We start from the raw sequence: 62,827 nt of genomic DNA on the forward strand, positions 1-62,827 counted from the left end.
ACCACAACATGACGATGGGGAAAAAATCCCATGACCAACCTCGCCACGCGAAGGTGGGTCACATGGTGAAAAAAGGCTACCTAGGGGGAGTAGGAGGGTTAGGGAAGCTCCCGAGCTCAGAGACTGTGAAGGAAAGGACGACAGCCGACGGTGAGAAGCTTATAGCGGTGGCGGACTGCTTGGCCTTGGGTCCGCGCGCTTGCTCCTGACGTCTGGATGAAGACGGGCAAGCCACATGTGGACGGTGAGCTCCTCTTGCTCCTTGGATACTCACGGGGAAGAGGCAGTGACGGCATGGTAGCAGCGGCGGTGAGATGCAGATGGGAGAGAGAAGAGGGAAAAGGGGGTCAGCGTGCCTATTTTATAGGAGGGGGAGCAGGAGGTGGCAGCTGTGAGGTGGCGTGATGCGTGTCTCGGTGGTAGCACCTACTAGAATTTGCATGGCGGCGGCGGCACTGCACCGGCCTTCCTCACGCACGGTCACCAAAGTCGTGGTGCGCCAGGCTTTTTGGTGCACGTGAGCTAAGAGCAGGGAGAGGGGGGGAGTGGCTGGAGAGGGAGAGAGAGCACTGAAGTTGTCAATGGCATTGAATGCACCAGCAGTAGTGGCGACTAGCAACAACACAGTGCACGTGTGTTGGAGGAGCGAGAAGAGAGCGGGCGGCGTGGGTCTCGTGCGTCGGTGAGAAAGAGGAGAGCGGGTGAGTGCGTAGCTGTAGGCTGATGCGTGCGTATGAGTTTTGGGCCAGGTGAGCACGGGAGCTAGGTTGGGGGGAGTGTGTCGCGACGGCCCACGCGTGCGCAGAGGGTGGATGAACGCCAGGCCGGCTGGTTCGCGTTACTAGGTTGCGCAGAGAGAAGAAAGACAGAGGCAGCCCAAGAAGAGAAAAGATTTTGGAATTGATTTAGAAAAGATTCAAATAGATTTATTTGAATCTGGATTTGAATTTGAATTTGGCAATAATTCAATATGAGTATTTGAATTAGAATTTGGATTTGAAACTCCTGACTTTTGGAGAGGTTTTGAATTCAAAAGAATTGAATTAATTTGGAAATCAGCTGAATTGAATAAACCAGAATGCATATGATAAATTTATTGCAAGGATTAATTTAGAAATTAATTTTGTTCTCTTTAGAATACTTAGCCAAAATAATATATCTGAATATATACATACATGCATATATATATATATATTCAAATATATATTTTCTTGATTTTATGTTGTTTTAAATAATTAGTTTTTTAAAAAAGGAGTAATTTTGCTATAATCTAAATGCTAAAACTCAGAATGTTATATCGTCCTCGATGTCGTCGGTGGCCTGCAGGATTTGCTCGATGTTAGTGGTCTTCCCCAGGGAGGTCGGCACTACGGCAGCCAAGCATGACCCCCTGCGACGGGCACTCCCAGTTGCCCGCCACCCTCTCGGGACCCCCGCCCTTGCTCGTAAGCCGCTCAGGCACCAGACCACTAGGTCGCCACCGTCGCCGACACACTACAAACTCGCAGTGTCACACCTGCATAGAGAGAGAGGGAGGAGATCAGAAGCAGAGTCATGTGGGAGTTTGGGACTTAGACTGGAGGCCTGGAGCTACGTATCTGCTGCCTGTGGGCTACGATGCTGGAGGCCTAGAGATGGAGTGTTGGGCTGCTGCCTGTTGGCTGCTGGGCCGAGCCGAGGGTCCACGGGCTCGGTCTGGCTTGTGGGTGGTTCGCGAGCTAGCTCAGGCTCGTTTCGATTCAGAGAAGAGCCAGTAAGGTGGCTCCAGCTCGGTTCGTTTGGACAACAAGCTGAGCTAAGCCCCATCTCACCTCGTCTCCACAAGCCTAAACTAGCTCGTGAGTCTTGAGCTTTTTGTCCAACCCTAATTGCTGGCTTCCCTATTGGGTCTAGCCTAGTTAATTAGTCCAAACTAGATACGGCTTGGCATTTCACGCTTTGGGCCCAACCTGCCATATTTTTGATTCAGATAAATTGAATCATCACATGCCTTTTACTGCTATCTTTATCACTGCTAATTTATGCATATATGGCAAAATAAAATCAGATCCTTATATGACACACTTGGAAGAAGAATAATTTGGAAGCTTTAAGTGGATACTCCCTTAGGCGCATTGTCCTACATTGGACTTTGAGATTGGTGGCAAGAGAGGATAGGTTTATGAGCTCTACAGAATTGTGGATTTCCCCGTGTGTGTTGGCAAATTTCCCTTGTGGTTTCGGTCGAGATGCAGCGAAATTGCGGTGTATCCCGTGTGGCAAGGGAAACATATCGGTGTTTCCCATAGTACTTTAGCTACGGGGACATCAAAGACAGCATGGACTGGACAAATGATATATACCATACCGGGAAAGGTACAAGATCGAATTCCCATGCTATACTTGTGAATTATTTGCTAATAACTAATTGTGACGATTTGATATATGAAGCTACTTTGAAAGAGCAAAGACATCTCCAGCCAAGACAATATTAACTAGTACTACAACCTGTGTATGATCACCGAGGGAAGTGATTTTATATTTTTATTGTGTACCAAAATCCTCCAGTTCAATGTTTATACCCTCACAAAAAATCTCCCTAAAAAATACTGGCTAATTCTTGGATTCACGCACCAGATAAGGACGTACACTGTACCAAAATCCTCCATTTCAATGTTTATACCCCTCAAAGAATCTCCCTAATAAATACTGGTTAGTTCATGGATTCATGCACCAGAGAAGGATGTATACTGTATCAAAATCCTCCAGTTCAATGTTTATACCCCTCACAAATCTCCCTAAAAATACTGGTTAATTCGATTCATGCACCAGATAAGGATGCACACTGTACCAAAATCCTCCAGTTCCATGTTTATACCCCTCACAAAATCTCCCTAATAAATACTGGTTAGTCAATGTTTATACCCCTCACAAAATCTCGCTAAAAAATACTGGTTAATTCCTGGATTCATGCACCAGATAAGGATGCACACTGTACCAAAATCCTCCAGTTTAATGTTTATACCCCACAAAATCTCCCGAATAAATACTGGTTAGTCCATGGATTCATGCACAGAGAATGATGTATATTAGGTAATATTAATTACAGCGCACGCTGCCAATTTATCCCCAACCCTTTTGACTTTATATACCCATCGCAAGATGCAGCTCAAACACCGCAAAACATACACCTCTGCTCAAGAAACTTACCGGCAGGATCGAAGTGAAACTTCGTCAGAGTAGAAAGCAATGGCGGGAACAAACAAAGCCTTGCTGTGGTTTTGGCTCTTGATGCTGCTTGCCTTGTCATCTGGTATATACGCATCTCTCGTCTCTGAAAACTCTCATGCATTGCTTCTCAAGGATCCTTTGGTAAACAACCAAATAATTTGTCAGCGAAGTGCTTAAAATTATCTCCTGTAACCTCGATTCGTTTCACTGGTGCAGAAGAGGTTGGTGTGTCGGACGCCAGGACCTGCATTCCGGCGATTACCCTTGGCTGCATAAAGGATAGCACCTGCGAAAAGCCATGCATCAACGATGACAACAACTATACCAGCTGGTTCTGCAAAGACTTCTTATGCTTCTGTTGTCAGTTTGGTGACGGAACCCAAACAGCTGCTAGTCCTCAGCTACCCCATGCCCACAACTAAAACCATATGAAAACGGAAACAAACGAGGCACGTAGGAGGCCAGATAATTTTGATGTGTTGCGCCTGGGAAACTTGTGTTGTTTGATTGAAATAATAAGGCATGTGTTGTTCCCTCAATCTTGGGGGAGAATTTCTCAACTCTACTTATTCCACGATTTCGAGTCTTTTTAAGAACTAGCACGAAAAATCTGCGTGTTTTTCTTTAGCGCGAGAAATCACCGACAAAGAGGAGAAAAACAGAGCTGAAAGAAAAAAAACAATTTGTGCGAGCTTGCAAATGGGATATTCAATTTCCCATGCTTCGTAGCAAATTAACCCAAGAAGGCTGCTCAAATACAGTAGGCCTTTTACACTCGACTAGAGATCTTGCTGCATCATCTGTGTGCACCAAATATGCCTGGCTATCCTCACGATCCAGATCTTTTCCCTGCCTTTTGCGAATTCCCATGCATGATCCTACACAGACCCAGCCACACCCTCCAATCATCAAATCACATGTTTCGGTTACCAATTTGCTAAAGAAGAGCTCACCAAGGACCACCAAGTACATGTCTGCCAGACGTTGCTGCAAAAGCGAGAACAAAATAGTTTCGGAGATCTTGCCGCCGTACTCTACCATTTGTTTCTGCACGCCCCTATGATCCAATATGCCTGATATCTTCATGACCCTCCCATGATCTTTGCTCCTTTTCCTCCTGAATTCCCATGACCCAACCACACCTCAAGGCTTCGCATCTTTCGGTTACCAGGGGAGCCCCCTCAGTGCCAGTGGCGAGCAGAGATTAAATTTCATTAAATATTTGATAAAATATCTAATTCTAAAAAAAATTCGCTGATATATAAGAACTCACGTAATAGAGGACGAATAATAACTAAAATTTCATAGAATATCAGTCTTTTCGTCGGTAAAAAAAATATTGTCAAATGAAATTGAAATCTATGACGGCAAGTCCACACTCCACAGCATAAGACTACTTTCAATGGTTTCACTTCGAGGACGAAAATACTATCATGAAGGAATTTTCGTTCCTTCACGGTTTCTATCACGAAAAGAATTCTTAAAATCATTCATTTTAAGATAAAATTCTCTCTTCTTTTCTTTCGTCATTTCATTCGAAGTGAAGCTGTTAGAGATAAAAGAAAATAAAAAAATAAGAACAAAATAAAATAAAATAAAATAAATATAATTGAAGATGGTCTAACCAACCGGACTAGCAAGTGCAACCCATCAGGCAGTCAGTCAGGCAGGCGCCGCTCTGCTCCAACCAACTCCCCGGGAACAAGGGCGGGACCATCGCCATCTCACTTGCGTTCAAGTCCTGCCTCTGCGTTGCCTTTTCCTCGTGAGATTCCTCAGCCTCCCCGTCCTTATAAGCCACGGCAACTGCAGGCCCGAGAGTGTGCAGGGCATCGGGTGAGTGGGAGCTGTGCTGCGCTGAGCTTCCCCAATCCCCTTGTGGTTCGGCGCGGGGAGGCGGAGCAATGACGCGCCGCCAGAGGGCGCGCGGCAGCGAGGAGGTGAAGGCGGAGGACTTCGTCGAGTCGGTGCTCAACTTCGGCGGCGAGGAGGAGGAGGAGGAAGCGGATGCGGGGGCCCACGGGGACGGGCAGCCGGCGACGGAGTACAAGTCCAAGAACCTGGATGCCGAGCGGAGGAGGCGCGACAGGCTCAACAGCAACATCCTCGCGCTCAGGGCCGTCGTGCCAAACATCACCAAGGTAATGATCATGTTGAAATGATGATGCTTCCTCTTCCTCCCGCCATTCAGCGATGCACATCAGATGAGTTGAAAAATTCAGTCACCCTGATGCGTTGCGATGATTTTCTCTGCTGGTTCAGATGAGCAAGGAGTCCACCCTGTCGGACGCGATCGACCACATCAAGAAGCTCCAGAACCAGGTCCTTGAGCTGCAGCGCCAGCTCGCCGACTCGCCCGGCGAGGCCTGGGAGAAGCAGGGCAGCGCGTCGTGTTCCGAATCCTTCGCCCCCACTGAAAACATGCAGTATCAGGTAGTATCTGCTGCCAATAATCAATACTACCGGAATAGTTATCTACTGGTTGAAGGAGGATATCAGGACAATTTTGGACTCCAGAATCGAGTGCCGTGCACCTCTGGAACCTCAAATTCAGACCAACCAGTGGCGCATTTCATCGAATATGATTGCTCAACTCTACCACAATTTTGCAATATACTGATCTAGAACTTTTCAATTTTGATGATCAACACCAAGTGCTTGAATTGATATATTTTGTATTCGATTAGACTCTTATTTACTTGATCTAGTATAAAATTGTGTAACTTCAACTATCAACCTATCATTTACACAGAGGTTAAGCTCTGAAGTTTCTTAGAATGAATTTGGAGACATCGGTTACCTGTTCATCGCCATTTTCACCAGAAAGTTCAGCTGTAGTATACTACTGAGTGCTGACTCCTCACAGACTCACTATATTATATATGTCTACAGGGTCAGGTGGAGTTGGTTCCTCTGGGGCCATACAAGTACCACCTCAAGATCTTCTGCAAGAAGGCCGGCGTCTTCACCAAGGTACTGGAAGCACTCTGCAGCTACAATGCGCAAGTCACCAGCCTGAGCACGATTACATTCTACGGTTATGCAGAGAGCGTCTTCTCCATTGAGGTAAACTGATTCTCAAGAAACTTGACTGCTGCAGAACATTGCGGCTTTTACCTATCTGTTGAATCTGTCATTGCGAGTATTCCAGTGGTTAAATTTGTTCTTGTTTCTATGTGTAGGTGAAGGGTGAGCAGGATGTTGTCATGGTGGAGCTAAGGAGCCTTCTGTCCAGCATTGTGGAGGTCCCAAGCAACTGAGTTTCTAATAACACATAGAGTTCACATGTTTCAGTGCAAAAAAAATCTGAATTTTGAGGAAGAACTCTAGTGGTAAAGCGTTTGTGTTGGCACTGTAACAAGGGTACACGTCTAAGTGATAAAACTGACACGAAAAGACCGGATTTTGTGTTGGACTTGAACACAAGGCACAATGAACTTGTGAGTTACCCGAAACAAATGAACTTGTAAGTTGTGATTGTGAACAAACCTATAATCAAATCCATAATTCATCATCTTCTTTAGCATTTTTCTTTTTTGTCACTTTCCTTAAATCTTAAATGCCCTGTGGAAACTTTGTGTGTACTGTGCAGTACCAATTCATGCACGCAACACTTGAAATTAAGATTGCAGAGTATGTAGTAATGGTCAGTTTACGGATGTTGGGCTGTGATTATTTAAGCTGCCATAGAAAAGCAGTCATGCATAATGTCGTATTTGTTAAAATCATAGTATCAAGTTTTGTCAAATTCTGTTACACGAATACCTGGACGCAGACCATGTTTTCAACCGAATTTCATGCCACCTCAATCAGGACCAAAACCTGCATGAATGAGTTTCTAGGATTCATTGGGTCCCAAGGAAACCAAGAACGTGCTCTTGGGTACAAAAGGATCAAGAAATCAGGAGCTTACCATTGCACGATTTCTACCGAACTCAATCCAAGGTGGCAGCCTGACCGGAACAGCGGCGGCACCTTGCAGCTGAGGGAACGTGGAGAGGCCCTCCTCACGAGCAAGCCCGCGTCGAAGGTTCGCCGACGAACTCCCCACCGCAGGCTGCCACTGTCACACCCCGTAGCCACCGGCGGTGTGACAGATGGTACCAGAGACGTCGGTCCCCGGCCAGCGCCTCGCTGCGGGTTGATCGATCTATCCCTTCGACTTAGAGCTGTAAAATTCGGCCTTGGCTGTGACAGCTTCGACATCCCGTAAATCCCAATTTGATTGGCTCGGCTACAAAGGAGAGGCCAGGAGCATCGAGAAGGGGATCAACGAAATGAATCGAATCAGAGTTCCTCTTCTTCCTCTCGAGGTTTCCTCGGTGATTCCATCTCACATCATGGCAATCTCGCCGGTGGCCACGAGAATTGTATCCGGCGACAGTTCGTCGACTTCCTCACGTCCCGACCCTCACCGCCGGCTTCGGCGGCGCTTCACGGCGAGGAGGCAGGGGAGGGAGAAGAAGCTAACCGACTCCTAGGCCCCCAAACAAAACAAATTATAGAATAAAATAGAATAAAAATCGCTTCAAGATTCGCGCGGCCGGATGGATGGCGCTCAGGCGCGGACGCAGCGGGGCACGACTCCTCCACGTGGCCATGTAACGTGGGCCCCACACCCGTGAGGACTCGGCCACTCGTCTCGCTCTCATCCAATTACGCCCCTGTCTCTCTCAGATCTCTTCTCCCTTCGCTCGGCTTCCCCATCGTCGCCGCGAGCCTCCCGATCCCCTCCTCCGCCTCGCCGCCTCCCCTCGCGCGACAGGTGAGCAGAAAGCGAATAAAAATCCGATCTTTCTCGTGATTCTACACTCGCCGGCGCGATCTCTCGCGGGATTTTTCCGGTCCCGGGCCCCCGTCGCTTCGATCTGATCGGCGAGCGGTGAGAGAAGGGGGACGGCTTCCGATCTGACCCGTGTTTGCTCTTGCAGGTAGGTTCGGGGGCGGTCCTGGACCTGCCGCCGCGATGGATCGCGCCGAGCTCACCACCGAGCAGGTCAGTGCCTGGGATTGTTTACCTGCCCGAACCTGTTCTAGTGCTGAACTGTTGATGCTTGCTAGCTTCCGTGTGCTGGGTCTTTACAATTTGTTGGGTATGTGGGTCGGTTCAGGTGCCGCACATTTAGAGTCTGTATTGTCTAAAAATGATGCGCTTTGCGATTGAGCAGCCAAACGAGTAAAATTAGACAGATGATGTTGTAATGGTACTTGGAAGTATATTCGATTTCTTTCACCCATTTACGTTCAACATAGGCTGGCATTTTGCTGCGCTAACTCCAGACTGTACTCTAGCCATGGTGAATCCATTATGTTCTGCTAAACCTGTTGCGATCGAGATGGGATTTCTGTTACTTAAAAGAAAAAATGGCGTGCTGTTTCTGTATGGTTGAGGTTGAGGCACAGTCTAGGAGGATATAGCCTACTTTCATCGTGTTAAAAATGATGGATAACTAAACTGTGGGGTTAATACAGTACAAAATCAGTCCAGGCAGATATCCTAGGTGATTGCCCACTTGAGATTGACAAGAGTTCTGTTTCCAGGCAAATGTGCACACCTGTAATAGATGTCAAACGATGGCATACTGTAATGCCTCCTTTTTTTTCTTGCCAGGAACTGTAATACCTATTATGCTTGTTTGTGTCAATTAGCAGATAGAATTTTAACTCGGATGGGATCGGAAGAAATAAACAACAACCGGGAAACAACAAAAAATGTGTTGCGTAATAAAGAACTACAGGTTATCTTTCTTGTTGGGCAAAATCTTCTGGTCTATTTGTTCCAGAGATGGGTCTAGGTTCTAAGCAACATTGAACCTTTTTATTTGCTTTCTGTATTGGATATGCATCATATTTATTATAATAATTGGTACTGAACTACCGATACTGTCAATTCTTGTTGATAAAGTTCATGGGAAATTTATATTTTTCTAGCATTGATATATTACTTGTCATGTGTTAGTGCATTACATTTACAGAAAGGAAGACTGTCCTTTTTTATTAACATATGTGGATTCTGGTATTGTATTTCAAGGTTCTCAAACGGGACATTTCATGGGAGCATTACATGTCAACTAAGCTGATTTCTGGGACATGCCTCCAGCTTTTAAAGCGCTATGACAACAAATCAGAAAGCGAGCGAGCTCCTTTACTTGATGAGGTGCGTTGTTTTGTCATCCTAAATCATTGTGTGGGTAAAAAAGCTTAAGCACTATTCTATCGCTCCCTTTTGTTTGCAATCTTTCAGATTTAGTAGTATGCTGTCATTAGTGCTGTCTGCACCTTATGGTCACAATGTTATCCTTTTCTCATTCTTTTTTTTTTTTTGAGTTTCTTATCCTTACGAATTTGGGTTTCAAGACTCTGCTTTTAGCTTACATGTGAAGTTGATGAGGTGATCGGATTTGCATATTAGTGGTTCATTTTTTTTCTCTGTCTAAATCTATTCAGTGTGTTAGATGGGGTGTGTACTCAACATTTCATAGCTTTGTGGTTAAACAAGTCCTATTTGAACAATTGCCTTTTTCTCTTTTCCGCTCAGATAATTTTTACTGTCTATACTGCCTTATACTTGTCATTCAAAAAATATTACATTCTATTTGCTTAAGTGACTTTTACAAAATTTATTTATTCACTTGGGTAAATCTCTATGCTTGTGATTGGTTATCCTCAGTTAGTTTCATAACAGAAGGATCCTTAAAACTTTATTCTTACAGGATGGGCCAGCCTACATTCGAGTTTTCCTGAATATCTTGCGGAGCATCTCCAAGGAAGAAACTGTGGAATATGTGCTTGCCCTCATTGATGATATGCTTGCAAGTGCGCAACTATTCATCCTTTTTTTTTTGTAAAGAAAAATATGCATCTGCTTCATTAGACCATTTGGGCTACGAGTTATTTATATTACATTTTATTGCTACCTTTGTTTTTCAGCAAATCCTAAACGAGCTGCACTGTTCTATGACAAATCTCTGTCTGGTGAAGATATTTATGAGCCTTTCTTAAGTTAAGTATTCTCTATTTGCTTAATTCTTCTATAATTTTTTAATCTTATTATTGGAAGGAATCCGCACATTTCATCCACTGGGCAAATAGATTGACATACAACGTGACTAGTTTCTTGTGCCTCCACCATCCTTTTGGAAAGGGATTTGGCGGATGACAAAACTTTGTTATTAGAACAGGGCACCTTCTGCACCTCATGGTCTGTTTTGTTTGAGGAACACCTTCACACTAGGATGAGTTCAGCCATCTTGTATTGGGTAGAACACTAATTTTGTGGGTTGAATGGGGTCATACAACAGATTTTGCAGAATGACCACATTCCACAAATTCTAGCAATTTCTTTCGACTAACCAAACTAAAGCTTGCATTAGCAGATCATTAGATGGCTCCAATTCACTAATCAAGCAGTATCCTGTAGTCTTGTATGACTCTTGGATGAGGTTGTTTGTCAAACCAAAGAGAACGTTAATTTATCATCTTATGAACATTTGACATATAGTGGCAGTTTAGTAGCTTGGATAAGCCCATCCTGTGTGTGGTGCTACCCGACATGGTTGAACTATAATCAGGGAATTCCCTATAGATCCCACCTTTTTCTCCTGGAGACCACATATCGTCCACAATCCCACCATTCAACCCCTTCAGCGGTTCAAATTATCCTTATCTTGGTCACTAGACTGTCCTATCAACCAAACACTTCATCTTGCACCATGCTAAGTGGAATGGCCTCATCCAGAAAAAAATTACACCCCCCCCCCCCCCCCGGCGCCTCTTCTATTTTACTTTGTCTTCTGGCTGTCATATTTAGCTCACAAAATTACAATTTTCAGATTGCTGTGGAAAGGCAACTGGTTTGTACAAGAAAAAAGTTGTAAGATATTGACCCATATAATAAGGTAAGTTCTGTTAAGATTCAAATGCTTGTCATGTGAATTTTCTTGATCTGTAGAATCTTACTTTGCTTTTATTATAGTGCGCAACCTAAGCTTCAGAATAGCATGCTTCCAAATGGAGAGGCTTCAAATTCAAAGAGCAAGCTTACATCAACGCAGGATGTGTTAAGAGGTTTGGTTGATTGGCTCTGTTCTCAGGTCAGAACACGTGAATTATTCTAGTTCATCATTGCTTTGTCTTTATATATTGTTATGCTATGAAACTACCATTCAGGAGTCCTGAACCAGTCTGATGTGTTTTACAGCTGAGGAATCCTACCCACCCGAACTGCTCTGTTCCTACTGCTATCCATTGCCTGTCCAGTTTGCTAAAAGAACCATATGTTAGGTCAATATTTGTTCAAGCTGATGGTGTGAAATTGCTCATTCCTTTAATATCTCCAGCTTCCACACAACAGTCGACTCAGGTGATTGCTGAGGCCCTCAATCATATAAGATGGAAGTGTTAAGCAAATATCCTTGAGGAGATATGTCTCATTTAGAAGGGTTATTAGAAGTTCAATTACAGATAACAAGCATAACTGTCTGGTGTTCTATGATTGTTGAACTAAATTGTCCATCTTTGTTCCTTCTTGTTCTGTGTTGTGCAGCTCCTCTATGAAACTTGCCTCTGCATCTGGCTCTTATCATTTTATGATGCAGCAGTTGATTATTTGTCCACTACTAGGGTTATGCCAAGACTCGTAGAGGTTGTCAAAAGTTCTACAAAAGAGAAGGTGAGGTTTGTAGTTTTTATGCCTTAGAATGTACATTTATTTCATATCAGAAATATTAACATTATAGAAAAATCGAAGGTTGTCAGAGTTGTCGTCATGTCCTTACGTAATTTGCTGGCAAAGGGTGCATTTGCTGCCCAGATGATCGATCTTGGATTGCCACAGATAGTACAGAATTTGAAAGCTCAAGCATGGACTGATGAGGTGAGGACCTTCCCAAACCTTTGGTGTTTAAATATTCCATAGGAAATTATGCATGGAACCTTTATATCTGACACATGATGTTTTAATAGAAAAAAATTTCAAATTGTCAACTGACAAGCATATGCTTTCTTAAAAATCAACCATCTGAAATAGAAATCCTTTTAATGGTTCAGGAAAAGGAAATTTTCACTTTGTCATGCATTTTTCTATTCAAGTTTCAGAATGTTTTATTAAAACTGGGGTTAGTGCTTAAACCTGGGTTTTCTGAATGTTGAGGCAAAAGACCTAGGGGCAAAGTACAATTTACTAAAAAAAATGTATATGTTCTGAATTTATCTCAATTTAAGCATCTATGTTGTTTCTATTACTTTGAACTGTAACTACAAACTGAGTCCTCTCCTCATAGTTCCTTTTCATGTTTGCTGAACTTTTGTGTGTGATCTGCTCTCCAACTCCCCAATGCAACCATGTTAGAACAGAAAAATTCGCATGATAACACTACAAAGAGTTGATGACTTGTGACATTGCGAATCACACACATTTTCACCATCTGTAGTATATAATGGAGGTTCCTTAGTTGCAGCTTCAGAAATTGGGACTTGTGAAATTTATGCAAGCATAGATACATGTGGATATATCAAGACTGTTATGTATTCAGTTGAGCTTCCACGTAATCTCTTTTGCACTAACAACGTTTGCTATTACCTGTCCACCCAGGATTTATTAGATGCACTGAATCAACTAGAAGTAGGACTCAAAGACAGCCTTAAGAAGCTGAGTTCATTTGAGAAGTACAAGCAGCAAGTTCTTCTTGGTCATCTTGACTGGTCTCCAATGCACAAAGATCCAATCTTCTGGCGTGAGAACATTAACAATTTTGAAGAAAATGATTTCCAGGTATGCCTTGTCCTTTCCTGAATGAAAAAAAAACTCATTTAAACATCTTATGGAACTGCCAGAGGAACATCTGGAGGTTTTTTATGCTTGTGCCCGTTTCAGGGCATTTCAATCCATGCAAACTTGTCGCTCAAAAAAGAAAACAGAAAAAAGAGAATAATGCCACTTGGGCTCCAATTCAAATCTAAGCTATTTTCTGAAGTTCAATTTGGATCGTTTTTTGCTCTATAATTCTGATGGAATGACACCTTCAAATTTGCAGATTCTACGTGTCCTCATGACAATCATCGACACATCAACTGATACAACTGCTCTTGCTGTGGCCTGCTATGACCTCTCACAGTTCCTTCAGTACCACCCTTCGGGCCGAATAGTGGTGGCAGACCTCAAGGCGAAGGACAGAGTTATGAAGCTCATGAACCATGACGATGCCGAAGTGAGGAAAAATGCGCTACTCTGCGTGCAGAGGCTCTTCCTTGGTGCGAAGTACGCTAGTTTCCTGCAAGCTTGAGACCGAGGAGTTTTTTGTATTTAGATCCAGAGAACCCCATGCCATTTTCCAGAATGGCGGAACATGATTGAGAAAGACCAAAAAAATTCTTGTCCAGTATACCGTATTCCTATTTGATTTCCGGAACCGATGTATAATAACTAATCAGCCATACCTCTCTCGATGTAATAAAGTGTATATGGGCTTGATTATTCTTTTGTTCCTCTGAACGGTGTTCTCCGAGGTGAAAAAGACAATTTATGTACATGTTTCTGCTATTCTACTCGACAACATTATTCGTGTACATGGTGTCGGTGGTTACTTGTTTGTAATTGTTCCAGAGATAAGTATGCCAGTTTATTCTCCTGCAGAGCTTGTACAACCCTTTGGTCTCTTCTGATTTTTTTACTCTTTAATTTTTTAGACTAGAAATAAATAAATTAGAGTGATTTAACTGCAGTGTTATTCGTTAGTGCAAGCACTACCTTACTGTTGATAAATGATCAATTTCATAATTGTCTATGGCTGTTATTCGTTAAATGTAATTTTGAAATGAGAAATATGATTCAATTTTATATGGTGATCGTTTGATTAACTTAGTAGATGATAGGGATCGATCGAATCTTTTAAAAAATTATATATTTTATAGAAGTATAGATAGACTTAGCAGACTAAGCCGCGGTACGGCCTGGAGCCCAGTCGCGTGCTCGGGCCTGTTGAATTCGCCGTCCGCCGGTAGCTGAGTGAAGCTGCCGAGTCCAAGAACCAATGCGAGTTGAAATCGATCGACACGATCCAATCATTGGTACGGATCACAATGCAATCCCCAATCCAAGTCCGTAACAGAATCATGCACACACCAGACTGAGTCAAATCGATAAGAACCGTGGGCAGATCGAGCAGCGCAGATTGAAGTCGCCGTCCGCCGCTAGCTGATCGAAGTTGCCGAGTCGAAGGGGAGTTGAAATCGACCCGAGATCGAATCATGGGAACGAATCAGGACGACGTCGACGGCTGCCTCGGAGGCGGGGCGGAGCGCATGAGCGGCCTCCCCGACGACCTCACCATGGTACCCAGGCAGGCCCCGCCCGGGGGGGGGGGGGGGCGGCGAGCGGGGCAGCTGCCCCGGGCCTCCAAATCCCAGGGGCCCACCGGCCACCGTGCGAGTTGGGACTTCAACACGCGCCCACGCGAGACTCCTAGAGCCCGACACGCGACGCAAGACGCCCACGCCGCCACATGATGCGACGCGCACGCGCACCCACGCCCCCACGCCGTCACGCAGTCGCCCACGCCCACGCCGCCACGCGCCGTGTCCGGCGTCCCACGTGCCCACCGCTGACTGCCGACTTGCCGAGCAGGCGTGGACGCGTGGTGCCTACTGCCGTCTGCGGTCTGCCGACTGCCGACGCCCGACGCGCGCCCACCGCCCACGGCTGCGAGCCTGCGACGCACCAAGAGCCCGAGACGCCGAGTGCCGAGTACCGACGCGGCGATGCCCGAGTCCCGACGGCCAGAGTTCCCGTCTTCCCGGAGCCGCACTGTGGTGGTGACTGGTGAGTAACTGAGTAGTGGTGACCGACTGACCGGTGAATGCAGAATGCGATAGTCGTTTTGTCCATGATTAATTCTCAATTCTCAAAGTATTAAGTATACACATCAATTGTTAATTTGATTTAATTTTCAGCGGGAAGACGGCAAGACGCCGAGACGATGGCTCATCTAGTCGTTGTAGTTGACGAATTGGTGATTGGAGACAACGGTGAGACGGCAATTTGATCTAATCGTTGAGATAATAACTCGTCTTAATCATCTAATTGGTGATACTTGTAGTCTTTCAACCACTAATGTATTTTCTTTTTAATTTTCAGCATATTCTTGAATTAATTTTCAGCATATTCTTGACAGATTTTTTAAGAGTAATACGAGCAGTTCAAAGATCCCGGATGAGTTGGCGATAGCTGTTATGGAGGAACAACCTAATGAGAATTCAGAAAACCAATGCCCTACAGAAGAAAATATTGATACCAATGGGGATGATAACAATGTGAGTGATCATGAGCATATATTTAATTCATCTGCTAGTGTTGATGAACAACCATTTTTTTCTATGGATATCTATATTTAACTCAAAGCATTTTTCGTATGCTCATTATTCTAGAACAATGAGCAATGGAGAGGTACATGACAGAAAATGGTTGGTTTATTCTAAGCATGTTGACAAAGTGTTTTGCTTCTGTTGTAAGATTTTCAAATCTAACAATATCAAAAGTTCATTAGGAGATAATGGATTTAGAGATTGGAGGCATCTCAGCGAAAGGCTCAAAGAACATGAAACTAGTGTGGAGCATATTACTAGCATGATGTCTTGGAATGAATTAAGTACTAGGTTGGGCAAAAATGAAACAATTGACAAAGATTTCCAACAGGAAATCACAAAGGAGAAAGAACGGTTGAAGCAAGTTTTGTTTCGAATAGTTGCCATTGTTAAATATCTTGGTAAAAAAAAATGGCTTTTAGAGGATCTAGTGAGCAGCTTTACAATGATACCAATGGTAATTTCTTAGCTTGTGTTGAGATGATTGCAGAGTTTGATTTGGTAATGCAAGACCATATTAGGCGTATTCAAAACAATGAAATTCATTATCATTATCCCAGTCACAAAATTCAGAATGAGTTGATTTCTCTTTTGGCTTCCAATGTTACAAATTCTATCTTAAAGATTGTCAAAGAGGCCAAATATTTCTCCATTATTCTTAACTGTACCCCTGATGTGAGTCATGAAAAACAAATGACTTTGATAGTTCGATGTGTTAATATGTCTAAGACGAAAACAAAAATTGAGAGTACTTTCTTGGGGTTTTGAAGGTGGATGACACATCTGGTTTGGGCTTTTTAATGTATTGCTTGAGTCTATGAAATCATTTGGTCTTAATATTGGTGATATAAGGGGTCAAGGTTATGACAACAGTTCAAATATGAAAGAAAAACATCAGGGGTACAAAAAAGGTTGCTTGATATCAATCCAAGAGCTTTGTATATGCCATGTGCTTGCCACAGTCTTAATCTCACGCTTTGTGACATGGCAAAATCATGTGTTAAAGCTATTTTATTTTTCGGTATGTCTTTATTTTACCCTATCATATAGTTATATGTTTCGTCTACATCTTGTTTTCTCTGTTTATGTTATTGTGTATCGGGACATGCTAGTTTTTCCATAGGATACATACAACTTCTATTTATTTGATATAAAAAAATACAACTATTGTTTTGAGCCAATACGATACATAAATATTTTAAAATTTATATTTAATAGGATCTCATTTTTAATCTCGTCCCAGGCCATCAAATATCAGGACCGGCCCGGTACCCAGGGCGACGTTGACGGCTGCCACGGAGCCAGGGTGGACCGCATCAGCGGCCTCCCCGACCACATTCTCCATAGCGTCCTGCTCCGCCTCCCGGGCACCGCCGACCTCCCCGAGCTCTCCTTCCGCTACTGCAGCGAACTCGTCGACGCCGCCCTGGCCGTGCACGCCGCGACGACAATCAGCCGCCTCGAGATCACCGTGCCGTACTGGTCGCGCGACGTCCCCGCGGGCGACCGCGTCTCCGCGTGGTTGCTCATCGCCTCGCAGGGGAGCTCCGGGTCTCGCTGCCCTACCCCTCCGGGACGACGGACGAGCGCTTCCCCTATGTGAGAGGGCTACATCCATCTACATGGACCTGCGGGGGCTCACCCTACGGTTCAGGCTGCACCCCACCGGCGCGTTCGAGGCGCTGGCCACCCTGAGGGTAACGGACACCCGCGAGCTGGAAAGCGTCTTGTCCCTACTCGCTGCCCGCACCTCAAGGAGCTCGTCCTCCAGTGGATCACCCTGCACCTGCAGAATGGAGCTCCTATCTTCTCCATATGCTCCGGCTCGCTGGAGCGGCTGGACATCAGCATGCATTTCGACGGTCGGCTCCACGTTGACGCCCCGGAGCTCCAAGCATTCTATCCGCACATCACGTGCGACTTCTGCATCGTTGCCCCCAAGCTCTCCGAGGTGTGCTGGTACAACTTTGACCATGACCCGATCCGCCATCATCTTGCAGAAGCCGGCGGGCACCATCTCCGGCGGCTGGAGATAGGAGCGGACTCTCCCGGATCGGTTTTGATGCGGCGATTGGACACCGTCGACGAGCTGGACCTGACTATCTACGTTGAAGAGGTGTGCCTAAGCGTCAAGCTAGCATATCGCATACGAACTGTGAGAATAAAAATCCCCTTTTTCCTCCGCGTTAAGTTTCACTCATTTGCTTGTTTGGTTTTTGCAGGGTATACAAGAATACGAGAGATTTTTGGAGGATACAAACAAACTTGCCAAGTGTGAGGTTTTGGTGGTAAGATTTGTGGAGATGAAGATTGAGCATGCCTTTAAGCCAGCTATGCTACATCTTCTTAGGAAATGTGCTGGCATAAGAAAGCTTGTGGTGCAATTGAGTTCTAGTATGGTACGCGCATCTAATTAATTCATTAATCCTTTTTTGGGGTTTAGATGTTCTATAAGGTTTTCTTGAGAGATACTTGTCTTATATTGCATTTTAAAATCTATTTTTCAGGATGATTATCCATGCAAGTTGCCATCAAGATGTCCGTGAAGTTTCATAGAGAATCGGAAGACACAAAAAGTTGCGTTGGGTTCACTCGAAGAAGTAGAAATAAAGGGCAATGGAGAAGTAGATCACAAAGTGGAACTTGTGAGGCTGTTGTGCAAATGCAGCGTGGTGTTTCAGAAGGAGCAATTTTATGATAGTTTTGGAGTAACTTGGGTCATCCATTTTTTAGATCGGACAATCAAAATCGGTGAGAATACTACCCATTATCTAGAGGTTGTATGAGTAGTATATGGGTAGGAGTATAGGTAGTATAAGGATATTTTTGGCAAAAAAGAAATGGCATCGAAGTTATATCGTGCAAATTCATGAGTTCAACGTATAGACTGGCCCGAATGATGAGAACCAGTCCAGCCCATCCATTTGACGGTGACTAGGGTTAGTTCAGGTCCGGCTCATCTATTTGATGGTGACTAGGGTTACACATGGCAACGGTGTCTCGATTAGCGGGGGAAGGTGGCGCCAGGAGCCATAGGGGAAGTCGGCGGCAGGAGTGGTAGAGGCTGTGAGGAATGAGGCCACGTCAGGGTGGGCACGCTTCTCGGTCCCCTGGGGCCCGCACAGACAACATCGTTCAACCAGGAGCTATGCCCGTAGCCCGGGGGAGGCGGTGAGGAATGGGGCCATGCCGACTCAAACAACGAGACGGTTGGTGTGGCAGCGGTGATGGGGATCCACATCACGCCTCTAGAGGGCCACATCATCCTCAACTTCATCTGTGAGTGCCCCTCCCCCCTTTCTGTTCCCTTGCTTGGTCGTCCTCTCATTCCAAATTCTGCTTCCTGGCAATGAGAACACACACACGGAGTAGCAGTAGTCAACTTTCCAGTGGCACATGCACACACACAAATGAAAATGCGCTTAGTCCTCCTCAACGGTGAGTTGGGTTTGCCTAATTAAGGAGGCATGTCCACCTTCACTCGCTACAAGAACACCCTTCTTTTATTTATGATAGCTCCAACCATATGTATTTTCTTGTACGGCTTCCAATAGGGACCATCTCAGATATATCTCGCACGATTCCAAAGAAACCGTCAAAGACAAGATGTCTCATATAATTGTTTGTGTGGCAGTGATGAGTCTTCTAGGATCCTTGTTTTGCCTAATTCATTTGCTTGTTTCGGTTTAGATACTATACAAGGTTCTTGTAGAGATCGATGATCTACAAGTTGGTATCACTGGAAAATGATGCAAATCTGAATATGCATCTATATCATGCTTGGCGATCAAGCTTAGAGCAGCCATGCGAATAATAGGGCAAATCGAAGAATTCTGGTAGATGTACCAGTTGGGATCGAGGAGAAGATAGATGGTAGATGGATGGATCTGACAGCTCAATCCTCAATCTAAAAATTATTTTATACTGCTTTAAGTGGTTATCTGGTTTAAAGATCAACTTTCGCAAAAGTGAGATCTATACCTTCGGAATGGATCAAAGAGATCAAGAAAAAGTGGCAAATATGATGAACTGTCAGCTGGAACATCTTCCCTTCAAGTATCTGTGCATCCCCATTTCTGCTCATCATTTGGGGATGGCTGCTTCCTTAGGGATTCTCATCAAAATGGTGAATAGACTAGATCTATAGAGAGGAAAAAAAACCTGACATCTGGGGGTAGATTGATACTGACAAATACTTATCTTTTCAGTCTTCCCATGTATACTATGGGTATTTTACCATCTGCCTTATGGTGCTCATAGCAAGATGGACACTATAAGGTCAAGATTTTTCTGGAAGGGGGCTAAAAGTGTGAACAAATACTATATGGCCAAATAAGGGACCATTTGTTAGCCAAAAGACTATGAAGGTCTTGGCATTCTGAACACTACAATCATGAATAAATGCTTAATTGTTAAATGGATCTGAAAAATTGTTTCTAGATCAAATGACACTTGGTGTCAGCTTCTTAGAGCCAAATATATGACGGATGGTAATTTCTTCACCTTCAAACACCAAGGCACTTCTCTATTTTGGCAAGGGTTGCATAAGGTCCAACATTTGTTCCAGTGGGGTGTCATTTACAAAGTTAACAATGGTAAAAAAAGTTATCTTCTAGAAATATGTTTGGCTAGGAGATACCTCTTTGAAAACTCAATATCCGAATCTCTTTTGTCTATGCGCTCATCGTAATGTCTTAGTATCTAAATGTTGGTGTAATAGAAATTGGGATATTCAATTCAAAAGAAGCCTCGTTGAGAGGGATATGCCACAGTGGGAGGATCTAATGAACAGATTATAGAATGTTCAGTTAAATGAAGTTGAGGATGAAGTCATCTGAGGTCTCGATAAATCATGGAGATTTACTACTAAATCTTTGTATAGATTTCTCATCTTTGGAGGTGTTTCTAGCATGAGGGTTCAGGATGTTTGGGGCTACAAACTCCCCCTCACGTTTAAAGTCTTCATGTGGTAGATGATACACAATAAGCTTTATATAGCCACTTCTCTTAAGAAAATGGGTGGAAAGGGAGTGAGAGGTGTAGCCTGTGTAGTAAAACAGAAAATATCAATCATATTTTCTTCAGTTGTGTGATGGCTCAGGGCATCTAGAGCACTCTGAGAGAAATCTTGGGATGAAATGACTCCCCTTGCTTGATAGCTGACTTATGGACAAGTTGGCTATAAGGTCTTTTCAAATAATATCAAAAAATAGGCCTATTTGTTTTTGCAGATCTGGCGTGGGCTTTATAGCGATCCAAAAACAAAATGACAGTCGAGATAAAGTTTCCAAACAAGCCCCATGAAACCTTAAACCTCGTTGTTTCATTCGTACAGAATTGGAGCTCCCTCCTCAAAGAAGATGGCAAGCATGAGGTGAATGGCGCTATGACGAAGATCAGGGAATGGTTGCGTGGTTTCATTCGTTAAGGGCCCGCCGATTGATACCTATGAGCTATAGGGCTCTTGGAATTTTGTTGTAACAGGATAATCTTTCTCCGGTGTTGCTTCTTCAATATGTAGCACTGACTTTCATTGGTCGTTCAGTCCTAATATGGGACCCGCATCCTCTGACTTCGCTCAAGCAAAGTCAGAGATGCTACAGTAATTCACGTGGAAGGTACAATGTCCGTGCAGTTTTTACTATAGCGAAATAGTAGCGTGCACAGTAATTTACTTAAGCAGAGTCATTGGAAGGTACTGTGGCACGCGCACTGCAGCGCTCGGTCCTGTCCATCCGCTCACGATCTAATGGCCAATAGTTGACCAAAGTCATGTTACTGTAGCTTCCATGAGCAAAATCAGAGGATACAGATCCCCTGATATGGTGAGCTAGCGTCCCCAACTTATTTTATATATGTGCTATGTTACCTGAACTCCTTTTAATATCTTTTAATAAAAACCGAGATCTTTCTCCTTAGAAAAAATCGAGTAGAAGATAAACACCACCGACTTTATCAGGCAAACGCATCCTGCCGATCACTTTGATGACGTCATTGCCGACGAGGCACCCGCCGCCGGCGAAGGAGGGTTTGGGCAGTCTGGGGGGTTTGCGGATGACTGGGTCGGGGAGTTGGACAGTTGGACGTTGGGCTGAATGGATCGCCAGCGAAGGGTGCAGTGGTATGTGTATTGGGCTGGGCCGGAATCCGGCCCATCAATACGAGAGAAACTGTCGTTGCAACCTCGCGAAGCCTCCGTTGCGCCGCACTCTCCTCGCCTCCGACTCCGAACGACTCGGCATCGAAATGGCGGCGGCGGCTCGTGCCGGCTTCCGGCGGCTATTCTCCGTGTCGGCCTTCGCTCCGACGCCTCCTCCCGCTGCGCGGCCCGCGGCGGAGCCCTGCAACAACCTTTTCGTCTCAGGCAACCAACCCCGCTCCCCTTTTCTGCCTTTTTTGGCAGGAGAAACCCTCGCGCGCTTGATTAGTGGCTTTTGCTAACAACAGATGGTTGCGGTAGGATCGGGGAAGTTGTTATCTTTCTGGCCAGGACTTGGGAACCAGTAGTCGCTTACAATTTTGATAATCTTTTTGGAGCCTTTTGGGGTGCAGTAGATCAGAGCCGATGAACCAAATGATTACTAGTGGAACAGTATTTAGCTTGCGAATTAGATTGATTTCCTCTATTGTGCAACTACCCACTGAATAAGACAAGTACTGCACGGGCTCATGCAAATTGATTGCCAACTAGTTGACCATTTGTAAGCTCAAATATTAGTAAACGATAAAGTAGAATGAATCAGACATCAAATGTCAATGATGAATACTGGTGTGAGCAGTCCACTTTTCTTATTGAAAAATGGAGAAGCTAACAATTGTTTTAGTAATTAGTGGATTAGTAGCTGTCTACAATTCACTTTTTAGATGTCAATAGTATGGAGTTGAACTCGAGGAGTATCAAATAGTCAGTCATTTTGTTTGAATGAAAAAGACGACCATATCTGAATCTGGCTAATAATTATGCTGAAGTTTGATTTTTTTTCCCTCCATAAAATTATGCAAATATATATAATCACCACTAAAATTATAGACAGATACAGTTCTACAGAGGTTTGAAAAATACCAAGGTGCATAGTCTCATCAGTTAATATTGGTTAACTGTTTGTAATCATTTACAATAGCCTTCATTTGGGCCAAACTAGGAATGTGGCTGTATATTATAGTAGTAGTAACAGAGGCAACTATGCAGGGTTGAATAAACGCACGACGTCTGAGGTACTTAGGGAAGCCTTTTGCAGATTTGGTCAGGTTGTTGAAGGTATTGAATTCTATTTCCTTGAGCTCAACTCTTTGCACTAGTGCTGATTCCATTTATAGTATTAAGACACGCCACTATTTATTCAGCAAGAGTAATCACCGACAGAATATCTGGATACTCCAGAGGATTTGGCTTTGTCAAATATGCCACCGTACAAGAAGCTGGTGAGGCAATAAAAGGCATGGATGGAAAGGTGAGTGTTTATGGTGACTGTGGTTAGTTTTCAAGTATCATTTTATTGATCAAATTTATGAACCACGTTGAATGTTCATGATAATCCTAAATGTAGAAGACATATGCAAAACTTTCAAATATGTTTCTATTAAAAATAAATCATGACAAGCAAAGAACAAATGATCACTGATTGATCTTTGTCAGTGCATTATTGCATATACCATTTGAAATGACGAAACATTGTTTCTACTGTCCACCTTTAATTTTCAAAAGCGTTGTGGATTCGGTAGTTCTTATCTTCTCCTGACACTACTGTATGTACCTGCAGTTCCTTGATGGTTGGGTTATTTTCGCTGAATATGCCAAGCAAAGAGAAGCCCCACAGCCGCCACAACAAGCAACGCCGTCAACGGCGCCATCTGGCTATCAATGATCTATGTCTTCATGGTCAGTCGATTGTTAGTTCTGCGAGTGGATGTTGCTCGCCATCCAAATATTTGCAGAGAGAGAATTTAGTGTGCACCACTGAACTGCCTTTGTTATGACTAGCATTGTACTTGAGTACTGTTACTTTATGTGTACTGCATAACTTCCGTCCCAAACTATAGTTTACAGTTCACTACGTTCATTTTACCAGTGTGTTGCAACGAGGTTTTGTTGTTGCAAATGCAATGCATCCATGGTTCTTCCGCAGTCTTCAATGAAATGGATGCACCTGAGAAGATGCAGATGTGCCATACAAAAACAAGGCAAAATTTTTGGTGCAAACCGAAGTATCTGTGCAAACCGTCGCTCTAGACCATCGGATCCGCATCCGAAGGCGCACTGCCAGCCCACCATCTTGCTGTGTTATTTTTCAGAAACCCCTCTGCACAAGTTGAATGAATTACGATTTGGTCCCCCTCCTTCCCCTACGCCCCGCCCGCAGTTGATCTGCGCGGGCACTGAAGGGTCACACGTTTGGTATTTTGCCTCGACGATGGATTGGACGTCTCTGCTGCGACGGGCTCGGTTGCGATGGTCTCCACTGCGATGGCTACGACACGCTCGGTTGTGACAGCTTCGACGGAGACTAGCGCGGCGGCGACAGGCGTGGCAGCGACGCCCTGGACGGAGACGGGCGTGACGACGACCTGGACGGCAATGGCGACGTCTGCGACACCCTAGACGAAAGATGTTGTTCTGGATTAGTGTTCTGTTATGTGAATTGAACAAAAAAGTTTATGTTCTGTTGTTCTAGATTTAGAGTCACTGATATGGACATTGAATTGAGAACACAGTTGTGGAGTCGCACAGATGATCATACAAAACGTATGTACAGTCACTCAAATTGACAAATACAATTGACATTGAATACCAATCAGAGCACATCACAATTTATATTGAGTCACTGATTACAAATCAAATTGACAAACCAAACCAAAATTTGCAAACATCCATACATTATGCACATTCTTTCTGCTCTAGTTTTTGCCAAAGTTTACAAGCCAAAGTTTGTACCAAACCAAAAATTGCAAATCAAATTGACAGCTTCTTTCTGGTCAAGTGCTGATGCAGTTGAGCTTCTTTCTGCTCAAGTGCTTCTCAGTGTAGAATTATTTCTGCTGTTCAGCCCCGTGCTGCTCAAGTCCTTCTGCAGTGTAGCCTTCTTTTTTTTTGGGGGTGGGGGGGGGGGGGTCTCAGTTTCTTCCAAGCTGATCTGTAGCCAATTCTCGGTCTCAACCATATCAGTGTCCTGCATAGAATAAACTATAACATATTTAGACCTGCACAAACAATCAAACAAGAAAACAATTAGGAAGCTAGAACAATTCTCGGTCTGTACATTCTCTGTTCTTTTTTTTTCAGGGGAAGTAGCTGTCTACATTGCTGATCACTGACTGCAATCCACACACACATCGAAGAGCTAACAAATCAAAAATGGCAATGCAGAGCACATTGTTCTGAGTTGAGACCAGGTTCGAAAATTCATCAAAAACCACTCGATATTCGAGAAAACCGGTCAATTCGACTCGCACCAAATTCTGAATTTAACCGGTTTTCGAATTTGAATTCAAAGAAATAAAAAATAAAAATCACAAAAATTCTAAAAATACTAGAGACAATTCAAAGACCTTTTGTGAAAAAAATCAAAATTAATATCATTTGCATTATATTTTATATGGAGAAAGTTTGAAAAAGAAGAAGAAAATGCTGAAATGGGTCGTATGAACATGTTGATTTGGCTCTATTACATTAAGAAAAACTTAACATACAAACATATATTTTTTTCTTGCATAGGGAGTATCTTAAGAGGATCTTTAAAATTTGTTTCACTTTATTTAGAGTTTTATTAATTTCTTCATGACTTTTACAAAGTCCACGAGGATAAAGTGAACATGTTAAGAAACATCACTATAATTAACTTTGCAAATAACCTGCCTATGACAGGAGGACATGCTTGACCCGATAGTAAACTATCATGCACTATCGAACTATAGTGCTTTAGAGTAGTTGTATTTTATTGAACCATGAAACTTGTTTTTCATCTATTTATTGAACCATAAAGCTTGTAACATATTCTAATTTATTATTCACATACTTATTGAACCATTAAGAGTGTAGTATATTCTTTTTTTTATTTACATACGTATTGAAACATGAAGCTTGTAATATATTCATATTTTTTGTTCACTTACTTATTGAACCATATAATTTGAAATTATTGTCATGCCCCATGCTGGTCTTCTCGAGCTTCTTCAGCAGTGGTACGACGAGAACCATAGAGGACGGATGATTTTCACAGGGCAGCAGGTACCACGATTATATGTGCTTTTTAATTGCCACGATAATTTGCTACTAACTCAGTACATGTATTGAATACCTTTTACAGTGGCTTCCGTTGCAAGCCCGTAGTGTCCACACGATTAAAGAGTTGGACCCTCGATTCCATGAGCCACTCGCACGAGCAAGCTTACTACCTTCCGCTCTCATGATGGACAGTGCTCACATGGTGGGTGGTGGCACGACACCTCTCCCACCAATTGAGGAACCAATACTCACAGGTCTGGTCGATCGGTGGCCTCCTGAGACGCACACGTTCCACTTTCCTTTTAGCGAGATGACCGTAACATTGAGGGACGTGACCGTGCTAATCAGGCTACCAATCAGGGTCGCTATGTTAGTAGTTTTCGTGACTAGTGAAAGAACAGTGAAAAGGTCACATTGAGAGCAAGTAATTATTTTTTATGTACTGCATTTCAAATATTGTAGTCATATTCAAGCTTCATTGACCATCTGTATCTTGTAGGTTTGGTATGCCATATGACAAGAAGGATGTTGGCATCTCCATGCCCTGGATTCATGGGCTGCCACAGTTCAGTCTATGCCCACCGGATGCGAACGAGGCTGCATTTTTACAGCACTATGAGGTGTACTTGTACATCCTGTTAGGAGGAATTATATTCTGCAATACGGTGGGCGATTATGTCGTTCCCCATATTGTATGGTTAGCAAGTCAGCTCGTTTCACATCCTTATGAGCTAACATCTTATAGTTAGGGATCTGTTGTGCTGACTGCCATCTACATAGGATTGTGTGATGCAACTCAGCGATCAAAAAAGAAAGAATCTGTAATAGGCTGTCTACACCTCTTACAACTATGAAGCTGGGAGTACCTTCCAATTTGTCAGCCTTGAGTGGATAGAGCTACTATCCAGTCCTCATCTCTAATGGCATTGTAGATGATATGAGGCCTATGATTGGGTATCGGTGGATGAATGCTAGACTGAGATAGAGTCAGTAACAAGACCATGATAGCTACTACCGGGTGATCAGTGATTTGGACGTCCTTAGCGCAGATCTCGTTGAGTAGGATCTATGGCGTATGGCACGAGTGCCTGAAATTGTGACTGGCGGGCTCATCGCATCATGTTGTTGGTGTGACTCAGGCTTATTGATGACTAGGTACTTCTTGTTGTATATGAACAACATGGAAGTATATTCTTCTGAGAGTGTACAGAGATAGTTCGGGCCCCGATGCTCTGAGGAAGGGCAAGTATCCCAGGTGTACTCAATAGTGAGAGACCATCTTATGTAAACCGGTCTATTTTCGTTCCTTAAGACATGTTAGGTTTAACAGCAACACGCTATTAAGCTAGTCGTTAGGTGTACTATACATGCCAATATTTGTTGTCGTCATCCTTTTATGTTTAGTATCCATTTACACACCGACGAAAAACTTCATATCAAATGTAAGGTTTATTAGCGTATGTAATCTCTATACTGGGTTATATGATAATTATTCTTCATAACTATTAATGTTCGATAAATTAGAATTTGTATCCTCCCAACGTTAATTCACTACAAAATTACTTTGCGGAATTCTTTCCAATAAAGTTTAATATTAATATGAAATGATAAAAAATACATATAAATGGAGCATTACAAATGCTTAATATTAATATGAGAACCAAGGTTTTGTGCATGTTAAATTATTTTTATTCAAATTGAATTAAAAAGAGAATATCACATGAAATGATAAAAATATATATAAATAGAGCATTACAAAGGAATTAACCTTTTCACCAAATAACATAGGGTTGAAAACATTTTTATAAATTAGTACATCAGATGAGAAGAATATTAGTGAATTTTTCTAGATTTTTGAGAATTTATTTGAGGCATTAAATATTGCTAGAATTTATAAAAGTGGACTTATCTAGAGAATTTTAATTAAATATTGGCTCAGGCTTTTTAGATCAAACCAATTAAAATGGGTTGCTAGTGATCTCTAGTTTTCTCATGAAAATCGTGAGTTAAATAATCGTGAGTTGGCTTAGAATTTTTTTTGACTATTTTTGTACTTAAAAAAATCGTGAGTCAAATAAAAAAAACTTGCATTTTTATGTTTTCTTAAGCTTCAGCTTCTCACGCGGTGCGTGGCACAGGCCGTATTCGGTACCTCAGGTGTCAAAAATAGTAGGATCAGTCTTTTTCGATGTTTTAGGTACCAAAATCGGCTTTTCGGATTTTGATGTGCTGAATACAAGTGTTGAATTGGCAAATACGCCGTCTGTTGTCTATTTTGATAAATACGTCGACATATGTTATCTATTTTTGCATTTTTGCAAAACAACTACTAACTATTAGAGGTATGACTTATTACTGACAACTATTAAATAAAAACTATTAACACTACTGAACAAACTATTAATAATACTGACAACTAATTACACAAACTACTTAACAATTTTATTATGAACTAGAACTACTGAACAAAACTACTAATACTATTGACATAAACTATTGATACTACTAGTAACTATTAACAACTACTAATACTACTAAACAATTACTAATATTACTACTGAACAAGCTATTTACACTACTAAATAATTTTACCATGACTTAGAACTACTAACAACTACTACACTAAACTGCTGGCACTACTGAATATACTACTAGCAACTACTAATAAAAACTACTGAACAAAATTTACTATAACTTAGAACTATTAAATATAATTACTAATAATTACTAATACTACTAAAAAAACTACTAATATTACTCATAACTACTGACACAAACTACTGAATAAATTTATTATAACTTAAAATTATAGGCAACTACTGAGAAAAACTACTGACACTACTGAACAGTTAGTAGTATAAGTAGTTTAGTTTAGTAGTTATGTCAATAGCTGTTCAATAATTTGTGTCAGTAGCTGTTCAATAATTTCAAGTCATAATGAAATTATTTTGTAGTTTATGTCAGTAGTTATCAGTAGTATCAATAGTTTATTTAATAGTATTAGTAATTTTTATTTAATAGTTATTAGTAGCTAGTTCCTACCCTCAGTGATTAATAGTTGTTCAGTAGTTATTAATAGTGTAAGTAGTTTCTGTTCAATTGTCCTGAGAGGTGTACTAGTCTACTAGATGTACTACTAGAGTACTTGTGTATTGTGTACGGTAGCACATGCGCCCGATCGGTCATGTTTCTTTTTAGAAAAATGTAAACCTCAAAAGTTACTTAGATTTTGACTTTCTTTCCTAAAAATTATTTTTGTTGCAAAAAATCTCTAAAGGTTTGGTTTTATTGAAAACCACCCCTAAAAATTCAAAAAAAATTTAAACAAAATCACAAAAAATTCTAAAAAAAAAACTAGAGACAATTCTAAGATCTTTTGTGAAATTTGTTTTTAAAAATAATATCCTTTGCATCATATTTCATGGAGAGTAAGTTTGAAAAAAAAAGAAAACGTGCAGCTCATTTATTAATTCGAGTTAAATGCATAGTTAATTATTTACTAATCCAAAAATCATGAAAAAAAATTTAGTCTTCTTACATGATCCTCTATCTTCTAAAAATACATGAAATTTTGAAATAGTTATTGTAACGTGCAGGATTGAGTAAATGTGTTGCAGATAGATTAATTTATAACTAATCCATAACACCCAAAATTAGTGAAACCACTTTTATTAGTTTACTTAAATAATTATTTGTGTAGAAAAATAATGGTAGACATGACAAAGTTAAAATAACATAAGTTAATAAATGAGCTACACATTTTTTTTCCAAACTTCTTCTCCATGAAATATGATGCAAAGGATATTATTTTTGAAAACAAATTTCACAGTAGGTCTTAGAATTGTCTCTAGTTTTTTTTTTAAATTTGTTTGTGATTTTTTTTTATTTTTTTGAATTTTTAGAGGGGTTTTTCAATAAAATCAAATTTTTAGGAGTTTTTTTTAACAAAATAATTTTTGGGGAAAAATCAAAATCCAAGTGATTTTTAGGAGAATTTTTGCATTTTTCCTTTTCTTGTTTCATGCTATTTCTAGCATGTGTCAAGAGTCGTTGACTTGACACGGTTCCCTCTCTCTCTTTGAACGAAAAACTTTGAACGGACTGGATGTCGCAGTAAAAAATGATTTGCACTCGCCGGCGAATCACTCGGTCGACACGTCCAACCCGCAGCAACCGATACCGCTACCGCGCACGAAAATCCTGGCACACGCACGGCTCGGACAGGAGGCTCCGCCAGCCGCGCGACGCGCAAGGCGAGCCGCGGGTGGGGGCGTGCACAGGTGGAAGCGGGTGTAGAATAGTTATTCGGTTATTTTTCTAGTTTTTTTAATAGATTTTGATCTAGTTAGTTTTTAATAACAGTTGTTTTCTCTCTCCTCTCACCTCCGTAAATCACTGTAGATCTCTAGATTTGGATTTATAGTTAATATTAGTGGGGCGATTTGAGAGGTTAATCTTTCGATCTTGCTGTGCTCACTCCTCGATGTTCAAGATGAGCTGAGATATCATCTATCATCTCTAACACGTTTGTAAATCTCTTCATCTTGCTATGCTCACTCCTCGATGTTCAACGATGAGCTGAGACATCGTTCATTTGTGCAAGCACGGATGTACACGTAGAATCTCCATCGATATTTCTGTCCATTGCTCATACCTCTATGATCTCCACCCCAATCGACGTACTCGGTGGCGGTGGCGTGGCAAGTGTGTGCACTGCTTGGCCATGGCCGCGTTGAAATCTAAAGTCTTCTCTAGTATAGAAAGAGATCGATTGAATCATATATTGTAATATGTTTTTTATTTTTGTTTGATTCTATTAGCAGACCAAGAATCCATGTACTTTATTTTTGTTTGATTCTATTAGCAGACCAAGAATCCATGTACGTGAGTGTATGTAATCTCCTTATTTAGATGAATATTTTCTTGATTAGCTAGATGTTGTTTTCCTAATTATGTGATGAGTTTTCTTGTTTAGAGAGGAAATCTCATATGCTGTTATTGCTAACTAAATTGGCTAGAGATTATTTTCTTCATCAGCACGGGATTGCTCCTTCAATTACGTGATTAGTTTTCTTATTTAGAGAGAAAATCTCATAGGCTGTTATTGCTTTTATACTCCACATATGGTGAAATATTGTCAAATGAATCAACACGTCCGAATTTTTTGTTTCCTTCTATGTAATCTACAATTTCCGTCTTATTTGGCAACCCATTACTGATTTACTCGCATCGGTTTTCTCAATTCATCATTGTCCAAGCGAACACATGTATACAATACTATTATAGAAAGAACTAACATGAAACTCTTGTATACAATACCGTAAACAATCAATAAAGAAACAGATAAATAGCTCTCTCAATAGTAAATGTATCGTAAATGTGTTTCAAAAAAACAGAAAAAACTCGTATACAATATAGTAAAGAGTCAACAAAGAACAAGTAAAGAGTTAGTAACATGCGAGATGCGTGGGGGGCTCAAATTTACTGTTTTTCAGGTAACGCCATTTCCGGTTTCTTAATATCTGTATTCCTGTCTTTTAATAGACTGTTTCCTGCTTTTTCCCACTCGCATGTATGTTTGGTTGCTACAGGGATGTTGGATTGGACCGGATGCTGGCACGTGAAATAATATTCCATGTGCTGCGTGTTAAATAGTGTGGGAAAAACAGAAGTTTAACATTCAGCTCACTAAATAAGTATTATATATATATATAAAATACTTATTCAATGCGCTAAATAAGTATTCAACATGTCATCCAATCCGCAACCAGAAAAAACCAAAAGTTTACTCTCTCCACCAAAAAATCAACGTTCAATCCACTCCACAACTGTAAAAGCTGAAAGTTTGCTCCCGCAACCACAGTAATTTTACTCTTGCAATCTAAGAAAGCCGTAATTTTTACTCTGCAACAAGAAAAAGCTATCTAGATAGTCTTTAAATAGTGGTTGTTTCCTCTCTCCCCTCTAATTCCTCGTAAACTGTTGCAGATCTCTAGATCCGAAATTTTAGCTAATACCGATGGAGACGATTTGAGAGGGTCGTGAATCTTTCTATCTCTCTATGCTCATTCCCTGACGTTCAACAACGAGCCAAGACGTCGTCCATCAGCTCTGACTTGTTTATGAATATCTCCGTCTCACTGTGCTCGCTCTCCGACGTTCAACGACGAGGTGAAACGTTATCCATCGGTGCAAGCGCAGATGTACATGCAAAATATCCATCGACACCTCCGTCCATTGCTCCTTTTGCTTTTCCTTTGTAATGATCACTAGGTGATCTAATTGTTGTACCTACACTTGCAATGCATTGTCAAACTCTTTATGCTTCTCCTTTGTAAAGATCACTAAGGTGATCTAATTGTTTTTCTAGGTGGAGTTTGGCTATTAATTCAGGAGTCTATTATTTTCAATAAGGTTTATTAGCTGATTATTTCATTGATTAGCGAAAGAAAATCACATATGCTATTATAACCAACAAAATCAACGGGAGATTATTTTCTTGATTAGCTAAAGGTTGTTTCCATGATTACGTAATTAATTTTCTTGTTTAAAGAGAAAATCTTATAGGCTATTATTGCCAACAAAATCAGCGGGAGATTATTTCCTTGATTAGCTAAAGATTGCTTCCCTGATTACATGATTAATTTCCTTATTTAGAGAGGAAATTACTCAGGTTGTTATTGTCAAATGAATCAACAAGTCTGAATTTTGGTTTCTTCTTAGCAATATATATTTTCTGATCACATAACATATATTTTCGGGTTTGACCGGTAACATATTTCCAGCGCACCTGATAGGCAGGAGAATAGATATGTTCCAGTCACGCCAAACCATCTATTATGGTATTATTAAATTGGTGTTACAATTTTTCATGGGATCTGGAAGAGCACGCCATGCGCCTTATTCATTTTTCAGTGGGTTTTAAGTTTGTTCCAGTTTTACTATATTCATTCTAGTTTGTTCCGGTGGGGTCACGTTGGTGCAGGGTACCGATGCATAGAATATTATTCCTCGCACTGGTCGTGGCTTCTTCTCAACAAAGGGAAACCACATAGGCACCAAGATTGGCGGGATGGGGTTGAGGGGTGGTTATAAAACCTACCGTATCAGATTGAGGACACGAGGAGTTATAAAATCTATCGTAGACTAATGACACGTGTACTGTGAATATATGTCTCTAGGATATATCTCATTTCTAGTAAATTCTTAGTTATTACTACCTTCGGTCATAAACACATGTTGTTTTGGAAAAAGTTTGATCAAAATTTTAAAACTTTGACTAACAATAAATTTTAAAATATTTAATTTGGAAACCTTAAAATTATATGTGTAGATTTGTCTTAAAAAATGTTGTCATAATATAAATAATTCTATAAATCTTATAAATATATTCTAATAGAAAATAGTGATCAAAATTATACATTAGTGATTGTATCTTATCCAAAACAACTTGTATTTATCATTGAAGGGAGTAGTTATCAAATCATCATCAACTATGTACATGTATTTGATGTTTCATATTTTTCGGCATACTTATTATAAAGAACCACAACGTAACCTGATTATCTTATACATTTTTGTATATTTTGCTACCTCGTCTCTAATCATGTCTGCAAGCTAAATGAGGCAGGGGAACTATGGAGAGAGAAATCACCTTTGTTAAATGCAAAGCGAAGCTAAACGAGGCAGGGAACTTGAGGAAGATACAGTGATGTGTGCCTAAGTTTACCTCTAATACAAAATGATTCAGGTTAGTTGTGTGGTGTGGCATGGCATGGCATGGCATGGTATCTCCTTCCATCCCTCCTCCCCATTGTGCCTCCGAAAATAAACCAAACCGAAGCACTGCTGATGCTGCCTTGTGCTGTTTTCAGCCTGGAAATCGCAACATGACCCGTGCCTGGCCCAACGAGAAATGCTTCTTCTTCTCCCATCACACTATCCACAAATCGCAAAGGACGACAGAATCCAAGCTGCACGGCTCAGGACTGACGCCACGTGGCGTTACCGGCCTTCGACGATGGTGACGGTGACATCATTGACGGTGCAGGTGGACGACCACTCGCCGTCGGTGGACGTGGAACCGCCCCGGTCGCTGCAGAAGCCCGGGTGCCGCGGCTGCGGGAGGACCGCCCCCGGGTTGCTCAGCGCCAGGAACACTGCCGCCATGTGCGGCCGGTCCTCGGGCCGCTCCTGCGCGCACAGCAGCCCCACCTGCACGCACCGCAGCACCTCGGAGCTCCTGTACGCGCCGGCGCCCACCACCGTCTCGTCCAGCAGCGCCAGCACGTTGCCTTCCCTCCACAGCTTCCACGCCTGGGCATAGATGATCAATCTGCTCTTGTCAACTATGCTCTTTTCTTGAGCAAACTACCATACTACCGAGCTGCAGAACTGCGATCGCTTACGTGGCTGAGGAGGCTCGTCTGCTCGCCGCTGCTGTACATTCCCCGGTTCTTCCTGCCGCTGACGATCTCGAGGAGCAGCACGCCGAAGCTGAACACGTCCGACTTCACCGAGAAGATGCCCTCCATCGCGTACTCCGGAGACATGTACCCGCTGCGCTCCCCGTCGATCGCCATTGTCATCGTGATCATTACAGTTAGCTAACCGAAGTGAAATGCAGAGCATGGGAAAAAGTTGGTCGAGTGCTTCCTTACTATGTTCCGACGACTTTCCTGGTGTGCGAGTCGGTGTCGTCGCCGAAGATCCTCGCCACGCCGAAGTCGGAGATCTTGGGGTTCATGTCCTTGTCGAGGAGGATGTTGCCGGCCTTGAGATCCCGGTGGATGACCTTGTACCGGGAGTCCTGGTGCAGGTACAGGAGCCCCCGTGCGATGCCTAGTATGATGTTGAACCTCTTGGACCAATTCAGCTGTGCTGATCGACTCTTATCTGCTCAAAAACATACCTCATTTGTAAATTCAATTCAAGCAATATGGTTAAGGCTTGAAGGTTAACAGGATTGAGTTAATTTTAGTACCAAAGATAATGTTGTCGAGGCTCTTATTTTCCATGAACTCGTACACCAGGATCCTCTCCTCTCCATGGATGCAGCAACCCAAAAGCCTGACAAGATTCACATGCTGCAGCTTGGCGATGAGCATGACCTCGTTCTTGAACTCGTCCAACCCCTGCGTCGAGTACTTCGACAGCCGCTTCACCGCCACCGTTTGCCCTCCTTCTAATTCACCCTGATTTGTTTCATAGAAAATTGTTTCAAATCAATGTGTCAAATGCATACTGCTGGTTGCACATTTGTCATGATTTGTTTTACCTTGTAGACTGCACCAAACCCGCCTTCTCCTAGCTTAGCCGATGTCGCAAAATTATCAGTGGAGTAAATTATTGTGCTGATGTCAAAGAGAGTGACATTAAGGTCTTTGCTGTGACTGTGTTCATCTTCGATCGTCCTGCCCTGGACTGGAGTAGGAGGGGCACCGGAGTCAAATGAGGTGAGCCTCTGCGTGCTCTGACACGTCCCTGGATTTCTCACGGTAAATTGTCACACACAGATTAGCACATGGATTTGCGATTTCTCCTGTCAGAAATGGGAAGCTTGTTCTCACCTTTGTTTCTGAAAAACTTGGCCCAGATGAAGAATCCACCAAACCCCAAAAGAAGAGCACCGGCTAAGCTTCCGAGGACGGCAAGAACTGTGTCTTTCCTGCTGGAACCGCCTCCATCTGAAGCTGTCAGCATCATATTGGAAAGGTGAGTATGTAGCATTGACTTGATTGTGCTATGCGGAATTTGTGCGTCAGCAACTAGATGATTGATGACTGACGGTTGTTGCTTTGAGACAAAGAAATCCTTAAACATTGTAGCTTCATAAATGAACATTACTGATTGCTAAGACTACACTTCAATATGTAGCATGCTAATTTTCTTCTATCCGTATAGAATTTGCATGTAATTCAGGAGAACTTGTGCAGTTGGCAGCTGCAGGTACAAAAATATACACCCCTAATGGTGATATATGCCTTTTGAACTATACTACTAATGTTGTGAAACCTACTGTAATTTTTAGCAAACAAAGGAGTATGCTTTGTTTGGTTATTAAACACAATCAAAGTTTGGTCCCTTTCCTTTCCATGCTCATAACTTGCAGATTTTTTTTTTGAAACAGCGGCAAGAGATTTGCCAATTTATTAGAGCAGAAGTAAAAAGTTCCAGAGAAAAAACAAAAGAAAAAGGACGACAAAAAGGCTCTCCCATACCTAGTAAAGTCACACAGCCCAACGCGACTCATAACCGAGAAGCCGCATCTACTTAGCAACTACAAGCATGCCCGAGGCAAGCCCCACCGAGGTGTAGAAAGCACCCTAGTGTGTCGTGTTCAACACATCATCATTGTCCTGTGATATTCTTCAATTTGGTCCAATGCTCTCTCAGTGACCTAGAGCACATCCGCTGTGGTGTTTTGGAACATTCTTCGATTTCTCTGCTTCCAAATATTCCACCAAAAGGTTATGACCATGCCATTAAAATCACGTCTTAGTTGCTTGTCAAGTTTGATGCCGTCTTCCACCAACCGCTCAGTGTATGGAACTGAGAGAGCAACGACATGCCGGTGATTCTTAGCCTTTGTGAGATATGCATCCACACTTCCTTTGTGAAATGCAGTCCTTACATAGGTGTACCGGGTCTTATCTTCTTGATCACATAGGGGGCATATTTGACTCTGAGGCCACCCTCTTTTCGCCAAATTATCTAGATAAGTATTTTATTCTGCAGTAGGATCTATGAGAAAAGCTTGTATTTTTGTTCGGTTATGGCTTTCCACACGGGCTGCATTTTGTGTTTTCTTGTTAGTCCCACAAATTGTAGCTTGTAAGCACTTCGTGCAGAGTAGTTCCCATATGTCATCCATCTCCAAATTATGATGTCCTTTATATCCGGCAGTAGCACCACTCCTCGTAACTATGTCCACAAGTTTGCATTTTGGTTGAGTTCTTTGTTCATCTCGATTTGTCCAATATGGCCAAGCCATCGGTGATCTGGAAGTCCTTCCTTGACCATAACTTTCATATCACTAAAATGTTTGTTCGACCAAACCTGATGACTAGTAACTACATGAAAGATCAAGTTCGGAATCGAAAGTGACAACCGCTAGCTCGCATTAACCTTAGGTACTTGTTCCTGAAGGCAACATTTGCCAACAAAAGGTCCGGACATGCTTGATTTCGGACTTAAAGAACCACTTATCTTGATTTTTATGAGCACATGATGTAAAAATAGATAGCTTGTACGTCAAGTTAGTTGTATATGGTTGGCATGGTTGTGATCCTAACCAATCTCCGTTTCTCATATGTACCTTAATTAGCGGATTGTAAACTGATCTATTTAATCGTGTGTTGATCTCTCGCCTTATGTGACTTATAAAAGGAATAGAGTATCGGCTCTTGAGCTGTGTGCAATTCCACCAAGCCCTAGCCTACCTTGCCATTTTTTAGATGGTACTAGAGCTCTTCTGATCCAAGCCACATGACTTACAAGCAACACTAGCGCCATTCTTGGAATCAACACCAGCATCGTCCCATTCCCTATTGAGCATCTCGATGAGCATGGACCCAATGTCGTTGACCACATCACCATTCATGTTTGGGCACCTCATCACTGTCAAACTCTCTTAGGAGAATTACCTCCCATGGAGGGTCTAGGTAAGCTGCAATCCGAGTACCTCTACCTATCGCGTGCACTCTGATAAGTCCGGACAAGGTCACACAGGAATCGACTTCATGAAACAAGAGTTTCTACAACCAAAGAGTAAGTATGAGTGTTTAATTCTTTTCTCTTACCCCGGCCGGCTAATTCATAATGATCGATCGACAGTTTTTATCTTATTATCTTCGACTGCTTATCTAAGTTTTCTTCCCAGATAACTAGTCGAGACTGGATGAATACTAAGAGCTAACGACAACATATTGTGCGTGTGCCAAAGCGACATCCTCCGCGTGGAGATGATGTTCTAAATTATGACCTCGCAGGATGTGACAAAGATTCCCTATCGCGTCCTCGAGTGCCCGGGGGCTACGATGCCTCTCTCTCACGTCGGACCTAGGGCTGACCCGATGAAGCTCCCCAATTAGTAACGAAGTCATTCTACCTTAGCCGAAGGAGGAAGTGAGTAGCACTAAGCATGTTGGGTTGCCGATATCTCCTTGGTATCAAGTTCCTAAGAAGCCCCACCATTTACATTTACATTCTTTTTATTTTTTTACTAACAAACGAATAAGTTTATATTCCAAAGCACAGGATACAAAAAATTATAAACGGACTAAACGATTCTTTGACTTCTCGGAACTATGATCTTCTGTGCTAGGGTCCTACCGCGTTTTATGTTTGGGATCTCTTCGGACACATGCGGGGGCTGTTGTTATGAAATACCAGGAGTGTTGGCGCACGACATTGACAAATGCGTTCAATTTCCAAACGTCATTGTGATGTTTTGCCAGAAAAGGAGGAAATGATCTTTTCACCACTACGTAAAACTTTTGCTACTATAGTCCGACTTTCAAACCCAACCAACGATAAGTCTTTTCTCCCTGTCCTTTCTCAAGGATAGGATGATATTTTCCGAGTGAATCAAAAATCCTACTCGGAGGGAACACCTTCTCAAGGGCTCACTTGAGAACTCGGAGGCGTTCAGAACCCTGAATAGATGATATGAGAACCTAGAAAAACCTAGTTAGATGTATCATTCTAATTGGGAACCCGAGTCTACTCGATGACACGGTCGGACAAAATGTTCATCTTTGCTGACTAAGTATTTGACCCGCTGAAGCCTCATTTCACGTACTAGTGGGGGCTTGACGATGACTACTAAATAATTACTATATCCGAGCACTCCAGGATTTTCCTGTAATTCTTGGAGCATATATTTATCATCGAAAAAGGTATCCCTAGATGGAAGAAAATTACCTATAATTACCTAAGATATCTCATAAATAGGAAAGTTTATCTATAAGAACAAGAAAGAAGATTTCAGAGGACGTACGACGCCCTCTATATTAAAGATCATTGAGAGCCAACAAGCTAGAAGACAACACAAGTAGAGCAAAAAAATCGCCAACTAGAATAGATCCATCTAGGCTAGCCACGCATCCCCTTTAACAGGCTTTGATCAATACAAGATAAACAGGATGTAGAGTTATTATCCTCAGGGAGACTCGAACCTATCTAAAATGCCCTTTGTGTTCATTTGATTAATTTGCTCAAGACATCCCCATCTATTCTACAAATTCATAAGATCGGTGATTCACCAATCGTCAACAAGTGTCAAGGTTTCACAAAAGCAGTGGGTGGAGCTGCAACATGACCTCCTCGTGTCGATCATGTCCTCAACGAAGCCACCAGATCTGCGGCAGAGAAAAAGGCAGCGAGGAGGAGGATGGGAAAGTGGAGATCCATGGATCAGATCTAGTGGGCGCAGAGCATGCCACCAGAGAGTAATAGGTGTAAATGGTTGTGTTCTCAAGAAGATTTCATATTCTTTACACTACTTGCTTTCCATCTTGATGCCTCTAAAAGTTTGTTTAATCTAATCCAAATCAAAATAGTTTAAAAAAATTTCAAGTAAAATCAAATGCCCCCAAAAGTTCGTTTAATCTAACCAACATCCTTGAAAACTATGGTGCATGATATGAGCATATGAAAAAGGACACTGCTAATCAACGCACTCAAGCAGCCGTCCACACGAACCACTTCGATAGCCCTCATCTTTTTTTTTTTGGGAACTTTTTCCCTCCCTCATCTTTCTTTTTTTGAAAGATTTTTAAAAATCATTTCTGTTAAAAAATTTCAGCGAAAAGTTTTCTCTCAAACTTCTGAGGAAAAACCTTTGAGAAAAAAGTTTAACTCAAAACTTTTGAGAAAAAAGATTGCAAGAAAAAGTTTTTAGAAAAAAAAATAATAATCAAAATTTGCATCTGACCCCTCGATTGCACATGAGTTGGACTGCTCGCGTGCAACCGCAGAACAGGAATTTCGTATGAAAAGAGATGAGTGAGGTGATTCATACGCAAATCGGATGCCGCGAGACGAATGTACAGATCCTGCCCACCGTAGGAGAACTGCCTGATGTCTATCAGCTTCGAGCTCCAGATGATGCAGCCGCTCTCGCCTCCCTTGATGCTGGAGGCAGCGTAGGCCAAGCAAGAGCAGTTGGCCAGGCACCTCTGCCTGCACTGGTCGAAGGTGATGCTCGCGTCCTCCGTCGCGTTCGTTGTGTCCGGCAGCTTCACGCCACGCAGCAGCAGGAACCCGTCCCCAGTGCAGTTGAGCCGCGTCCTGCGCGCGCAGCCCGCGGAGTTGTCCCTGAGCGCCCAGTCCCGTGGCGAGGCCGGCGCGAACCCGTGGAGGCAATCGCAGATCGGCGAACCGCTGGAGTCGCAGACGCCGTAGGCGCCGCACTGCGCGTAGTGGTCGCACTGGTCCCGCGGCAGCGACCAGTAGAGGCTCCACCCCTGCCCCCCCGGCAGCCAGACGTAGCGCTGCACCCTCGACTGGTTGAGCACGAACCGCGACACGACGCCGCTTCTGCCGCCGCCGTTCACTAGGAACGTGTAGTACACGTTGCTCGCGTTGGCGACGAACTCGAACTGGAAGTTACTGTTGTTGGGCTCCATCTCCGGCTCGCCGCTGAACTGCAGCCCGTTCCACGGCCCGTTCCGGTACACAGGCACCGCGCCGTCGTACCAGATGAACCCCTCCGGCACGCCGCGGATGTCGATCCCGAACGTGTAGTCACCCGGTGACGGGTCGCCGGGGCTCCGCCACGTCGTCAGGTACCGGTCGAGTCCGGCGGTCAGGTTCCACCCGAGCTTCATGCCCGGGAGCAGGGTGTCAGACGGGTGGTTGAAGCTCTGCCACAGGATGGCGCCCCCCGCGCCGCTGCCGACCCGGAGCACGAAGTTTCCGCTGTCCAGCAGCTGCGCTACCGGGGCGCCGGTGCTGCTCACGTTCGACGGCGCTGACGACCAGAACACGCGCCCCGACCGGTCAGCAACCACCAGGCTCCCGGTGCTGTTGATGGTCAGGCTCCCGGTCATGCCGGTGATCGCATCCTCCCGGTTGGCGACCCAGACCACGGTAGTAGGGGCCATGTCCTTGTACCAGATGCCCAAGTACCTCGCCGTCGAGTTCCCCGGGGTGAAGAACCCCAGCTCGAAGACTCCACCTGCGGAAACAAGCTTCTGGCCATCGGCGAGGGAAGAGTTGGCAGTGATGGTATCAGCCGCGGAGGCAGGGGAGATGAAGAAAGAAACGAGCAGGGGAAGCAACAGAGTTAATGGCGGCCGCATGCCCGCCATGGCCATGCGCGCGGCACCGGAAGCGGAAAGCACCGCGCACTCACCAGTCACCATCCACCCCACCCGGACTGTGATGAACTAGAATTTCACCCGTCGCCCTTCGTATTTTGCCGGGATGCTTACGCGGATTGAGCTCTCGTAATTCGCTTTGCATTCGAGGACCGGTCGAGAAGCCAAGCTTGACCGTATCAACAGATGATTAACAGTGATCTGCACAGGTGCGGTGGGTCTTGCCTTTGGGATGGCGATGTTTGGAGACGTCCGATTCGTTCTTGTGAGAGTAGAAATGTGCTGTTTCTTCTTTGTTTCTCCCCCGACGGCGATTTCTGGGAAGCAGAGTCTCCTCCGTTGACAAAAGGAAGAATTTCAGAGAAAAAGAATGTGTTTTTTTAACTGGTGCTAGGAAGAGTAAGCATCACGCCGTCGACCGCGCCGGAAGTTTTTCAGCTGTTGGTGAAGCTAAACCGGTGGGAGTTGCATATGAGCCCACCCCAGTACTGCAGTATGCCATATGCTAAATCTAGAAGATGCCTGCCAGATGTCATCGGTGAGCAAAGAAGAAAAGCTTTTCCAGGATAGTTTTGACCGGATTCGAGGTATAGGTTTCTACAAAACCGAAAGGAAGGGAAAAGAGATGTTTGGCACTATTCACCATATTCTATTTATGGGTGTTCACTGGTTAACGATCTGATGAACCTCAACTGTAGAGAGGCTCCTATCTAGAGTTAAGGTTCATCAGATTATTACAACGCGATTTGTTAATAGTCTTAATTTTTTTCTTCTATCTTTGTATTAAGAAAAAATTGGTTGAAGATCATTACAACGCGATTCGTTCTAGAACAATCGCCGAGCACAAAAGTTTAGTTTAGTTGTGATTATACAATAACCGAAACAACCAAGATCTACGTTCCTGCCCTTAGGCTACCAGCCCTTTGGCACCGACCGAAATCCAGAGGTCAGCCTCTTGTTTAATCGCGTCTACGAGCTGAGGAACAGGCGTAGACTAGTCCGCTAAAGACCCAGCCATTACGCCGCGCCGTAGCTTCCAGGAGACGAGCATCACCATAGAGTGCAGTCCCTTCCGCTGAGTTGCGCCACAGCAGGTCCTGAGATGCGTCCACCAATCAATCATGGTGGTTTGGCCGACATGGAAGGTGCACGGGACGTGTAGCCAGTTGAGCACCTCCCACCACACCTGCTTGGCCAAGCTGCAGTTGACAAGCGATCTGCTGTTACGACCTCCTGGTTGCAGAGCGCACAATAATCTCAATCCTGCAGGCATGGTGAACTCTGAAACACCGATATGCACAAATGCCACGTATCCATATTAGATATGGAATCCGATATGGATACGTACTAGATACATATCCATCAAGTATCCAAATAAAAATAAATTTAGCAATTACTGGGATATTTCTGGGATACGGTTTAGCTCAGTCTGGTTCAGTCGCATAACCTAACCTTATGACCGCCACGCTAGTCACTTCCCTCTCACCAGCCACCGCTCGCGCGCCTCCTTCTTGCCAGTCGTCACCACGCCTGTAGCGTCGATAGCGACACCCCCCCCCCTACCGGCGGCGAGCCGATTCCGCCCTCCAGCCGCATCTCCTAGCCACCGCCCGCATGCACACCCTCCAGGCCTCCACCACCTACCGATAGCGACCCGACGACGCTCTCCACCTCCCGCCGACGGTGAGTTCCTCTCCCCCTTTTCCTCCTTATTTCTTCCACTTCCCTTTTTTCTGATTTCTGACCGAGTGACCGACTGATGTGGTGCTGATGTATCGTCAAGTAGTGGTGACCAAGTGACCAACTGATGGTAGCGGCAACTTCAAGTAGTGGTGATGATGCAACCTCCACCGACATCAAGGATCCATTGTGGGATTATATCACAACCATAGAGACCTAAACCAGGTGGAGGCAATACTAAATAGAAATACAATTATTGTTCATATGTTAGATTTAGTAGCTACACTAGAGTGAAAGCTCACTTGCTGAAAAATAGGGGACATGGGGTCAGGCTGTGTTCAAATGTGACAATAGATTAACTTAGCCAAATAAGGAGAGACGTTGCAAGAGTTAAAGAAGAAGTAGAAAGATTAAAACAAAAAATTGTGTCATTGCCTAGTGCTAGTGATGTTACTTCATGCAGTAGCAATAAGAAGAGGAAGGGGTCTCCATCTGCATTAGAAAAGGTTGGGTCATGAGGAGCGCAATCATTTGGATGCTTTAATTGCAAAATTATTTTATCGAAGGTATGCAAGCAATGCAACAAACATTCAATCAATTATAGCTGTAATTTAATTATTTCTTGCTTTTTCTAATTCTAATTTTTGTAATTTATAGGAATATCTTTCAATTTTGCAAGAAATACATACCTTCAAGAAGCATTAACCTATGCTTGCAGCCATAACTTGCAGGGTTACGAAAAGCCTGGGTACAACAAGCTTAGGACTAGACTGCTCAAGCAAGAAAGGGCTCATATTGATATGTTATTGAGAGTAAAAAGAGCACATGGCATGAGAAGGGAGTGACGCCGATGGCTGGTCAAATCTGCAGAGGCGACCACTCATTAACTTTGTTGCCATTTCAAAGAAAGCATCGATGTTCTTGAGGGTTGATAATTGTGAAGGTGAGGCGAAGTCAAAAGAATACATTGCTGAGAAGATGAGGTCTATCATTGAAGAAGTGGGTCGACATAATGTGGTAAAAAAATGTCACCGGTAATGCTGCAAATGGAAAAGGTGCGGGTCTGCTTGTGCAAGCTAGGTATAGTAACATATTTTGGACACCATGTGTTGTGCATACTTTCAATCTTGCTTTGAAGAATATTTGTGAGCCTAAACTACCAAAGAATGAAGAAGATGCTTTTGTTTGGAGCAAACTTGAACTTATAAGTAATGTTAAATCTAATGCATAAATGATCAAGAATTTCATAATGAACCATGGCATGTGGCTTTCAATGTTTAATGAGTTTAGCTATTTGAAGTTACTTGCTATTGCTGAAACAAGGTTTGCCTCAGTTGTGTGTGTGCTACAATAGTTTGTCATGGTAAAGATGTCTCTCCAAACCATGGTAATAAGTGAGTAATGGAATTACTACAAAGATGATGCTTAAGTTACCACTAATGTCAAAGAAATGATACTCAGTGAGGTGTGGTGTAAGAATATGGAGTACATTCTTAAGATTACTCAGCCTATCTATGAGATGATACATCTAGCGGACACCGACACACCATGTCTTCGTCTGATTTATGAGATGTGGGATTCGATGATTGAGAAGGTGAAAAATAGATATATCTATGGGAAGGGAAGGAACAAAATGTTGAGTGACAGTTGTTCTCGGTTATTTCATGAGATATTGGTTGATAGGTGGACAAAAGACAATAATCCACTTTATTGTTTGGCTCATTCACTCAATCCAAGGTTATCTACTTATCTTTACACTATTGCTTATATTCAATTGTTCACTACTTGTTGTACAACTTTTAAGTTTTAACCATTTGCTAACAACTAACATTGTAGATATTATAACAAAAAGTGGCTCGAAGGATGCGCTGGTCATGTACCCCCACACAAGGACAATGAGGTATCAAAAATGAGGATCTCATGTTTCAAGAAGTTTTTGCCTATACAAGATGAATTGGCAAAAATGAAAGAAGAGTACTCAAGATTTTTAACTTTTTTCTAGAGAATTCAATGATTCTGATTCAACCAATGATAAATGGGTTTGTTCTCTAATGACTTGGTGGACAAATCATGGCAATATATTCCTCTATCGTAGATTTTGGTCACCAAATTGGTTAGCCAACCAACCTCATCTTGTTGTTGTAAGACGAATTGGAGTACTTATAGAATCATCCATGGCATTAAAAGAAATGCCTTAGCTCCATAGCATGCTAAAGATCTAGTCCATGTGCACTCAAATATGAGACATCTCTCAAAAAGAACAGATGTATACAAGAAAGGGGAATTAAGTATGTGGGATGTTGGAGGAGATTCTTTTGACTTTCTAAGTAGTCTAGGCATTCTTGAAGTTGTTGAACTCTCTCTTGATGAACATAAGTTGTAACTTATGTCTTTTGGAGATATGGAGGTTGGTATTGTGGAGGATGAAGTAAATGAGGATGAAGAACCTACTACTGCTAGCTAGTTGTTATGTCCCCTAATATGTCCTAAGTTTGAGACTTTTAAGTTGTTATGTCCTTTAATATGTTCTCAATTTGAGACTTTTAGTATGTTATGTAATAAAACTTAAGTAGAATATGGGAGTAACTTATTTATGTTTTTTTTAAATAGTAAAACTTATATGAGTATTGGGTTTCATGGGAAAATAGTGTATTCCGATATCCGTATCAGTTCTATGCCAATACACGTATCCATATCGGTGCTGCCTAGATGGTGACGATGGTTGTTTGAAGTACAAATTTGCCCTTGCAAGAGCAACCAATTGAAGAACTTAGCCTTTCATTTACATGTATCCTAACAAGTCACACCGATCTCATTTACATTCTTTTTGTTTTTTACTAATAAAAGAATAAGTTTCTATTTCCGATCACAGGATACAGAAGAAAGTCTAATCAGACTTGGTGATTCTTTGACTAGCCACCTCGGCAGTTTTGAGTCCTACTCAGACCTGTGATCTTCTGTGCCAGTGTACCGTAACATTTCCTGATCGGGATTTCTTCCGGCGCATGCAGGGGTTGTTGACACAAAATACTAGGAGAGCTAGAGCACTACACCAACAAAGGCGCTCAATTTTCAAATGTCATCTTGATCTTTTGCCATAAAAGGAGGAAAGATTCTTTCACCACCACGTGAAATCTCCGCCGCGATGGTTCAACTTTTGAAAAACCCACCGGACGGCGAGCTAGATTTTCCCCAACCTTCTCGGAATCCTAAAAAGTTGGGACGATGCTTATCGGTTGACCCAAATTTCCTACTCAGACGAGGTCCCTACCTGGAGGCTCACGGAACTACCCGAAGAAGGCATAATATCCCGACTAGATGACCCGATGACAACCAGGAACCCAGATATACGTACATCCTACCCGGAAGCCCAAGTTATCACTCGGAGAGGCGGCCTGTCGAGGTATCTTCTTCAGCTGGGCTAAGTTTCTTTATTTGTCACAACCTCATTTCATGTACTGATGAGAGGTTAACGATGACTACGATAATTACTATATCCAGGCATCTCAGGGCTTCTCGTAATTCTTAGGGTATATCTCTATTGCCAGGAAGAAGATCCCTAGATAAAAGAAAACTACCTATTGGTACCCAAGGCATCCTATAAACGGGAATGTCTATCTCCAAGAACGGGAATGAGGACTCCAGATAACCTACGACACCCCTATATATATACGGAGCCAAAGAGTCCTGCGGAGGACGAGCCATAACATGCAAAACTAGAGAGGTGATACAAGCCAGCATAAGCTGAGCAAGGAAGTCGTCGACTAGGTTTAGATCCATCTAGACTTAGCTACACACCCCCTTTAATAGACTCAGATCAATATAAGACAAATATGATGTATGGTTATTATCCTCTTGAAGGTCTGAACCTGTATAAAAACCCCTTTGTATATTCTTCTGCAATTTGTCGACTAAAATTATCTCTTATTTCTTCAACAAGTTCTTTAGATTAGAGCAGTTCACTAATCATCGACAGTTTCCCTTCTGCCTCACCACCCCTGACGAATCCTTGCCTACGGGTGGAGATCTCATCTATCAGTGACAAACAGGTGAGGAGGAGAATGGGCAATTTGACCCAAGGAAGAAGAAGATAAGAGTGGAGAGAGGAGGACTCACAAGTGGGGCCAAGGGCAAAACTGTCCAAGAGTGGCAAATCATCGAAGCCACTGTGTTAAGAGTGTATGTTAGAGTGTTGCATGTTGAGAGTGATATTTTGGCGAAGCCCACTCTTGAGAGTGGCAAAAAATCAATTTCCTCATCGAGAGCGGGCACCTTTGGTGCCAGCAGGGTTTGAATAGCTTTTGTGATGGAGCAGATGAAAGCATGTGTGCATGCTCTTGCGCTCCAACACGCACACCGTCTATAATTGTAGGATGCAAAAACGAATGAAGGAAAAGGCGACGCGGGGATAAGGTTGTCACCATTCTCATCACTCTCTAGATCTCCAGCACTTTCCCTGAAAGAAATTGTGAAGCATTGAACCCTCCCGGGCCGCTCTGCATATTAATATAGGAACGGGAAATGCCCCCCGCCATGGCTTATACAGATCACATGAGATAAGCAAGCAGGAGATCAGTTTGAATAAGGCTATACAATCTGCACATACCAAGATTATCTCTAACTGCTAAAACATATTGATCTCCTGTATCTACACAAACCGAATACAACTCAAACTCTAACACTCCCCCTTAATCATAAATTATCCAAGTTAAGATTGCTCCTAAAATTTTCTAATTTCCGTACAGTAAGGGGCTTTGTAAAACCATCTGCAATTTGATCTTCAGAAGATATAAAATGTATATCAGGACGCTTGTCGGCAACTCTTTCTCTCACAAAATGATAATCAACTTTGATATGTTTAGTTCTTGTATGAAATATGGGATTAGCAGATAAATAAGTTGCTCCAAGATTATCACACCATAGACAAGCTGACCTGGATTGAAAAATGCCAAGTTCTTCCAAAATAGTTTGAACCCAGATAATTTTAGTAGCAGCATTAGCAAGAGACTTATACTCTGCTTCAGTACTAGACCTGGACACTGTAGCTTGTTTACGAGCACTCCAAGATACAAGATTTGAACCCAAAAAAATAGCAAAACCTCCTGTAGATCTTCTACCATCTGGACATCTTGCCCAGTCTACATTAGAGAAAGCACTAACCAAAAAAGAAGATGATCTTCCAAATTTAATCTCCAATTTCAAGGTATAGAAAATATAACGCAAAATTCGTTTCACTGTTGTCCAATGTAATGATGTTGGTGCATGAAGAAATTGACAAACTTTGTTAACAGAGAAAACAATATCTGGACGAGTTAATGTCAAATATTGCAAAGTACCAACAATACTTCTATACCTTGTTGAATCTTCATTGCTTAAAGCATTGCCTCCAACTATTGAAAGTTTCTCTGATGTTGAGATAGGAGTAGTCACAGGCTTACAGTGTTCATCCCAACTTGCTCTAATAATTCAGTAGCATATTTTCCTGAGAGAGAATAATACCATCTACAGCTTTCTTCACTTCAATTCCCAGAAATAGTGAAGGTCTCCTAAATCCTTTAAGGCAAACTCACTATTCAAGTTCTGAAGAAGAGCTTCAACTGCATTATTTGAAGAACTAGCCACAACAATGTCATCCACGTAAATAAGTAAAAATATAATCACTCCCCCTTTGTTAAAAATAAATAAAGATGTATCTGCCTTGGAAGCAACAAAACCAAGCTGCTGCAATTTTGTACTAAGTCTATAATACCATGGCCGAGGAGCTTGCTTTAGTCCATACAATGCTTTGTCCAATTTACATATATATTCAGGATGAGAGGAATTTTCATACCCAGGTGGCTGCCTCATATAGACTTCCTCCTCTAGAACATCATGTAGAAATGCGTTCTTCACATCCAACTATCGAAGACAACAATTCTTGGAAACTGCAATAGGCAATACAATACGAATGGTTGCAGCTTTCACAATAGGACTAAAATTATCCTCATAATCAATATCGTATCGTTGTTTGAACCCTTTTGCTACTAAACGTGCCTTATACCTGTCAATTATTCCATCAGCTTTCCGTTTTTTCTTGTAAACCCATTTACAATCTATAACATTACTAGAACCCTTAGGAGGAACTAAGTGCCAGGTTTTATTATTTATTAACGCAAGGTACTCCTCATCCATTGCTTGCTTCCACATTGAATCTTCCATTACTTCTTGTAAGTTCTAAGGTTCTCCTATTGCACTAAGAAAACCATATTGTATTGTTCCATCAGTAGAAGTCTTGGGTTTACAAATATTATTACGCAACCGAGTAACAGGTCTCAAATCGGTGGTCTCTTGCGTATTAAAACTCAGATCATAATCTCCAGAATGTGCGCTAGAATCAGCCAAATCATGCACATGAGGTGACACAGTGGTACCTGTAGCCTCGGTTTCCTATTGCTACTGCCGTGTTGGTTGTTGCATTGAAGGCACCAATACCCGATGCGTAGAATCTCGTGGCAATGCAGGAGCAATCGGTGCAGGCACTGTCAGTGCAGACTCCCGTGGGACGGAAGCAGCGGGCAACGCCACGCGCACGCGCGCTGAGACAGGTGTATCGAGCGATGCTAGATCCTGACGCACCGCTTCGCTGGATAGCACAGATTCCGAAGCACCTACCAAAGGATCCCTTTGGGAATTGGTGCCAGGATTTCTTGTGGTCACAGACGAAGGCGCGCCAGGGGACATAAAATCATGATCTTCCACAGAATTTTCTTGTGAGCTTGCATTGAGATTTCCTTCGGGTACATTCTGTTCTTCATCCTGTACTGAGACAGACTCAACAGTATCATTAGACATGTTAGCATCTATTGTAACATCCCCAACTTGATCGTGACTAAGCAAAGTTTGATGAAGGAGCAGCAGTTCATATCGCAGTTGAGCCCCAACATTCGGATGAAGGTGAGCAAAAGGGAAAATAGTCTCATAAAAACCACATCTCTTGATATATAAGCATGGCCGGTTGTGATATCAAGACACTTATAGCCCTTATGAAGACTACTGTACCCAAGAAAAGTGCATCGAATGGAACAAAATTGAAGCTTTCTCGTGTTGTAAGGACGAAGGTTTGGCCAACAAGCGCATCCAAACACACGAAGAGAGGTATAATCTGGTTTATGTCCAAAAATATGTTCCAAAGGTGACTCAAAATTAAGAACTTTAGATGGCAGCCGATTTATGAGATAGACAGCGGAAGAAAAAGCTTCATCCCAAAATTTTAATGGCATAGAAGCATGAGCAAGGAGGGCTAAACCAACTTCAACAATATAACGATGTTTTCGTTCAGCAGATCCATTCTGCTGATGAGCATGAGGAAAAGAAACATGATGTGAAATGCCTACCTTCTTTAATAAGGAACTCAATTTTTGATATTCACCTCCCCAGTCAGTCTGCATGGTTAGGATTTTCCTGCTGAATAGACGTTCAACATGTTGCTAAAACTCATGAAATCTACTGAAAACATTAGACTTGTTCTTCAGAAGATAAATCCAAGTGAACTTACTAAAATCATCAATAAAACTTGCATAATACTTATTTCTTCCAACAGAACTAGGTGCAGGTCCCCACATATCGGAGAACACAAGTTCTAAAGGAAATTTAGAAACACTTGTAGACCTAGGATATGGGAGTTGATGACTCTTAGCTTGTTGACAAGCATCACAAATTGAGTCTTTATTGGACTCTGGGGAGCAAGGTAAATTGCTGCTGCTAATAACCTTTTTAACTATGATTGAAGATGGATGGCCTAAACGACCGTGCCATCGTTCAGATGGCAACTTGACAGCACTTAGAGCTTGACTTGGTGAGGACGGCTCCTGAAGAATTGGAAGAGGATAAAGACCACCTCTACATCTACCTCGTAGAAGGGTTTTCTTCGTTGCTTGATCCTTAACAAAAAAAATCAGGATGAAATTCAAGATAGGCATTATTGTCAAAAGTAAGACGATGAACGGAGATAAGATTCTTTTTAGCATTTGGAACATGAAGAATACTATTAAGATGAAGATCACGAATTGGGCCGTAAATAGTAGAATTACCAACATGATTAATTTTTATACTTGCACCATTGGCTGTATGGACCTGATCATGTCCATTGTACTTCTCACGTGTGGTTAGTTTGTCTAATTCACTGGTAATGTGATCAGTCGTGCCAGTGTCCATGTACCGATTAGTGTCAACACCATAAGAAGTAATAACAGTATTGGCACCCTTTTCTTCACCAATGAACGTAGTATCGAACCTCTTCCAGCAGCGATGAACAGTATGACCAACCTTGGAACAAAGTTGGCACACCGGTTTGGAACTTGTCGAGTTGTTGTTGTTGTATCCTTGACCACCTCGTCCTCCACCACGGTTGCCAACACCTCGTCCACGTCCTCCTCTACCACATGAATTTCTCCCACGCGAGGCACTATTGGCAGTCACCTGGTACTGGGAGTTCTGTGCCTCTAACCGAGCTTCTGTGGACAACAACTAAGCATAGAGATCACTTAAACTTACTGCATCAATTCTAGCACTTACCGCCTCAACTAGCGGATTGTATTCAGCATCAAGTCCCGTGAGGATATAGGACATGATGTCATCTTCATCAAGTGGCTTGCCAGCAGCGACCATCTCATCTGCATAGCCCTTCATCTTGGAGAAGTACACAGCAGTGGACATGTCACCCTTGCATGTGCTTGTAAGCTTGGACCGTAGATGGATAATCCTCGAACGTGACTGCGAAGCAAACATCTCTTGGATTGCTTTCCAGACATCAGCGGTGCTAGTCAGGGTCACCACTTGGGCGAGGACTTCCCTGGACAACGATGCCAGAACGTAACTCATCACTTGCTGGTCATGGGCGATCTAGGCAACGAGCGCCAGGTTTGCCACAACTTCGATGGTCTTGTCATCTCTTGTGACCTCAACTATTGCAGGCGGCATCTGGACAAAACCATCCAGGTAGCCGATGAGTTGAGCACCTCTAATTGCCGGCAGCATTTGAGCCTTCCAAAGGATAAAATTATCCCTGGTCAGCTTCTCGGTGACCGGCAGCCCAAGCGATGAGCCAGTCATGATGGCAGGCGCAGGCGAAAGTAGATGGATTCGATATAGATGTATTAGAGGAGATAGGCTCTGATGCCATGAAAGAAATTGTGAAGTGTTGAACCCTCTCGGGCCACTCTGCATGTTAATATAGGAACAGGAAACACCCCCGCCATAGCTTATACAGATCGCATGAGATAAGCAAGCAGGAGATCAGTTTGAATAAAGCTATACAATCTGAACATACAAAGATTATCTCTAACTACTAAAACAGACTGATCTGTTGTATCAACCGAATGTAACTCAAACTCTCTCTCTCTCTCTCTCTCTCTCTCTCTCTCTCTCTCTCTCTCTCTCTGTGCACCACCGCTAGATCCAGGCACGCCTCACTCCTCCGTGCCCCATCACTTCTGCACCGCCTCCATCCTCCCACGCTCTCCCTCCTGGCGTCATGCTCCCCATCTCCGTGCCGCTTCCATGCTCCCTCTCCTCCATAGGAGAATACGGTGGCACGGTGCACACGTTGATGCGGCGATGCTCATGCTCACACCACATCCAGGGAAGGGAGGGTGGCACTGTGGGCGAGGGGTGCTTCCCGGAGCGGCACTGGCGTGGTGCGTGCCATCGACGACTCGGATCTGTGCTCGTCCACCTCATGTATTGCACCCCCTCCACCAGCGGCAAAGCATGAGGACGAAGAGGAGGGCGGGGAGAAGCAATCATCGAGATGGTCGAAGAAGAATGGCATCGAGCTCCACTATGGACAATTAGATCTATGGCCACCGGGGCTTGCAGACGCCGAGCTCCATTATGGAGGTAGCTGCCAGCTTCCCGGAGGAGAGACGGATAAGGGTGATGGTGCGGAGAGAGTTTTCACGGCCGATGTTCTAATTCCCTTCTCTGCCCCATGCATGAAAAATATCCAGAAATGAAAATGGAGGAGAGAGTACAGACATCTTTTTACCAAAAATAGATGTACATGCTCGAAAATTAGCACAGTTGAACAAGGAATGGCCTGTTAATGGAAATGCTATTACCAAATTGACAGAGCGAAGGAAGACAACCTCTGTACGTAGTTGAAGCACCCCAAACGCACCCATCTCAATCCTCTATCTACTAGCGATTAAACACCGTACCTAGTGTATATGTACAGCCAGCCCTACTATTCGGTCCACCCTGCCTAAGTAGTACTACCTACCTGCCTTTGAGCATGGTTACGGTGAGATCGCAGGCGGAGTAGGACTCGTCGGCCTTGTCCCTGAAGAGCCAGTCCCTGTCCGACGACGTGCACTGCAGCGTGAACGTCGGCGGCTTGGGCATCGGCAGCACGGAGCTGTCGCTGCCCAGCGCCAGCACCACGTAGGGGATGTCCGGCCGGTCGCACGCGTGGTCCTGCACGCACAGCAGCGCCATGTGCACGCACCGCAGCGCCTCCCGCACCGAGCACGTCCCCCGGATCGACGGGTCGATGAGCTGCTCCCCCTTGTCCGCGTTCCACAGCTGCCACGCGTAGCCTACGATGTTGAGGGAGCCCTCCATGTGGTGGAAGCTGCTGTTCTTCTGGCCGGAGATGATCTCCAGGATCAGGATCCCGAAGCTGTACACGTCGGACCTCACGGAGAACAGCCCCTCCATCGCGTACTCCGGCGACATGTACCCCAGCGTGCCGACGACGCGGTTGGTGTTGACCTGATTCTGGTCGCCGCCGAAGATCCGCGCCATGCCGAAGTCCGAGATCTTGGGGTTCATGTCGTGGTCCAGGAGGATGTTGCTGGCCTTGAGGTCACGGTGCACCACGCGGAGCCTCGAGTCCCTGTGGAGGTAGAGGAGCCCCCGGGCGATCCCCTCGATAATGTGGAACCTCGTCTTCCAGTCCAGCAGCCCTCGCCTCGCCGGATCTGCAGATCGCCCAAACACATCGTCAGGGGCCTCTGCATCTTACAAGAGAACCGATCGCACGGTACAATTTGGTGCCATGGAGCGTACCGAAGAGGAAGGCGTCCAGGCTCTTGTTGGGCATGTACTCGTACACCAAGATCTTCTCCTCCCCCTGGATGCAGCACCCTAGCAGCTTGACAAGGTTGCGGTGTTGAAGCTTCGCGATCAGTATCACCTCGTTCTTGAACTCTTCCCGCCCCTGGCCGGAGCTCCGGGACAGCCTCTTCACTGCAATCTCCTCGCCCCCAGGAAGCCTTCCCTGCAAAGGAATCAACCATGCATTTTCAGCACTCTGACACTGTGAACCATTGAAGTACATTTTCAACATCTATCACGTTGTAATTTTCCCAACTTATGCATGTCGTACATTTGTGATGTCAAGTTGCGCGCTTACCTTGTAGACATGGCCGAAGCCTCCCTCCCCGAGCTTGTTAGCGCTGTTGAAGTCGCCGGTGGCCGCCGCCAAGATCTCGAAGGCGAACAGCGGCAGCTCGCAGGTCTTGCCGTCCTCCGCTTCCTCTCGATCAGGTTGTTTCGGTCCTGAGAAATCTTGCCTTGCTTCCCTAGCAAGACGCAGCAATGAGGGTTTTTTATTTTCCCTGCCAACAATGCCAAGTTTCCCTGCACAAGATGAACCAGTTTTTGTCATGTACAGTAAACTCAATGTGAAATTACTTGAAAAATCTTCAAATTCTATTATACGGCAGATTCAAAATTGTTCTCAGATATGAACTGTTCCCTCACCTTTGATTCTTCTCCTGCATTTCCACAGGAGAAGGCCGCATGCTGCCAATATAGCAGCTACGACGATTGCTACAACAACGATAACTGTCGTCCATCGCCTCGTTTTAGAGCCTGTTTCTGAGCAGGTAAAAAGTGACATAAAAAATTATCAGCAACATGCAAAAAAGTAATTCTTCTACAGTAACATGAATCCACGGTACACATGAATTCAGGGTGTCCCAGCAGAAGAGAATAGTTCAAGAATCAGTCAAAGTTTCAAGGATTTGTTTTCTGAAAACATGTCATGCAGCCTGCCAAATGCCACTTGCCGAATCCACACGTGCATTCAGACCAGGTGATATAAAATATCACCATATATGCATGGTCAGACACGTTGACCTACAAGGTCAAAACGTGATATGTTTCACATGGTTCCTATGTGCTATTTGCAGTATAATACAGGTGAACCTAACTATCCACATGTTTCACATGGTTTCGACCAAAAGCTCAGATAAAGAATAAACCATGTTGGTCCTTTTCATGGAGCCGTCAGATGGTATTGTTTTCTTTTCCTTATCTCCAATATTATACGGAGTAGTAGGTAGAAAACTTTTTAAGATCTGTCGTTGTCGAAGCAATCTTAAGCCGAACAAAAGATTGGCAATATATTGTTCTTTTCTATAAGTCAGCATATGAAGCAAATGGTTTGCATATATTTATCAGTCGTTGTCGGTACTCGAAGCTCCAATGAAAGAACCTTTAATGATTTAATGTGTTGTGAGAGTGCGCAATCGTCTGTCCTAGCTCGCTATACTCACGAGCCAGCGTCCTAATCTAAATTTCAATAGATCTGCTAAACACGTAGATCCAACTGAGATCACGACTAAAATTCTTGAGCAACTCAACCTAAAAAATTACCTTATAGGTGAGGGATTATCTATCTTTTAAGCCGTGCTCTTTTATCATCAAGTTTCAATATAGGACTAAATTCAATAATCTCCTCCGTCACACATCAAGTCACAAGTCCTAACAATATCCCTCGTTACACACAACACGTGCAACTCTGGAGACATTTCGAGCTCACCCGTAACCGTGCGATCCTAGAGATGTTCTGAATTTGTCGACCTTAGGCTCTGATATCACTGGTTAGAGTACGCAACAGTCTGACCTAGTTTGTTATGCCCATGAACCAGTGCCCCCAACATAAGTCTCAATAGATTTGCTAAACATACAAGTCCAACCGAAACCACGACTAAATTCTTAAGCCAACTTAACCTAAAAAGCTAGTCTGATAGTTGAGGGATCATATATTTTTAAGTCGTACTCCTTCATCATTAATTTTTTATGTGAGATTAAATCCAATATCTGTCTTAACCCATTGGCGAACCGTAATAAAGCATTAGAAATGATGTGACACTGCATCTGAAGAGATAATTCTGGCCATAAATTCCGAAGAGTAACAACAGATGCTTTGAATTTTCTAGTGGTGAAATGGTCGCCAGTTTTTTCACCTTTCAGAATCGTTGTACACTAGTCCAAGTTGGCAACCATCTTCTAATCGTCTATTCTGGTGAATTTTATCCCGTGGACTACATAAGACACCACCTAATGAGGCCCCAACAACTTTACACGCATTTACATTGACATTTCAGCTCAACCATATCCCAAGATACCATCATTTTGTTCCTTCAACTCTCTACACGGCGTCGGCTAGAATTTAACTCTCTACACGGCATTCCCGGCAGAAAACCAAATTGCCATGCATTATTCTTTATCAAATCAAGTGGCTTGGCATTTATCTAATTCAATCTGTCAATTCTTGAAACAGCCAACAACCCCCAAGAATTTAACAATGCTTTCTGGCAAACCAAGAAATTACTTCCCAACAGATTTTTTATCCCTAGCAAGGAATATATGTTCTTTAATCATAATCATTAACATTTTTTTCTTCTTAATGCAAAGACACATAGTCTTCTGCGTGTTTCAGAAAAAAAAACTTTAACAAGGAAAGAACATTTTTGTTACCTAACACGGATGCAGGGACCTTGATGTGCAGGTCATAGCCCTCTTCTGTTGGGAACTGGTAGATGTCCATCAGCTCCTGCCCCCAGGTCAGGCACCCGGTGCCCGTGTTGTAGCTGTACGCGCCGCACGAGCAGTTCGCCAAGCACGACTGCTTGCACGCGTCCTCGTCGCCCACCGTCGATCCCCAAACGGCGAAGTTCGGCAGCTTCACGCCAGCGAGATCGGCGAACACGTCGCCGCCGCTTATGTTCTTCTCGCAGGTCAGCGGGGCGCTCCTCACGCAGCCCAGCGTCCAGTTCCCGTTGCTGTACTCCGCTGCGGATCTCGGCTCGAAACCTGCAAGTATCGTTCGCTGTCATTGCATGAACTTCGCACGAAACAGTTCAATTCAGAATAAAATTGCGTGTTCCATGCGGGGCTAGCTTGAGATCGCCAAAAAAAAGTGACCTTTTAAGCAGCTGCAGATGGCCTGTCCATTGTCACCGGCGGCGCACTCGGCGTTGGCGCCGCACATGTTGTACGCCTGGCACGGGATGGTCGGCTGCGACCAGACGGTCTCCCAGTCGCCGGTGCCATCGAGGAGCATGTAGCACGTCTCGGTGCCGTTGGGGTGGAGCATGAACCGGTACTGCGAGCTGTTGTACGTGCTGAACGTGTAGGACATGATCCCGTTGCTCTGCGACTGATCGCCGTTGAGCTTGAACCCGTACACGTAGAGCGACCTCCACGGGACGCCGACGAAGTTGGTGTTCGCCCACTGCCCCGACCGCCAGTAGGTGGTGTTCTCGCCGCCCCGGCTCTGCCAGATGTAGAGCTGCGCCGAGCCGAGCGGGTCGATTCCCAGCGTGAAGTCGCCTGTGGCCGGGTCGCCGGGGCTCCGCCACGACGTGAACAGCGTCCGCCTGACGGCCCCGTTGCGCCGGTCCAGTGTGATGCTCATCCCGGGGAGGAAGGTGTCCGCCGGGTGGTCAAAGCTCTGCCAAACTACTACCGCCTGCGCGCCCTCGCCGCCCGCGGACAGCACGAGGTTCCCGCTGTCGAAGATGGTCAGCGTGACGTTTCCCAGCGGCGAGGACGTGTTGGTGCGCCACGCGACGCGGTCCCCCTCCAGCACCTGCAGCTCGCCGGAGGCCGTGACGGTGGCGGAGTAGGCTCCGGAGGCCGCGCTCACGGGGGCGTCGCGGTTGGCCACCCACGGCACGGTCTGCTCGGCCGCCTGCGCGTACATGACACCCAGGTACCGCCGCTCCGGGTTGCCTCCGGCGCCGCGGGGCGCGAAGAAGCCCAGCGCGAAGGTGCCGTTGGCCGACACCAGCGTGTCGTTCCCGCCCAGCAACTGCCCCTGCACCAGCGTCGCCGCCGCGTCGGCGCGGACATGCACGTGCGCGTAGAGGAGTAAGAGCGAGGCGAGCCCCGCGACGGCGGCATGGGCCATCAATGGCGGCGGCCGGATTCAGCTTTCTTGACTCGCGTTTAAGGAGGCGGATTTTGGCGGAGAACTCAGAAGCTCGCTCGAATGGCGAAAGGGTTGCTGCTTCTGTGAGCGTGGATATACTAGTCTCATTTACGCGCGCGCGCGCGCGAGCCGCGTGGGAGAGCAATTGAGCCGCATGGTTTTGAACGGAACGGTTAGCCGATTGGTAAAGTGGTTTGGAAAGGAAGGGACTGCGAAGGTTGGGGTTCACATTGTAGGAGGCCATTAAAATTTCGTTAAAATTTTGTTAATTTTGCGAGTTTCGAATGGAATTGAAATATCTGATTTTGAAATTTTCTTTCACAGACGTTCTACCCAAGGCAAAAATAACCAAAATTTTAACGAAATTTTACGAATTTTGATCTTTTCGGTCGTTAACTACATTTTTGCGAACGAAACGCACTAGCTTTCCCTTCTGGCAAAAGAAAAAGGCGTCGTTTTAATTACAACATATGTTGTCCAAGACTGAATGAATCAACCGACATGTCTCTAATTCAGAAATAGAAGCTATCAGTGTGGTATAGTTACTAGAGGCGTCTCCAGAATAAATTGTTAGAGACTCGTCTTACACTGCCCGCTGCGGACTTATCTTCTTCTCAACCTCAAAGATGCCCAACAGTCTTTGACTCCATGAAACATAATAAGCATTTGAAGGGGGATTTAGGGCTCCCAATAGGTGCAAGCCAGGTAGAGGGGCTTGAGCTCTCCCGTAAAGATCCGTCGTCACTAATTACGACGGTTATGGATATTTTTGGTACCCTCGTAATCACATTGCCTAGCAACGACTAATCCCAATAGGGAGTATCAAGATACTACTTCTTAAGTTACCACATTAGAAACGAAACGATAAATAAGTCCATTCATACAGCCCCTTTCAATGTATAGTGTCTTATTGCTATTTCTTATATATTTCATACAATTAATGGTTACATGTGTTTGTGACTATAAATTATTAGGTCACTTACATAATCCAGTTTTTAATGAGTTAGATTTTGTACCCAGAATATATCTTACATGAGATACGACTCTCTCCTCTTTTCTTATTAATTTTATGTCAAATCAACACAATCCTACATGACAAATTATTTAATGTCTATTATACTCCACTGGGAGTAGTCTTAGGGGCAAATGACAAACGGTTGGTTCCTTCGTCTCATGCGCACTGCTCACAAAAGATCTCCATGCCTTTTGACAATTCGACCGTGCTTCTCTATCGTTGGATGAGTCTCGTTCCCTGCAGGTCAAAGCACACGAGGCCAGTGACACTTTGGAAACGACCGGGCAATAGCTGCGGCAGCAGGCAGGACACGTGGCCCCCGCATGGCCATGGGACTATTCAGAGGTGCCACGACCTCCCTGACGCAAAAGCACCGTCTTCTTTTTATTCCTCGGCGACGAGAGAGACAAGAGAGACGCAGAGAGCGCAGAGAGCACGGTTCGGTACCAGTGGAGTTTGCCAAGCGGGGGGCGCGAGGCGGAGCGCGTCAGCCAACGAAGTCGGGCAGCGCGGCGACGGTCGCCGAGGAGGAAAAATAAGTGGGGCGGGCACGTGCTCCGGGTTAGAATTATCGGAGCATCCGTCCGTCGCCTCGGTCAGCGAAGCAGCGTTGATTTTTTTTTACTGCTACGACGACGACGCGCCGACGCGATGCTTGAACGGCCGCTGTCGCGGCATGCCGAAAAGGAACGCCGCGGGAGCAAGGTTTTGCTTACCGTACGTGGTAATCGAAAATTTGTGATTATCGTAGGAACCGGTCGAATTTTTTTTAAAAAAATGGACAAATTTATTTTAAAAAAATTAAAATTTAATGAAAAAATCGTGATTTTATTTGCTCGGTTCGACCGTTACCGAGCGGTTTGTTCGGTAAATCGAGTAATTTTGTCGGTAATCGAGCGCAAAAAATCGTCCGATTTGCTGCAATAACCGAACGATTTTGAACGATTACCGAGCGGTATGGACGTGTTATCAATAATTGCGTAGAAAAATCATAAAAAAAACAAAAAATCACCAATAAATCATGGAAAAAATAGTATAGTACTATGATATGTTTTTTAACACCATACAAAATTTTAGCATGACCTTTTCTCTATTTTGGAAGTTTCAAAGGCAACAAACAGATAGTAATAGCAATGCGAGCACGGATATATAATTGTTGCTTCGAATATATGAGTACATTACATATGCAGCGCTTGAAATTAATAAATATATATCGAATTGTCTGTAGTAAAGCTAAAAACGAAATTGCATCCCATCCATCAGTACTTACCATGATATCCACATCACGTGCAACCTACGAGATGGAAAGAATTAGTATAGTAACATGGTATGGAAATAAAGTAGTTGCAAAAGGTAAATTTGCATCACCTTTAGAACCACCAGCTTGGGGGGCGATTACATTCGGCCATATAGTACTCATCGGTGGACATTAGTATTAGCCGTCGTGTCGATAGCAACTCTGCCTTAAACTCAGCCCATGTTTGCCCTGTCCATGCAGAAGTGGTTGACCATTGTCCTTGTAAAATGACGTAAAACTCAGGATCTTGCCACTCATAGACCCACTGAATAAGAGGCTTTGATTGAGCATCGGGGACATGATAGTGGTATGGATACGATACAGAACTACTCTCCATGCCATAGCTGCTGAAATAGCTCCCACTATCTTGTGATCCATCATCGCCACCATGTATTATATGCCTTGGTGAGGATGGGGGCATCGTGGTCCTGATCCTGTGTGGCATGCGAAAACTGACTGTCACCAGTGAATTGCACAAGAGAAACGACAGAAGATTGGCATGGAGGAACATCACCGCCTTGACCATCATCATCACCGCTGTCAGTCTTTAAGCTGTTGTCATTCGATTCTTGATAAGTTGGGCTCTTGGGGTCACTATCCATGCTCTCATCATTTTGCACTTGTATTTTGCCCTTACCTTTAGTCTTCTTACTCTTCTTTGTATGCGTTATTTGATTCTTCCTCTTTCCTGTGTGTGTCACCAACCATTGTAGCAGCCCACTATTGTAAGTCAGGTGTGTTCGCTATGTCTGTCGCTACCTGTGTCCTCCTCGTCTAGCTCAGGGGCTGCATTTGATCTCCCAGTCTCCATCCGATCCCGGAGCGGATTGTTATCCTCATTCAATGTGAGCTCCATAAGCCGCTGAAATGGATCATCATCAACAGTCAACCTGATACCTGCATCCAAGTTGTTCTGTATTCTCAGGTTGTAGTTGACATATACCAACTTATGGAGCTTCTTGTAGCTTAATCGGTTGCGAACTTTGGTGTGGATGAAAGCAAATGTACTTCAGTTCCTCTCACACCCACTAGATGAAGCGCATTGTGACACTAGGTGTCTCGCAAACATTGATAGTGTAGGTGTAGACGAACCAAACATAGACCACCATTGCGCTGCAAGTAGGTAAAGTGATATGAGGCTCGGAAAAGTAGATAAAATGATGCAATGGAAAGATATGTAAAGGTTTTTGTACCAAGATGAGTGTCACGTCTCAAATTCCATAATCACATAATTAAGCATTATGTTTAATTTTGTGTAATTTTGTTTTATAACTCTAACGTAATTTGTTTCATGCCAATCGGATGAGAGAATAGAATTCGGGAGAGAAAAGAATTGAATTCTCAGTCAAAATGGGCTTTTTCCCTAATACGTGGGGCCCCCATGTGAGTCAACCACCCCACTCACTCCCTTGGAGCAGCCCCACCTGCTCCTCTCTCTCTCTCCTCCTCACTCCCACCTGTGCTCCCCACTAGCCAAGGCAAAGGGAGCAAGAGCTCTCTCTCCCTCTCACATCCTCTCTCATTCTCTCCCAAAATCCAAGCTCAGGAGAAGGATTCGAGATAAGTATGTGGTATTATTATGATCACAAGCTCACAAGCATTCCATTCCTCCAATTTGTATGCTCATTCCCGAAGGATTTGAGCCGATTTGGATGTCTTTTGGTGTTAGGGTTGAAAAGTGAAGAACGCCGGAATTCTTCGATGTCCCACCGTTTTCTTCATCATCCGGCAGCCACTAACCTTCAAAAGTGTCGTGGGTAAGTCCCTTAGGCTCCCCATGGCAGGAATTCATGATTCGATTGGTCGATTTCGCAAAAGAGTGAAATTCATGAGTTTTTTTAAGTTTAACCCTAAATTGAGGAATTAGATGAATTTGAGTTAGGAATAGAGTTTATAGTTTGTTAAGTGAGTTCTAGAACCCTTGAACTAGCTCAAACATGTTCCCTTTTTTATTGGAGAAGATTCCAAATCAAACCGGGCATTTTTCGGCTCAAAAACGGGCGTTTCTGGGCCTAAAACCGGAGTTTTCGGACTAGTCCAGAGTCTCCGGGCGAGCCCTAGTCGGAAATAATGGAGAGGCACTACTGAAGAGTCACCTGGAGTCTCCGGGGTACCGGAGTATCCGGCCTAGACCGAAGTATCCGGGTGCATTGATTATCAGAGGATTTTTCTCTTCTGTTGATAACTTGTAAAATTCATAATTAATTCATACGAACTCCAAAAATCATGAAACTAATTTTTTTGTTCATTATAACATCCTCTACCTGTTAAAAATATCTCCATACTGAAAATAATTAATTAACTTTTTAAAGATAATTAATTAGGCTTAAGCTTCATTAATTCACCATTAATTCTTTATAAGTCCAAAATGGATAAAACCAATTTTGATAGTCTTCTTATGACTTTTTCTAGCTAATAAAAATGTTTTCCTACATTTTAGAGCATATTTTCATGGCATTTCATCGTTTACACCTTGTGGCTTACATTGTTGTATTTCATTTATGCTTATAATTGCACG

At 43.6% G+C, this 62,827-nt stretch overlaps 6 protein-coding genes, 1 long non-coding RNA gene and 1 other non-coding gene across 10 annotated transcripts in view; 4 read left to right on the plus strand and 4 right to left on the minus strand.

Moving 5' to 3' along the window:
• The window catches only part of LOC133890435 (probable V-type proton ATPase subunit H), a 58,894-nt gene extending 45,118 nt beyond the window's left edge, over nucleotides 1-13,776 (plus strand). The window contains exons 2-13 of the mRNA XM_062330805.1: nucleotides 7,955-7,975; nucleotides 8,142-8,206; nucleotides 9,242-9,367; nucleotides 9,924-10,026; nucleotides 10,141-10,211; nucleotides 11,041-11,108; nucleotides 11,186-11,303; nucleotides 11,411-11,572; nucleotides 11,756-11,881; nucleotides 11,960-12,085; nucleotides 12,803-12,982; nucleotides 13,245-13,776. Coding sequence (XP_062186789.1) covers nucleotides 8,177-8,206; nucleotides 9,242-9,367; nucleotides 9,924-10,026; nucleotides 10,141-10,211; nucleotides 11,041-11,108; nucleotides 11,186-11,303; nucleotides 11,411-11,572; nucleotides 11,756-11,881; nucleotides 11,960-12,085; nucleotides 12,803-12,982; nucleotides 13,245-13,493 — 1,359 coding nt within the window. The 5' untranslated portion in view covers nucleotides 7,955-7,975; nucleotides 8,142-8,176 and the 3' untranslated portion in view covers nucleotides 13,494-13,776. The remainder of the gene's footprint in view (nucleotides 1-7,954; nucleotides 7,976-8,141; nucleotides 8,207-9,241; nucleotides 9,368-9,923; nucleotides 10,027-10,140; nucleotides 10,212-11,040; nucleotides 11,109-11,185; nucleotides 11,304-11,410; nucleotides 11,573-11,755; nucleotides 11,882-11,959; nucleotides 12,086-12,802; nucleotides 12,983-13,244) is intronic.
• LOC133890436 (transcription factor UDT1-like) lies at nucleotides 5,115-6,724 on the plus strand. Its single transcript, XM_062330806.1, has 4 exons — nucleotides 5,115-5,351; nucleotides 5,473-5,643; nucleotides 6,103-6,276; nucleotides 6,393-6,724. The coding sequence occupies exons 1-4, from the start codon at nucleotides 5,115-5,117 to the stop codon at nucleotides 6,468-6,470; spliced, it is 660 nt and encodes a 219-aa protein (XP_062186790.1). The 3' UTR covers nucleotides 6,471-6,724.
• On the minus strand, nucleotides 5,488-7,950 carry LOC133890438 (uncharacterized). 2 transcript variants are annotated; one of them, XR_009904038.1, is made up of 3 exons: nucleotides 7,124-7,950; nucleotides 6,011-7,032; nucleotides 5,488-5,623 (listed from the first exon to the last, which is right to left on the minus strand). It is a non-coding gene; the product is annotated as an uncharacterized LOC133890438 (long non-coding RNA). The 2 variants fall into 2 exon arrangements; XR_009904037.1 differs by lacking the exon at nucleotides 5,488-5,623 and having other exon boundaries at nucleotides 6,270-6,474; nucleotides 6,976-7,032.
• Nucleotides 13,777-17,192: 3,416 nt separating the features above from the next.
• LOC133890333 (uncharacterized) lies at nucleotides 17,193-18,251 on the plus strand. The gene is made up of 4 exons (XM_062330738.1): nucleotides 17,193-17,267; nucleotides 17,327-17,686; nucleotides 17,793-17,969; nucleotides 18,078-18,251. Exons 1-4 carry the CDS (start codon nucleotides 17,193-17,195, stop codon nucleotides 18,114-18,116), a joined length of 651 nt encoding a protein of 216 aa, XP_062186722.1. The 3' UTR covers nucleotides 18,117-18,251.
• Nucleotides 18,252-21,754: 3,503 nt separating this feature from the next.
• On the plus strand, nucleotides 21,755-23,635 carry LOC133889931 (organelle RRM domain-containing protein 2, mitochondrial-like). Its single transcript, XM_062330352.1, has 4 exons — nucleotides 21,755-21,934; nucleotides 22,760-22,828; nucleotides 22,915-23,021; nucleotides 23,331-23,635. The coding sequence occupies exons 1-4, from the start codon at nucleotides 21,817-21,819 to the stop codon at nucleotides 23,433-23,435; spliced, it is 399 nt and encodes a 132-aa protein (XP_062186336.1). The 5' UTR covers nucleotides 21,755-21,816; the 3' UTR covers nucleotides 23,436-23,635.
• A 9,611-nt stretch (nucleotides 23,636-33,246) lies between these two features.
• LOC133890509 (receptor-like serine/threonine-protein kinase SD1-8) lies at nucleotides 33,247-41,755 on the minus strand. Of its 2 annotated transcripts, none has more exons than XM_062330896.1 (7): nucleotides 39,816-41,755; nucleotides 35,362-35,478; nucleotides 35,070-35,275; nucleotides 34,776-34,986; nucleotides 34,453-34,687; nucleotides 34,201-34,351; nucleotides 33,247-34,108 (listed from the first exon to the last, which is right to left on the minus strand). In XM_062330896.1, the coding sequence occupies exons 1-7, from the start codon at nucleotides 41,158-41,160 to the stop codon at nucleotides 33,797-33,799; spliced, it is 2,577 nt and encodes an 858-aa protein (XP_062186880.1). In that variant the 5' UTR covers nucleotides 41,161-41,755; the 3' UTR covers nucleotides 33,247-33,796. The 2 variants fall into 2 exon arrangements, with proteins under 2 accessions (XP_062186880.1, XP_062186879.1); XM_062330895.1 differs by having other exon boundaries at nucleotides 33,248-34,108; nucleotides 35,362-35,484; nucleotides 39,816-41,753.
• Nucleotides 41,756-51,288: 9,533 nt separating this feature from the next.
• Nucleotides 51,289-51,423, minus strand: LOC133891837 (small nucleolar RNA Z247). Its single transcript, XR_009904293.1, has one exon. It is a non-coding gene; the product is annotated as a small nucleolar RNA Z247 (small nucleolar RNA).
• Nucleotides 51,424-52,797: 1,374 nt separating this feature from the next.
• Nucleotides 52,798-58,147, minus strand: LOC133890506 (G-type lectin S-receptor-like serine/threonine-protein kinase B120). The gene is made up of 6 exons (XM_062330893.1): nucleotides 56,989-58,147; nucleotides 56,542-56,877; nucleotides 54,538-54,654; nucleotides 54,188-54,414; nucleotides 53,842-54,052; nucleotides 52,798-53,753 (listed from the first exon to the last, which is right to left on the minus strand). The coding sequence occupies exons 1-6, from the start codon at nucleotides 57,974-57,976 to the stop codon at nucleotides 53,050-53,052; spliced, it is 2,583 nt and encodes an 860-aa protein (XP_062186877.1). The 5' UTR covers nucleotides 57,977-58,147; the 3' UTR covers nucleotides 52,798-53,049.
• Nucleotides 58,148-62,827: the final 4,680 nt, after the last annotated feature.

This window comes from Phragmites australis, chromosome 14 (genome assembly GCF_958298935.1).
Source record: "Phragmites australis chromosome 14, lpPhrAust1.1, whole genome shotgun sequence".
NCBI classification, from domain to species: Eukaryota; Viridiplantae; Streptophyta; class Magnoliopsida; order Poales; family Poaceae; genus Phragmites; species Phragmites australis.

Coding starts and splice junctions, on each gene's coding strand:
- LOC133890436 (XM_062330806.1), top strand. CDS start 5,115: ATGACGCGCCGCCAGAGGGCGCGCGGCAGCGAGGAGGTGAAGGCGGAG. Junction 5,352..5,472: donor TCGTGCCAAACATCACCAAG/GTAATGATCATG, acceptor CTGCTGGTTCAG/ATGAGCAAGGAGTCCACCCT. Junction 5,644..6,102: donor CTGAAAACATGCAGTATCAG/GTAGTATCTGCT, acceptor ATATGTCTACAG/GGTCAGGTGGAGTTGGTTCC.
- LOC133890333 (XM_062330738.1), top strand. CDS start 17,193: ATGGACCTGCGGGGGCTCACCCTACGGTTCAGGCTGCACCCCACCGGC. Junction 17,268..17,326: donor AGGCGCTGGCCACCCTGAGG/GTAACGGACACC, acceptor CCGCACCTCAAG/GAGCTCGTCCTCCAGTGGAT. Junction 17,970..18,077: donor TGCAATTGAGTTCTAGTATG/GTACGCGCATCT, acceptor TCTATTTTTCAG/GATGATTATCCATGCAAGTT.
- LOC133889931 (XM_062330352.1), top strand. CDS start 21,817: ATGGCGGCGGCGGCTCGTGCCGGCTTCCGGCGGCTATTCTCCGTGTCG. Junction 22,829..22,914: donor ATTTGGTCAGGTTGTTGAAG/GTATTGAATTCT, acceptor CTATTTATTCAG/CAAGAGTAATCACCGACAGA. Junction 23,022..23,330: donor TAAAAGGCATGGATGGAAAG/GTGAGTGTTTAT, acceptor ATGTACCTGCAG/TTCCTTGATGGTTGGGTTAT.
- LOC133890509 (XM_062330895.1), bottom strand. CDS start 41,160: ATGGTGACTGGTGAGTGCGCGGTGCTTTCCGCTTCCGGTGCCGCGCGC. Junction 35,276..35,361: donor CAAGTTTTTCAGAAACAAAG/GTGAGAACAAGC, acceptor TGAGAAATCCAG/GGACGTGTCAGAGCACGCAG. Junction 34,688..34,775: donor CCTCGACAACATTATCTTTG/GTACTAAAATTA, acceptor GTTTTTGAGCAG/ATAAGAGTCGATCAGCACAG.
- LOC133890506 (XM_062330893.1), bottom strand. CDS start 57,976: ATGGCCCATGCCGCCGTCGCGGGGCTCGCCTCGCTCTTACTCCTCTAC. Junction 54,415..54,537: donor ATGCAGGAGAAGAATCAAAG/GTGAGGGAACAG, acceptor CATCTTGTGCAG/GGAAACTTGGCATTGTTGGC. Junction 53,754..53,841: donor CCTGGACGCCTTCCTCTTCG/GTACGCTCCATG, acceptor GGCGATCTGCAG/ATCCGGCGAGGCGAGGGCTG.